Raw genomic sequence first — 72089 nt, 5'->3', positions numbered from 1 at the left:
GGGTATTACAATGAGATTGTAATTATGAGATCATCATTATATAAAAGCTATATATTTTAAAAATTGTTCCTAGTTGATACTTTATCAATAGGAGGACATTGACAAAAGCTATTGAGACTAATACGTGGTTATGCTCTTACTTATGAAGCAAGTAACCAATCTCATAGGTTAAAGTTTGGATAAACTTGAACTAACATGTAGGTGCTTATTACAAGAATAAATTTATTGAACATGACCCGATATGAGAATGCTATATGGTAGTTTATATAGTATTTATAGCTACATTCTCATGTGATGGTTGTATAGGTGATCCTTTGAATTGAGATTACTTATGATCTTATATGATAAATATTATACTTTGACTTTACTTTACGTATGATTCTAACAAAAAATGCTCCAATCCAATATTGTTAGATATAATATGAGGCATATAAAAATGCATAAAGTAATCAAGATGAGATTTATCACTTTATTATAAACATTTAATTTTATCTGAGATATTTTAACTCGAGTTAAATTTTGCAAAAGGTATTCCCTAAGAAGACCTATGGCATTGGCTCGAGTGAAAGTTCAAAATGGCCTAATAAAGGCCTAATCTTAAAAGGTCGGTGGTTGGCATTAAACAAAATATATTAATAATAATAATATAAGCACATAAAATTAAAAATTAAGAATTTATAATATTAAAAAAATGTAAAAGTTTAGCCAAACGAAAAATAAAGGAGCCCAAAATACAAAAACAAAATAAATAAAAGAGGCCCAAAGTATAAAATAATAAGAAGAAAAGGGAAGCCCATAGAATTAAAAAAAAAAAAAAGGGGACATGAAGGCCAAAAAAAGAAAGAGAAAAACTGGGCTGCATACAGTGTAAACGGCAAGGCTAAAAAACTGAATGTGGCATGAAAAGGGGCGACTGGAACGTGGGAGAAGGACTGCTGCATGAACGTGGGTTTCATGAAAGTGAACAAAAAGGAAAAACTGAAAGCAAGGAGAAACGGGCAGTTGAAGAGGGGTGAGGTAGTGAACGTGGAAAAAGGAGGAGGCTGGTTGCATGAAACAGGAGAAAGAAAGGCCAGAAGAAAAACTAGCCAAAAAGAAGGGCAGAAGGGAGAGGAAAAACCAAAAAAAAAAAAAAGAGCTGGAAACGAAGAGCATAGAGATAGCAGACCAAAAACAAGAGGAAAAACAGGTAACGAGGGGAAGCTGGGCGTGTAGAGAAAGAATCCAGAAAATAAAGAAGGAAAAAAAAAGAGGTCAAAACAAAAAAGAAAAAGAATGGAGCAAAACAAAAAACGGGGGCAGTAAAAGCGAGGAAAGGACGGGAAACCGGATTGGGGTATCCAGTAGAGGAAAAGCTGGAAAACAATGAAAAGAGAGGAACGACTATTTGAATGATAGCAGAAACCAGAATATAAGAAGAAGAAAGCCTCGCAAAAAAAAAAAAAAAAGGCAGAAGCAGACTGAAAAAGAAAGGAAAAAGGAAGAACAGGAAGGTGTGACCTAGGGCTGAAAACGAAAAGCGGGCAGCGGCAATGAAGAAGCAAAAAAAAAAGTGAAGGAGAGGAACTGGGCACGCAGGGAAGACCCGCGTGAACCAAGCAGGAAAAAAACAGAAAAAAGAATGGAACATGTGGGTAGTGGAAGAAGAATAAGGTGAAGTAGAAAATGAAAGAAGAAGAAGCGCCACGTAAAAAGACACCAAAGAGTAGAACTGAAAAACAAACAGGCAGAGAAACGGTGAGGAGTGGCATTAGTGAAAAAACACAAAAAAATGGCAGCAAGGCTGAGGAAACACACAGTGGAAAAGAAAAAGGCACTTAGCAGAAAAGAAACTGAAAAAAAAAAAAAAAAAAGAGAAAAGAAAAGAAAGAAGCTTACGGTTACAAGGGAGGAGGAACGAAAAAATGAAGGGAGCAAAAGGAAGCTGAGAAAAGGAAGAAATGAAGAAAAAGAAAAGAAAGGAAGAGAGGCAGAAGGGAAGCATGAACCAACTGCAAACCAGAACTGGACAGGCGCACTCAGCAGAAAAACAACCAGAAAAAAGAGTTGAAGTTCGCTGGGAAGCCCGTCATGAAGGGAGAAGAATCGCCTTTTTTTATTCTGGTTAGTTTTCATGTACTTTGCCCAGCCATGGACCAAAAGCTTAGATATTTGATTCCTGGCTGTTTAGTCGCTTTTCTCTGCATTTTCCTGTTTTAATTCTCGTTTAAACCTTTCTTTAATTGGTTTGAGTAGTTATTTAAATTAGCAAAATTTCCATTGAGCAAATTCTTGTGCATATGCTTAAAACTTGAGAGTTTGTGAGTTGGTTTGTTACATGCAATGTTGATTAGCTACTGTTTTATTTGTTTTCCTTTCAACTTTTCGTGAGCTTTTCCTTACATGCTTTTAAAGTTAATTTTCATCCTTCATAATTCGAAAAGCAAAAAGATTGGGCTTGCTTGCTGCTAGATTATTGATTTGGTTTATTTTTGTTCATGATACATATTGTCTGTGTTCTTTATATTTCGTATAATCTACATTGCTTGCAACTAAAATCTCTACTAATTCACTTTCATGCAGTTTAGGTTTAGGCAACTTTAATTTATTTGTTTTACTAATAATAATAATAATAATAATAATAATAATAATAATAAATAAAATAAAAAATATTTGTTTTAAATTCTTACCTAAATGTTGGAAGGAATTAAAAATCATATTATAAAAATTAATAATTTCACCTAGATATTGTAGAATTGTTAAACAATAAAAATAATAATAAAAGATTAATAAATTATAATAATAATCAAATTTTTTAATGAAAAGGAAAATAAGGAGAAAATATAAAAATTTAGCTTAATTTTTGAAAATTACGGAATACGAGCCTACTCTGAAAGTTTGCTTAAATATTGGAGATTTTTAGAGAAGTTTATAAATTTCAAATTTGAAACCCTGTTAGCCTTGAATTGATCATTATTTTGAAATGACAAAACATTAAGCTAAATAAGCTTGATCAAGATTTTGAAAAAGATTTATTTAGTATATGTTCTTAAGTTTTATATTTTGGTACTAAATAAATAATATGATTTTCAAAGTTTAAACAAACCTTTCTTGGTTTCATATTTCTCAAACCAAATCTATCTTTAAAGATTATTTATTTGAGCTTAAATGAAAGTCCAATTGTTGTTTTAAAGTAATTTTTTTCATTTTGGACTTAATACAATTTTAATAATATTGGTTTTGAGAAATAGATTAACTTAAGAAAGCTGTTTTACAATAACAAAGTTTTCCAACATTGAGTTTGTTTTATTTTTTTGTATTAATTCACAAAGTTTTAATATTTTAATTTTATATGGTTGGAAAGCTCTTTGAGTCTACTTTCTAATGGATCAAATAAAATTAAAATCCAAATTTTCTAAGAAAAGATTTTGAATTTTTACTAGACACTCTGTAATTGTTAGAAAAACTGCATAAGGGGTAAATTTGAAAATTCACTATAATTCGTACTCATTGAATTAGGTGATTATTTTATATGGATAGAAACTCTTTAAGTCTAGTTTCTAAATCTTCAAACGGTTTGTAATTTGGATTTGTATAACTCAAGATATGATCAAATTAGTAAGTAAAGTGCAAAATGGGAGACTACCACCTAGCAAAGACAAGATTGATCCCCTCTAGAAGGGATCGATTGCTTTTTCAAAGAGAATACTCCCAGGACTAAAAATCTAGAAAAGTGATCGATCACCCTATTAACCAATCAATCCCCTACAAAAAGGGATCAATCAGTTAGGCTGTTTTCAAGTGAAAAATGGTTCCAAACATGAACCAATCGATCTCCTTAAGCAAGGGATCGATCGGTTCTGGGCACAAGCACACCAATGGCTACGTTTTCATGATTCCAATGGGCATTTCGTCACTCCAAGCTTCTCCAATGGCTACTTCTTCAATTTTTTTATAAATTGGGTACTCCAACACACCAAGAGGATCGATGAATCAAGAGAGCAAGAGCCAACAAGCCATATTTTCATTCTCTCCAAAAATCAAGAGGTTTTAGAGCTTTAAAGTCCATATTTTTTTTATTTATTGTATCCAAATTATATCTGTTGTTCTTTCATCATTTTCTTGTACTTCAACTTAGCAAACACCTAGCCTTAGAGAGGTTGTTCTATTGTTTGCAAAATTATCATTGATATAAAAGGTTGGAAGAGAACAAGAGGTGAGGTATCCTTTTAATATTGTAAGGGTAAAGGTTGCTATCTAAGCCTTGAAAAAAAGATAGAGATTTAGTACAAGATAGGTTTATATCTTGTAAGAATTTTTCTTCAATTAGTGGATTGAAGCCTTGGTGTGGACAACCAAGAGAGAGGACGTAGGTGCCTTGTGGAGAAGAACCAAACCTCTATAAATCATTGTGTTTGATTTCTCTATCCCTATCTCCTTACAATTTATTGTTGTTTATATTTGATTTTAAGTTCATTAATTGTTATTGTTTGCATTATATTTTCATCAAAAGTGCTTATTGTTTTAATTTCCATTCAATTATATTGAAATAATTTGTTTAGGAAGAATTTGGAGAAATCCAATTCACCTCCCCTCTTGGATCATCATCTCACCTATAAAGCTAACAAACCCTAAACCGAAACCCTAAGATTAAAATCCTAAATTAAAACCCTAAATTGAAACCCTAAAATTAAAACCCTAAATTGTGTTTCATTTCTCTATCCCTATCTTGTTATAATTTATTGTTGTTTATATTTGATTTTAGGTTCATTAATTGTTATTGTTTGCATTATATTTTCATCAAAAGTGCTTATTGTTTTAATTTCCATTCAATTATATTGAAATCATTTGTTTGAGAAGAATTTGGAGAAATCCAATTCACCCCCCTCTTGGATCACCATCTCACCTATAAAGCTAACAAACCCTAAACCGAAACCCTAAGATTAAAATCCTAAATTAAAACCCTAAATTGAAACTCTAAAATTAAAACCCTAAATTGAAACCCTAAAATTAAAACCCTAAATTGAAATCCCTAAAGTCAAAACCCTAAATAAAACCCTAAGGTATAAACCCCAAATTGAAACCCTAAATTAGAACCCCTAAGGTTGAAACCTTAAATCTAAACTTACCCAAAACCCTAAACTTGGTTTAAATTTTTAAGAATTTACATTGTAGACACTTAATTTTGTCTGGGATACTCTAATTTTTAATTCAGGGTTAATTTTTATAATTGGACTTGACTTTATTTTTTGAGCCCAATTTATGACTCACTTTTAAATGTTCCACATAAGGCCTAAAATAGTCTAATAGAGGGCCAAGGTTTTTTTCAAAGCCCATTAAATGAAAATCCAAATAAATATATATAATATATATAAATCATTAAATTAATTATTAAACATAAAATAAATATAAAAATAATATAAAGCTTGGCTCAAAATAAATTATAAAGACCCGAGTCAAGCAAGGAGCGCAAAACATAACCAAAATAATAAAAAAAAAAAACATAAAGGCCCAAGTGGGACCATTTTCACGTAAAAATGAAGTGTTTAACCAAATTATGTATGAGATTGCATGAGGTTTAAATCCCCTGAGCTATAGATGTGGAAAAAAAAGCTAGTCAACGTGGGAAGCTACTGAGCATAAACCGCAAGGGACAGGGCTGCCTAAACTGCCATGAAGGACGTGATTGCTGCATGAGACGTGAGAGGAAAAGAGGACATGCAAGAAAAGCTGAGAACGTGCAAGACAGAAAACCAAGAAGAAAAGGAAACTGCAGTTCACGTGAGGAAGGGCTGGAGAACAGAAACTGCATGAGTGGTTGGAACATGAAAAAAGGCAGTACGTGAGCAGAAAATAAAAAAAATAGGGAAGGCAGTACAGGAAAGAGGAGGGGGCTGCTGTTGAAAGGGGGAGCAAAAAAAGAAAAAAGGGAAGAAAACTGCTGCCATGGAACGGGAACGTAAAGATGTTGGCAAGCAGAAGAAAGAAAGAAAATAAAAATAGAGGTTGGAACAGAAAATGGTTTTTGTAGTGGTAAAACTACAGAGATGAAGCGTGAGGCTGCAACAAGAACAAGTGGCAGTAGAGACAAAAACCGGAAAGCAAAACAGAAAAGCAAAGGAGAAGAAGTATAGAACAGAAAAGCACGAAACTGGAGCAGAAAGAGCAAAAACCAGCATGCAGGAGTAGGCGAAAAATAAAAAATAAAAAAGGGAAAATAGACAGAAAACAAAAAGCAACAAAGGAAGGAGATTTCAGCAGCCAAAAAAAAGAAAAAGTAAGAAAAAGAAAGAAAAACCAGAACCCAAAGGTATTTCGTTCGATCTTCTTTCACTTTCATGTTTAACTCTGTTTTGATAATTTCCTCTTCATGCAATGACTATTATTATTTGACTTTGTTAGTCCACTGCAAATGGACCATTGTATTTGACTTTGTTCTTTTTCAGATAGTTGGTATGCTCTCCGTTATAAGTGTAAATTATATATTAGTACTCACAAGTTATTTGGATTTGATTCAAATAAAATTCGAATTTGACTCAATTATTATCGAGTCGGGCTCGAGTTTGAGTAGCTTAACTCATCGATCGAGCCAAATTTGAATATTTTTATATCCGGCTTGAGTAGCTCGCAAGCTTAATCGAGCTTTTATATTTAAATATATTTTTATTATTTTAATTAATAAAATATCTCAAACTCGAGTACAAATAATTAAACTTTTGTCGAATATAAAAATCAACCTTATTTTTACATAATAATCGAGCCTAATCTAGTGAGTTCGAGTAGCTCGATTTCTATCTCGAGTTGAGCTCAAACTAAAAAAAATAAAACTCAATCAAGTTTAAGCTGAGTTTCGAATTTTGAATCAAGTTCGAGCTTGAGCTTAATATTGTATCAGCTCGAACTCGATCGATTACACCCACAATCTCCATAAAGTTATGTTCAAGCTGAGTTTCGAATTTTGAATCAAGTTCGAGCTTGAGCTTAATATTGTATCAGCTCGAACTCGATCGATTACACCCACAATCTCCATAAAGTTATTTTCATATATGATATCATTCAAAATCCATGCACTTTTTTCTCCTCTTCTAAAGTTGTTTCAATTTATTTGCAATTTCAATTTTATACATTTTTTTTAGTTTTATGTTAATTTTCTATGCTCATTTTAATTTTTATGTAATTTTCATGTTTTAATTTATTTTTTATATACAATTTACTTTTCCTAAATTTTAAATTTATGCAAAAGATATATATAACAATAAAATAAAAAATAATAGAAAATCAAATAATAGTAATGAGAATAAACATATATTTTATAAAAAAAAAGATTTTAAATTCCCTACCTAAATGTTGGAGGGAATAAAAAATCGTGTTTTAAGAAATAATAATTTTGCTTAATGTTGAGAAATTATTAAATATTAAATAAAATAATAAAAATATTAATAAATAATAATAGATGGTAAAATGTTTAATGAAAAGGATGATGAATAAAAATATAAAAAATTCAATTTTTTAGAGAAATAAATAAGAGCAAATAAATAATAATAATAATTTTAAAGAACAAGAAAATATGAAATATAGGAAATCCGATTTTTAAGAAAATTACAAAATACGAGTTTGCTCCAAAAATTTGCTTAAATGTTAAAAATTTTTAAGAGAGGGTCGTAAATTTTTAAAACCTTAAAGTGAAACCCTAAAATGATACCTAAGTGTGAAACCCTAAAAACATAGGTGCAAACCCTAAATCCTAAGTAGAACTTGAAACCCTAAATGACATCTTGAAACCCCAAAATCAACATAAAATTTAAGGACTTGTATGAAAACTTCTCATGAAATAATATGTTTTTGAATACCACTAGATGATGGGGTTTTTAGAAAATTTATTTCATTAAGAATTTTCATATAATTTTATATTTTAAAATAAAAACTTTAATATAAAATAATAAAAAGAATAGGATGGGATTTTAAATATAAAATATCACACCCAAACTCTGTTTAAATGTTGAAGAGTCCAGGTGATCTCTTTATATTTGAAAACCCAATTTCTAAATTCACATTTGATCATCATTTGCGTACATCTAATTTTTTATATTAATGTGCACATTCATAATGCATATATATGTTTATTCTAATTATTGATGTTTTAATATTAATTATATATTTTTTTCATTTTACTATATAAAAAGTTCTTAAAAATTAGTTTTAAACAAATAAAATTAAAATAGCATTCCATGAAATATAAGTGTTGGTACTGTGCCTAAATATTAGAGAGTTACCAATAATTATCATTTATGAAGAATATTATTTTATTATTTTTAAAAAGAATATTGTGATAAATTTTTGATGAAAAGATTATCTTTGAATTTTGCTTTTATGCCAGAGAATTTGAAAATATTTCTTTAATCTAAAATTTTCGTAATATTCCCAAACAAAGTTTTTCGTAAATTGATTTCATTTCTTAAAGATAAAGGGAACTATATTTAAATTTCATGTAACAACCATTTTTATCCAAAATTATAAAGGGCGTATAATTAATTGGTACCAATTTTATGAGCATTGTGGAGATGCTAATATTTCCCCTTACATAGCTGACTTTTGAACCTAATCTTTTTTTTCATAAACCAAAACCATCTTTTTAATAAAGCTTTACACTTGTTTTATTAAAAAGATAAATTTTTGGTGGCCAATTACACCCTATAAAAGATCAAGGGTGACTAGCCATGTTTTCACGATTTAAAATTTTTACGTCAAGCGATTGAGTCTCTAGACTGATACATTATGATGGCTTGGTGACTCCACTAGTGACCTTTTGAGAGTCGGGCCAAAAGTTTTTATGTGCTATTAAAAATTTTGGATTTAATTAGTTTTATTTAATTTTTAATTGAATTCTTTTTATTTTAATTTCATAAAAAATAAATAAGTTAATAAATAAAATAAATTACATGTTAGTTATTTCTTTGTTTTGATTTTGTGTTTAAGATTTATTTATGTTATTTTGATTAATATGTCACTTTGCACACTTTTGCATATTCACTTACATACATGAGCTCTAAACCCAAATTTTGTCCTTATTAAGAGGAAGTAAAGTAGCTACGCTTTTGTAAGGTGACAACATCCGCATTTGCTAGTGAAAAACCTCTGTTCAGATCTAACCCTTTCTATTTGTAGCCTGTAATGGGTGAGAATTGGTGTACCTTATTAGTTTATAATAGATGATAATGTAAGGTTGATTTGAGAACCTTTAGACAAATAAATTCAAACTCGACATATCATGAGCCATAAGAAGCTTACCTAGGGTAGAGCCATGTCACCTTTTAAAAATTTACCAAAGGTTAAGACACTATATTTATTATGTTATTTTTGTTGTATGATATGATTATTTTGTTATTGCTATTATTTGTTTGTTTGGATCTTTGATTTTTTTTATTTGTATAGTGTTCAATTTTGTTGCACATATCATATAGACATTGCATTTTAAGAGGGGTATTTGTTTTGGGTTAATCAACAATAAAGGAAACACTCATAAAGTTAACAATAGCATCAAACTTCAATAAGAATTATTTGGAAGTCAAAAGCCAATCAAAAAGAGCTAATTGAAATAAGGAGATTGTTTAGGGGTCAGTTATGTTTCTACACTTCCATAGTTTGTGCATGTGAATTTGAGTCAGAATGATGCAGTCGAATTGGAAACCATATGGCAACAATGGGGAGTAGAAAATAAGAAGTTTTTTTCAAAAAAATATAGGGATATGGCACTGCTCCTGTCAATGAAGATTGATAAGGCACTATTTAGGGTTGTGATATAGTTTTGGGATCCATCTTATTAGTGTTTCATGTTCAACCAACAAAACTTTAGCCCCCACAATTGAAGAATACTCATCTTTTTTTCTAGATAAAGTTTGTCAATCAAGACAAGATTTATTGGAAGAAGTAAAAGACCACTTGATATACAAAAAAGTTAGCTAAGATTACACAAATAGGAGTTGAGGTGATAGACAAGCATAAGAAGGAAAAGAATGAGGTCAAGACTATTCCATCAGCCTTTTTGTTAGAGCATATAAAAACACATCTTAATACTGATCGAGAATTAGACTTGTTTGCTTTGGCTGTGTATGGTTTGATGATATTTCCCGAGGTCTTAGGACTTGTAGAGGCATTAATGATTGATTTCTTAGAGCAGTCAGATAAAGGTATAAATCTTTCATTGACCATTTTAGCGGAGACCATTAGATCGCTTAACTTTTATCAAAGGAAGGGTGAAGGTCAATTTGAAATATGTGCTTAGTTGCTTTTTGTTTAGCTTAAAAGTCACTTTTAAGGAAAAGAGAAGATATCATTTTAGCCTTTCTCCATTCATTTTGTTTCCATCAAGAAGTTTGTCACCAAGGAATGGTGTTAAGATTAGACAAAAAGATAATGGATGTTGTTCTTTCTAAACTTGCTGGTGAAGATGTAACATAGAGGGTGCCTTGGAAGTTTTCCACAGCCATTTTGTACAGTTGTGGAGACAAGTCATGGGTACCATTGTTAGGGATATGAGAGGCAGTGAGTTATGCACTTCTCATGGTTCAGAGGCAATATGATTCTCATTAATTTATCCTTAGGACTTATGGACTTAGTTCACTCAAGTTTGACTATAAAGCACTTGGTTATATTAAAAAAGTCCAAGAGGTCATCAAGGCATGGAAGCTAATTAATTAGATAAACCCAGCTAGATGTGTAGATAATATTATAAAAAGTGCCTTGCATGAAGAATGAAAAAATTTAATAAAGTTAGGCCCCTACTAGTAGATGTTTCAAATTTGTTATCCACTTTTGCTTCAGAGCTGATATTGTTAGCTTTTGAGATTGCTCAGTGAGAGTTTGAGATAGAAAAAAAAGAAGATAAAAAAAGGATGACAATGATAGATTAGGTCAACCAGCTGAGGTATGATTTAATGATGAAAGATGATGCAGTCTAGAAATTCACCAGGGAGCAATAAGTGTTGAAAAGAGATTTGTAAGATCTTTACCAAAAGAATAAAAGATTAAGGATAGATATCAGACCTTCAAAGGGATTCAAGAAAGATGTGAAAGAACTAAAAAAGATGATGGAGTACTGAAAGAGTGGAGCTTGAAAAAACAAAGAAGTGATCTTTGCACTCACTAAAAAACATGAAATGTGGAAAGACAAACTTTCTAGAGTTTTTGCAAAGGTAGCTAAATGCCAAAAAAAAAATGAAAAGCTAAGGGTCAAATTGAAGGAATAGTAGAATAGGAGGTCTAATTTGCAAAAGGAGAAAAAAGTTTTGGAACATAAGCTAATGAGCTTAGAATCCAGTTGGTCAACAATTAGAACCATATAGATAAGAATTTGGTTGAATGGCAAGAGAAAGATGATTATTGGACCCATACTTATAATATGAAAGTGGAAACTTAAGAAATGTGGAGAGTAAAAAGCCTAGAAAGGTAATAGTATATAGAGCACTTAATTTTTCAAATCTACAAAATGATGAAGAAAGCCAACAAAATACTGAAGAGAGTTGAAGAACTTAAGTAAGAGGTCATACAAACTCAACATTACAGTCAACAATTGCTGAGTTTCTTATGTGAAGCTAAAGAACAGTATGCTTAAATTAGGTGTTTTTATGGTTTTAATGTATGGATGATTGGTTGATGTAAAACAAAGATTTCTATGGTTAATGAATATTTCCTTTGCTTAGATTAATCCAAAGTAATACCCTTTTTGCATTACATTACATTTATTGCATACATGTAAATTAATAAAAACAAATTAACAATAATAATAATACTAATAATAATAATAATAATAATAGTAATGATTATACCATGTGTTCTAATTCATGATTAATAAAAAAAGGTTCAAGGATAATGAAGCTAAAAAAGTTAGCTCAAGCAGTTTCGTATAAATATAATACCCGCTCTAATTCTCGAGTTATGAAAAAGAAGAATTCAATTAGGTTTGAGAAGGTTGAAAATGCACAAAATGAGATAAAGGAGAGACTGATGGAAATACAGTTGAATATCAAGGCATAGATGAGTTAAGACAATTATTAACTAGCTCCCTAACAGGCAAAAAAGTTACTAGCACACAAGGATTAGTATATGGGATTAATATAGAAGAATCAATATATTTTTTGAGATTCACTCCACTTTGAGTTCATACTTCCTAAGGAATCCATTTGCAGCCACCAGCCATACTACCTTTCACTTTTACTGGACCTTCTGTTAGTCAACCTTAACCTTACATTAGTGATGGACCTTTTGATAGTCAACCTTAGGTACATGTGAATGTCAGTCCAGGATCAGGTCCTATCGATCCTATCATTGTACCAAATTTGGATGATCTTGTTAAACAAGAAAAACTACGTGGCATATCTATGCTAGTAATGAGTGATGAGATAAAAAATAAGTATGATCTGTTAAAAGAAAGACTATGAGCTATGGAAGGGAATGATATTTATGGAAGCATGGCTACCAATGTGGAAATTTCTAATGAAAGCCAAGGAAATATTTCCAAATGATATGTGCAAGAGATAATTATTAAAAGGTAAAATAAGAGAAACCTCACCATGATACAAAAAGATTTGATGGATGACTATTTCCAATGGTCACCATATTGTTCCCAACCAACACCACAGGCCAATAATTTTCCTCAACCACATTATTTGTGTGCTCCAGTTTCTTCACCATAAATATTTGCAAAACAAAATATCAACCTAAGCCATTCGTAAAGCCATAAGAGAAAGAGAGTCAAGATGTACCATTCACTCCTAATGTCTTACGTTGAGCCATTTACCTTATTGGTAAAAAATTAGATGATTTATGTTATTCCTACAAGACCCAAAAAGCTACCCTACCCGAAATGGTATGATACCAATGTTAAATGTGAATTCAATGATGGGTTTGATGGGCATTCTATAGAAGACTGTATTTACTTCAAGGATATGATTTAGACTTTGATTGACTCAGATTCCATAAAGTTTAAAAAGCTAGTTAGTGCCTTTAATGATTGATAATGATGGAATTCTGAGTCAATGATGCTGAAGTTGAAACGCCAAATGAGGAACTTTTATTTTTGTAACTTTGATTGTCATCTCAAGAGCACCATTGGGGATGTGAATGTTTGGATCAAGTTTATATTTTTGCATTACATAAGCGAACATTATGCATCATAATGATTCATTAATTTATATTATCATCTAAGGTTTTTGTATTTCCTTTAAGTTTTGGATATTGGAGGTTTTTAAAAAAAAAATTAAAAAAAAGAGAAAAATGTTATATGTGAATAAAGCCCCATATAGTTAAATCCTATAGTTATAGAAAGAAAAATGCCCTAAAAAAAAGAAAGAAAGAAAAAGAAAACACAAAAAAATGAAAAAAAAAAGTTTTGTGATTAAAGAAAGGTTTCAAATGAGGTGGCGATAACTATTAGAAATTTGTCAAATACCTAAACCTTTTTATTAAGCCTTTCAAATGATTCCATTCAGCAGCCATGACCTTTTAAAAGCCATAAAGTTGAATTCATAAACTTTGCCCTCACTTGGTAATGTTATGATATCAAAGTGTGATATTCTTTTTCAAGGCAATGAACAATTAAGCATCTAATTTAAAAAGAAAAGAAATTTGAAATCCTAGAAGATCATGAAAACATGACATTTAAAAAAAAAAATTCAGATGTGGTAATTTACTATGTCAATATTATGCTATAACTTCAAAAATTTTTCAAAACTTAAAGCCACCTTAAGTTCTATAAAATGATCTCAGACTTTCAACCCTTTACTTAAAAATTAGCCTGGCTCAAGTGTCTCAAGGGCATGTTGCTCAGATTTACTAACCTTTTAGCTCTTTTATCCAAAAAAATTAGCCTAGCCCATGTGTCTCAAGGGTAAGTTGATTATGAAATTTACCAACTTTTTACCTCTTTACCTTAAAATTGGCTTGACCTATGTGTCTCGAGGGCACGTTGATCAGAAAAGAAAGACCTCATTACCTTAAGGCAATTTGAGCTATGATCAACCCATTCATTTTATTTTTGGTAAAATGACATGGATTACATAGTACTTTAAATGGGTTTATTCCATATGACCCTTTTCTCATTCATTCCATATGATCATTTTCTTGTAATAACTTTCATTAATGATGTTTTGCTAAAATGGGACATCTTTCATGAAACACATTACTAGCAAAATGAATTTAGGGATAAATTTTAGGGGGGGAGAGGGACATGTCAAAAACATAACAAAACAAAACAAAAAAAACAAAAAAAAAGTAAAAAAAAAAAAGAAAAAAATGGTTATTATATCATAAACTTAAGAAGTTGAATAAAACCCAAATAAAGTCCTAACCAATCCATAATTTTGGAAAGGGAAAAACGGAAGTTTAAAATGAAAAAGCTAAAAAAAAAATCAAGAGACAAAAAAAAAAAATAGAAATAAAGAAAACTTTTGAAATAAAAACCTTTTTTTCAAATTCATTTCTCTAAAAGGGAATTGCTCTTCAATTTAATTGATCATGCTTGAAATGATAAATGGCCATCTTTCATTATTCTTTCAAATCTTGAAATCTATCTTTCATTACCCCTTTAAGCTTAATTAAATTCTTTCAAAGTAAACCTTAACTAAATATCACCCTTCAAACTAAGGGCAAAAAAAAGATGCATTTAGAGGTTTAAGAATGTGTTATCCAAATGGAATCCTATCAATTGGGATAAAGGCCTAATATAAAAATTTTTAAAAGTTTTGAATCCACTTAGAGAAAAGAAAAAGTGAAAGAATGCAAAAGAAAAATGTGAGAAAAAAGAGAAAGAATGAAAGAATGAAGAAAAACAAAGAAAAAAGGAAAGAAAAGGAAGAAAAAGAAGAAATGAATTGGTGGAAAGTACAAGAAAATGAAAAGAAATATACCTCAAAGTGAATCCTTCAAGTAAAAAAATGATCATTGGTTTTAATTACCTTTAAACACTTAATTGGGCATGTTATCCCTTTCTTTAGCAACCCTGAACCTTAGCCTATGTTGCATCCCATGAAAAGTCCATATTAGATCAAGCATGGATGTTGAAAAATTAAGAGCTTCTTTTGAAAAAATGACCCTGAAACCTGTGAACCTTTTTAGACTCTCTTTATTACTTAATTTTTTGTTTGGACCATTAACCTTTTTTTATTATGTTTGAATTTTTAAATGCATAGTATGATAATCAATATAAAAAAAAAATGAATATGGCTTCAAGATGAAAATCTTAAAAAAGGTAGTTTGGAGTAAATCTTGAAAGCCACTCCTAATATTAAATATGGTAGATGCTGAACAAAGATAAGCCAAACCTTTTTGAAAGATCTAAAATATCAAGGTCTCAAAAGTTTAAGAAGGGTTAATTTCAAAAATCTCAATTTTTCCATTCCCACATAACCTTTCAAAATGTCAAACCCTTACAACTAACCTTGACATACATCAAAATGTCACATTTAAAGGCTAAAAAAAATTATTGAATATATTTAGTTTTTAAGGGATTCATGCTTTTGGAAAAACTTATGTTTCATTTATAAGCCTTCATGGAGAAGGTATATGCCTTTTTTATCCCCTTTAGGTGGAGAAACCTTTTTGAATGAATAAAAAACTCAATGTGCTAAACCATTCAATCTATTCAGAAAGAAAATTTTTACCCTTTTGATTTCTGATAATGATCACTAATTCTTGAGAACTTAAGCCTAGTTTATCTGACACTTAATGAAAGATTTAAGCCCAGTTTATTTGGTACCTCATGAAAAGATTTAAGCTTGGTTTGACTAGTATCAATGAAAGATTTAAACCTAGTTTAGCTGGCACATCATGAAAAAATTTAAGCCCAATTTAGCTAGTATCCAAGATTTAAGCCTAATATTAACTAGCATCAATAGAAATTTAAGCCTAGTTTATTTAGCACATCATGAAAAGATTTAAACCCAGTTTGGCTAGCATCAATGAATGAAAGATTTATACCCAGTTTAGTTGGTACATCATGCAAAGATTTAAAACTAGCACCCAAGATTTAAGCCTAGTTTGACTGGCATCAATGAAAGATTTATACCCAGTTTAGCTGATACATCATGCAAAGATTTAAAACTAGCACCCAAGATTTAAGCCCAATATTAACTAGCACTAATAAAAGTTTAAGTGAGTTTATCCGGCACCTCATGAAAAGATTTAAGCCTAGGTTGGCTGGCACCCAATGAAGATTTAAGCTCAGTTTAACTGGCACCAATGAAAATTAAGGTCAGATTACCTGGCCCTCATGGAAAGATTTGCACCCAGATTAGTTGGCACTCAAAGAAAATTTAAGCCTAGATTACTTGGCACCAATGAAAGTTGAGCCCAAGTTGGCTAGCACCTAATGAAGATTTAAGCCTAAATTACATGGCCCTCATGAAAAGATTTAAGCCCAGTTTGCCTGGCACTCAACGAAGTTTTAAGCATAGATTATCCAGCACCAATGAAAATATAAGCCTAATTTAGCTGGCACTCAATGAAAATTTAGGCTTAGATTATCTAGCACCAATGAAAATTTAAACCTAGTTTAATTGGCATCGAATGAAGATTTAAGCTCAGATTAGCTGACATACAGTGAAAATTTAAGCCCAGTTTAGTTAGCATCAGGAATAAACTTTATCCCTTAATTACTTAACTTGCGGTGTTGTCCCAATTGTTCATTATTTCTAACTTGTAGTGTTGTCCTGGTCATCTTTTATTTATAACTTGTGATGTTGTTCCAGTCGTCCTTTATTTCTAACTTTCAACGTTATCCCAGTCGTTTTTTATTACTAGACTTATGGTGTTACCTCAATCATTTTTTATTTTTCAACTTGCGATGTTGTCCCAATCATTCTTTATTTTTGACTCGTGATATTATCCTAATCGTTCTTTATTACTTGACTTATGGTATTGTCTCGATCTTCTTTATTTTTTAACTCACAGTGTTATCTCGGTTGTTCCTTATTTTTTGACTTATGGTGTTGTCTCGATCGTTCTTTATTTTTAATTTATGGTATTATCCTGATTATTTTTTATTTTCTAACTTGTGGTGTCATCCTAATTGTTCTTTGATCCTAAACCCTAAAACTGAAAAAGTAAAACTAAAAAACAAAAACCAAAAACCAAAAAAAAAAAAAAAAACAAAAAGAATGAACAAAAACAAAAAAAAAAGACAAAAGAAAAAAAGGGTTTTTAAAGGTAGTATCCAGACAAAATTGTTATCTATATCTTTGCATTATTTCTTATTCTTATAAATATGTAAAGAGGGACAGCTGTAAATGCTTAATTTTGTCTAGGATACTTTAACTTTTAATCCAGTGTTGATTTTTGTAAATGGGCCCGATCTTCATTTTTCAAGCCCAATATACAACTCACTTTGCATAAGACCCAAAATAGTCTAATAGCAGGCCCAATAAAAGGTTTTTTTCAATTCCCATTAAAAGCCCATTGTTGGCCCATTAAATGAAAATCCAAATAAATAATATATATAATATAAAATATATATAAATCATTAAATTAATTATTAAACATAATATATATATAAATAATATAAAGCTTAGCCCAAAAAGGCCCAAGTGAAGCAAATACAAGAAGCCCAACACATAACCAAAGTAAAAAATAACATAAAGGCCTAAGTTGGACCATTTTTCACATAAAAATGATGAAGTGTCTAGCCATATTATGTATGAGCCTGCATTAGGTTTAAAGCCCCTTACATGAGCTGTACATGTGGAAAAAAAAGCTAGCCAACGTGGGAAGCTGCTGAGCAAAAACTGCAAGGGCTGGCTAAACTGCCATGAAGGACGTTATCAGGGATTTAAATAGCGGTTGTGATCACGTTTTCGGTCACGTAGCATTTGTCACGTTTTCGGATATAACGAAGATAATTACGGTCACTGCGGTCATCACGATCGTGAAATTTTTTTTTTTTGCACAATTTATTATAAAATATAATAATTATAATTATAATTATAAAAACTCTTATTCAATGATTTTAAAAATAATTTATGACACTCTATGTTTTTTATTTTCTAAAAAAATTATTCACAATTTTATTTAGATTATAAAAGCATTCATATTTGGTTTATCCATAAAATTTTTCTTGGCCAAGTTCATATTCAATATTAATTCTAGACAAATCAAATATTAACAAAACATAATATGTTAAATACCAAGCATTTAATTTAATAAAATTGCAAACTTAAAAATATAATAAATTCAAATTCCATCAACTACAATTATTGATACATATTTCAAATTTACCACATGGTAGAATGACGAGGAGAATCAGATTCTCTATCTTCACTTTGAGAGCCAAGTTGACTCCATCTCCATCCCTGAGACCTTTGTTCTTGATACATTTGAGGTGGAGGATATATTTGAGGATGATACATTTGTGGTGAAGGGTACATTTGTGGTAACTGATACATTTAAGGTGGATAATAACCATATGGAGGTGGATAACCATGAAGAGGTTGAAAATTATGTTGTTCTAGTGGATAGCAATGTCTTTGAGCACTAGCAGATGATTCACTATACTCAAAGTTACTAAAATTTGGTCTCTCACCTGAAAATGAAGAACCTCTAGAAATTTCATAGTGGTGCTTCTTTGCTTTTCCTTTTGATTGAGTTGTACGTGCACTTTGACCATTACTAGATTCAGCAAATGGATTTCCTCCATATTCTGCCATATTAATAAAAAGTCCACCAATAGCAGCAAGCCCAAATTCTCCTCCAAGTGGGCTATAAGGTCGATTTGCATCCATATTATCACCAAAATTCGCACCACCACCATCACCATCTCCATCACCATCATCACTCTGACTTGGTGTTGGACTTGAACTTGAATGAGATACATTCCTTTCTTGAGATTGACGTGATCGTTCAACATTCATTTCATTATCAGAATTATCTGCAGGCAACCAATCAAAGTTTTGACCATCTAATAGAGGATTTTTTTTCTCTTGCAGCCATTCTGTTAGTGGATCATCATCTTCAAAAATATGATCAAGGCTAATAGGATTAAAACTATTATTTATTTCATCAATGCTCATTCTTTTTTGATGTTTCATCCTCAACCTCATGTTATAATAGGTATATACAAGTTTCTGGAGTCTTTCAAACTTCAATCTGTTTCTTGCTTTGGTGTGAATATAGCTAAATGTGCTCCAATTACGTTCACAATTTGATGGTGATGTTGTTTGACTAAGCACTTTGATTGCTAGTTTTTGTAATTTAGGAACACAAGTGCCATATATCATCCACCACTCAGCTGTATAAAATTATTTAAATTAAATTTCAATGGGCTATACAATTAAATAATATAAATAAATTATAATTATTTAACTTACTATTTACCTGGATTCATTTGCTTCCAAGCTCTTTATGCTTGTGGACTACCAAATGTTTCATGCTTGTCTCGAAATAATAACAACTACATCGATTGAAAATACAATAATAAATGAATAAATAAAAAATAATTTAATTTTTAATACATAAAACAAATGTTAAAGTTATAAAATAGTATTAAATACTAACTTGATTAATCATTCTGATTTGAATATCTATCGAAGGTTCTAATCTTTCAATAACTACTTTTATACCTTCTAATGTTTCCTTAAATACATTTGCAGAATGTTCCACTCCAAATTGAAATTATGGATTTAGATAGTAACCTAAACATAATTTATAACAATATTATATTAAAGTAATAAAAAATAAATATATAAGCAATTTAAGTAGAAAAAATAAACATATTTTTTAAATACCATCTATATTCTTGGTTTACTTACCAGCTGAATGCAAGTCAGAGTGCATGAAACTCCATTTATTGTCAATAATCTTTTCATATTCAGCAGAATAACGACAAGTTTGTTGAATTGCTTGTTTAGCTCTATCCACAGCCTCGTAAATAAAGCCCATTGTTGGTTTTTCATCACCATCCATAAGGCGTAACACTTTTACCAAAGGCTCATAAACTTTTATTATATCACCTATTTTTTTCTAAAAATCTTTTCCTAAAATGATTTTTTTGACTTCATAAGCAGGTCCTGATTTTTGTTGTCCCTATTTTGAATCTTTAAATTCTTATATATTCATCAATAAAGTTTTAGAGTAATATATTTTAAATTAATATTTTAAAACAATAATATCATAAAAAGATGCTAGATTTAAATAATTGTACTAATTACTAAGTACTAACCTTTGAATTGAACATCTCTCTCAAACTTTGATTTTGCCTCATTATTTCTTCTAATTGTATGAAATGAGTGGCAAATCGGGTAAGAGCAGGACGAAGTATTTGCTTCCCTTGTGTATATTTCTTCATCAAATTAACAGTCCAAATGTGATTGTATATAAAACAAGTCACTTTCTTTGCATCATCCAAAACCTTTGCTACATTTTTTTCCTCCCAATATCTTCAACGCACAAGTCCAAACAATGAGTTGAACATGCTATCCAATACAAATGTTTTCTCTTCTCCATTAGTCTTTTTCTTGTGGCCTTAAGTGCTGCCTCGTTATCAGTGACTATTTGAACAATGTATTTTTCTTCAATTTCTTCCACAACTTCATCTAATAATCTGTAGTAAAAGTTTGTATCTCTACTACGAACACTTGAGACATCTACAGATTTCCAAAAAATAGTCCCTTTACTACAGTAAACAAGAAAATTAATGATATGCATTTGATTCAAACTATTGGTCCAACCATCACACATCAAAGTGACACCCAATTCATTCCAATAAGCTTTTAATCCACTAACCCATTCATGAACTTGTTGATACTCAGACTCTAAATACACATCTGAGACCTCATAAGGTGTTGGAAGTCTTACATGTTGGCCAACTTCTGCTGCCACAGAAATCAAATTATGCAACCATGGGGAATTTGCTAATTGAAAAGGAAGTCAATCATATATAAAAAATTTTGATACTAATTCACCTATTTTTCTTCTTAATGTCTTTAGAAATGAATCACTTACTTTTGGTTGTCTTGAACTTTTACTTCTAACCAATTCAGGAACAGCTCCCTTTAATGAAAATTCAGACTCATTTGGAGTTGATTTTCCTGTTCTTTCTTTAAAATATTCAACAACTGAACCATGAGAGCTTCGTCTTTCTTCATATATGTTACTCCAACCACTAGTTCTTTGTCTGAATTCTTGTCTTCTGTGCCACTCATGTTGTGATTGGATATTATCTCGCACGGCTTGTCTAGTAGCAATGTCTTCATCAATAAATCCTTCATAATCATCTTCCCCTCTTAACTGTGATAAAAATTCATTTTTTCTTCTTTTGTTGTCAGCTTTTTTTTATTTGCTTTCTTGAAGGAGTTTCATCATACTTTCTCTTACTATACCTATTAATAATATAGTTAAAAAAAGGAGAAAATTAGTTGCACATGCTTATGTAATTTTATAATTTTTATTAAGAAATTAACAATAATATTTTCAAAGAAATTAAAAAAACATAACATACCAGTAACGTTGGGGCATGGTGCAACATTGCTAGTTTTATGAGCAATGTGTTCTTTGAAACATGTTATTCCTCCTTTTACAACTTTACCACAAAGTTTACATGAAACATTTCCTTTTGTATTTGGCACAGGTGTTCCAAAATGCCATCCTATATCATCACTTGGTGCACCCTCTACTCTTTTACTCGGAAACTCTTCACGTGGTGGCATACTTACTATTTTGTATAAAAAGAAAATAAACTTATATTTAGAAATATTAATATTACTTATTACATCATTAAAAATTGATTTTACGCTAATTTTTTAATTTTTAGTTTTTAATCTTAAGAATATTATTAAATAACTTAATCTTTTTGATGCACTAATTGATATTAATTTTTTTATCTCAAATAACTTCAAATAATTATATAATAAATACAATCTTCAATAATTACAAAAAAATAATAAGAATTAATATAATATCAAAAGAATTGACAACAATATAAATATCAAAACAACAAAAAAAATTATTAAATTTCATATACAAAATTATAAATTAATATCTAACACAATCAAAATATAATATTTAATTTTAATTAATTTTTGTCTAACTTATATAAAAAATTTATCAATAGTTTTTCATCTACAATCTCTATGTATATCATATTAAATTATTAATCTCTTATTTTTTTTTTAATTATAAATCTTCAATCCCTCTAATTAGATTTTATCTAAAAAAAATTTCAAAAATTAAAAGTTTTCAAACTTATATTTTAATAAAATTTTCAAACCTATATATATATATATTTTTTTTAGTTTTTAATCTTAATAAGAGTAATAGATCATAAAATGCTAAATTTGTTAAGTAACTTAATTTTTTTGATACACTAATTGATATAAAAATTTTTTTATCACAAACAACTTTTAATAATTATATAATAAACACAATCTTCAATAATTACACAAAAATAACAAGAATTAATATAATATCAAAAGAATTGACAATAATATAAATATCAAAACAACAAAAAAAATTAAAATTCATATACAAAATTATAAATTAATATATAACACAATCAAAATATAATATTTAATTTTAATTATTTTTTATCTAACTTATACAAAAAAAATTTATCAAAAATTTTCATTTAAAATATCTATATATTATATTAATTATAAATTTTTAAAACCACTAATTAAATTTTATCTAATTCAAAAATTAATTATAAAATTAAATAAAAAAATTCAATCCCACCCTCCAAACACCCTACCACACCCAATCCCTCCCCACCCCCATCAATCCCTCTTCACCTTCCCCCCCAACATCCCACCACACCCAATCCCTCCCCACCTTCCCCCCAACGCCCCACCACACCTAATCCTCCCCATCCCATCCAATCTCTCCACGTGCCTAATATATCAAATTTGTTTAATTCTTTCTAGCAAACGGAGACCCTTCTAGAAACGCTACCTTTTTTTGTTCATCTTCTTTTTCGTCTTGCCTCTTGCCTTCTCTGGCTTTCCAGAAATTTTTTCTTATTTCTTTTTTTTTTCATCTCTCATTTTCTCTCACATCCTTTTATCATTATCACTTACTGACTTGCCTAGTATCTACAGATATCTCGTTCGTCTTTTAGACTCTCACAAGACACAACAGATCATTTTATAGAAATTTTACAAAAAAAAAAAAGTAATTTAACTTTCTTTTCTTACCTTGTTTGATCTTGAATGTTGATTGAAAACTTGAGGTTGATTTGAATTTGAATGCCGAAAATACCGATTGAATGGTTGAAAGTTGAAACTTGAAATAATTGATCTGTTTTCTAGCTCGTTTTAAAATTTCTTTTGATGATAAAGCTCTGAGATTGTGAGTTTTATTTTTTGATTTGGCTTTTACTTTTACTTTTGCAGGTTTGTTGTTTTATTTTGTAAGCTTAAAATTTTGTTTTTTTGTTAGAACTATTAGATCCATGAGTAGAAAAACGGAATAGCGACAATAACGGTCCGTTATTGTCGCTATTGTCCGTTACACCATTATTTTGCGGTCGTTACTCTCCGTTTTTGCTGTAAATGAATTTTTTAATCATTTTTTATCTATTAACGGTGGCGGAAGGCAGCGCTACTGCAATTTTACGGCCGCTATTCCGCTATCAAATCGTTATTTGAATCCCTGGACGTGATTGCTGCATGAGACGTGGGAGGAAAAAAGGACGTGCAAGAAAAGCTGAGAACGTACAGGAGAGAAAACCAAGAAGAAAAGGAAACTGCAGTTCACGTGAGGAAGGGCTGGAGAACAGAAACTGCACGAGCGGTTGGAACATGAAAAAAGGCAGTACGTGAGCAGAAATTAAAAAAAAATAGGGAAGGCAGTACGGGAAAGAGGAGGGGCCTGCTGCTGAAAGGGGGAGCAAAAAAAAAGAAGAAAACCGCTGCCATGGAACGGGAACGGGAAGCTGCTGGAAAGCAGAAGAAAGAAAGAAAATAAAAATAGAGGTTGGAACAGGAAATGGTATTTTCAGTGGTAAAACTGCAGAGATGAAGCGTGAGGCTGCAACAAGAACCAGACGCAGTAGAGACGAAAACCAGAAAGCAAAGGTGAAGAAGTATGGAACAGAAAAGCACGAAACTGGAGCAGAAAGAGCAAAAACCAGCAAAGCTGGGCACGGAAACAGAATCCAGGAGGCGTGAAGCTGCTAACAAAAGCTGGAAGCAGTGAGGAAGAAAAGAGAGAAGCACGTGAGAAAAAAAAAAGCAAAAACCAGAAAAGGGAGCAAGAGGCTGGGCGTGGAAACGATACTGGAAAACGCAGCAAGCTGGTAGAGGTGGACGTGCAGGAGTAGGCGAATAGTAAAAAATAACAAAGGGAAAATAGGAGTCAAAGTCAGAAAACAAAACGCAACAAAGGAAGGAGCTCTCAGCAGCAAAGAAAAAAAAAAGCAAGAAAAAGAAAGGAAAAACCAGAAGCCAAAGGTATTTCGGTCGATCTTCTTCCACTTTCATGTTTATCTCTGTTTTGATATTTTCCTTTTCATGCAATGACTATTATTATTTTACTTTGTTTGTCCACTGCAAATGGACCATTTTATTTCATATAGTTGGTATGATCTCCATAAAGTTTATTTTCTTATATGATAACATTCAAAATCCATGCATTTTTTTCTCCTCTTAAAAGTTGTTTCAATTTATTTGCAATTTAAATTTTACACATTTTTAATTTTCATGTTAGTTAATTTTCTATGCTCATTTTTATTTTTATGCAATTTTCATTTTTTTAATTTATTTTTTTATATATACAATTTACTTTTCATACATTTTAAATTTATGCAAAAGATATATATATAACAATAAATTAAAAAATAATAAAAAATCAAATAATAGTAATGAATATAAATATATATTTCATAAGAAAGGAACAGATTTTAAATTTCTTGCCTATATGTTGGAAAGAATAAAAAATCGTGTTTTAAGAAATAATAATTCCGCCTAGATGTTGGAGAATTATTAAATAATAAACAAAATAATAAAAGATTAATAAAATAATAATAATAATAATAATAAATGATAAAATGTTTAACGAAAAGGAAGATGAATAAAAATATAAAAAAATCCATTTTTTAGAGAAATAAATACGAGCAAATAAATAATAATAATTTTAAAGAACAAGAAAATATGAAAATATAGGAAATCTGATTTTTTAAAAAATTACAAAATATGAGTTTGCTTCAAAATTTTGCCTAGATGTTGAAAATTTTTAAGAGAGATTAGTAAATTTTTAAAACCCTAAAGTGAAACCCTAAAATGAGACCCTAGGTGTAAAACCCTAAAAACCTAGGTGCAAACTTTAAATCCTAAGTAGAACCTGAAACCCTAAATGACATCTTGAAACCCCAAAATCAACATAAAATTTAAGGACTTGTATGAAAACTTCCCTTGAAGTAATCTATTCTCGAATGCCGCTAGATGATGGGGTATTTAGAAAATTTTATTTCAGTAAAAATTTTCTTATAATTTCATATTTTAAAATAAAAAATTTAATATAAAATAATAAAAATAATACGATGGGATTTTAAATATAAAAAGTCACACCTAAACTCTACCTAGATGTTGAAGAATTCAAGTGGTCTCTTTATATTTGAAAATCGATTTTTAAAATCATATTTGATAATCATTTGCATACATCTTATTTTTTATATTAATGTGCACATTCATAATGCATATATATGTTTGTTTTAATTATTGATGTTTTAATATTAATTATATTATTTTTTTTGTTTTACTATATAAAAAGTTCTTAAAAATTAGTTTTAAACAAATAAAATTAAAATAGCATTCCATGAAATATAAGTGTTGATACTGTGCCTATATGTTAGAGAGTCACTAATAATTATCATTTATGAAAAATGTTATTTTATTATTTTTAAAAGGAATGTTGCGATAAATTTTGGATGAAAAGTTTATTTTTTAATTTTGCTTTTATGTCAAAGAATTCAAAAATATTTCTTTAATCTAAAATTTTTGTAATATTCCTAAACAAAGTTTTTTGTAAATTGATTTTATTTCTTAAAGATAAAGGGAATTATAATTAAATTTCGTATAAGAACCATTTTTATCCAAAATTATAAATAGAGTATAATTAATTGATACCAATTTTGTGAGCGTTGTGAGGGTGCTAATATTTCTCTATACGTAATCGATTCTTGAACCTAATCTTATTTTTGTCGACCAAAACCATCTTTTTAATAAAGCTCTACACCCATTTTATTAAAGAGATAAATTTTAGGTGGCTAATCACACCTTAAAAATGATTAGTGGTGACTCCTTGTGTTTTCACGATTTTAAATTTTTACATCTAGCAATTGAGTCTCCAGACCAATATGTTATAACATGCATGAAAACCTTTTATGAAATAATTTGTTCTCAAATACCGCCTAGATGATGTGATATTTAAGAAATTTTATTTTATTAAGAATTTTCATACATTTTCGTAACCCAAAATAAATTGGTTTTGTTAAAATAACAAATATAAAAATATAAAATAATAAAAAATAATAGAATGGGATTTTAAATATAAAAGTCACACCCAAACTTTGCCTAAAGGTTGGAGAGTTAGGTGGTTTTTTTTTATATTTGAAAACTCATTTCTTAAATTCATATTTTATCATCATCTGTATATGTCTAGTTTTTAGATTAATGAGTACATTTATAATGCTTATATATGTTTATTTTAATTATTGATATTTAACGTTAGTTATATTATATTTCGTTTCTTTACTACATAAAGAGTTCTTAAAAAAAAATTTAAAACAAATAAAATTAAAATAATATTTTGTAAAATATAATTATTGACATTCTGCCTAGATGTTAGAGAGTTATCAATGATTATCATTTATAAAGAGTGTTATTTTATTATTTTAAATGAATGCTACAATAAATCTTAGATGAGAAAACTATCTTTGAATTATGCCTTTATGTCGCAGAATTTGAAGGATTTTTTTAATTTGAAGATTTTCGTAATATTCTTAAATAAAAATACTTTAAATTAACTTTCTTTCTAAAAGATGAAGGGAATTATAATTAAATTTCATATAAAAACTATTTTTATCTAGAATTGTAAATAGTGCATAATTAATTGGTATCAATTTTATGGACGTTGTGGAAGTGCTAATCTTTCCTCACACGTAACTGACTCCCAAACCCAATCTTTTTTTTGTAGACCAAAATCATTGTTTTAATAAACTCTAAACTCGTTTCAGTAAAAAGATAAAATTTTCGGATGGCTAATCACACTCTAAAAAAGATTAGTGATGATTATGTTAAGGACAAGACTAAATATGGTTGAACAAGATTGAGTAGACACTAAACCATAATCAATGTTTAAATCGAGATACTAGTGATAAAAAGATATTAATTATACACTAAGACCATTCACGGATAGGTTGTTAAGCCATATTGACTTTTCTTTAGCAATTGAGGTCATGACAAATAAGTTAGCATTGATCATGATCTATAAACATAAGATTGACAAATTGGAGAATTGGTTATGAAGACAAAAAGTTTGTTTCATCCATAGCCCAATACTAAGGCTTACAATGTTTATGTTTATTGCCAACATGCTAAAGAACCTAATGGGTCACACACAATAGGATAATTATGAAAGATTAAAAATAAGATAAATTAAGTTGGACTTAATTTAATTTTAGTATAACCAAAAATAAAGGAAATAAAAATAAGAGAAAGAGTTCCCATTGTCTGGTACATTCAGCTAGCATAGGGTTAATTATAGAAATTTGCATTTTAGGCATTAAACCTAATATGGCCGAATGTTTCTTTTATAAAAGGAACATTAAGTTGCCCATTTTTGTAACTAAGAAAGTATCTAGAAAAGAAATAAGAAAAACTAAAAGAATGAAGTTTCATTCAAAAAAATACAAGAGGTTTTACAAACACTTACTAGTTATAGTGGTTTTGAGTGCTACCAAGTCTTAGAGAAGGTTCTTTCACAAAGGTTCATGTGGATCACCATTAGAGACTAAACACATAGGCAACTTTTTGGCTTGGAATCTATTTGAAAGGTCACCAAATTGAACTAAGGGATTTTCGGCATTCAAGGTTACACTCTTAGCCAAAACTATGCATACTTGTATATACGTGTTGTTTGTATAACCTTGTTAATTGATCTTGGCTTTAAGGAATTAAAATTTTAAAAATTCTACTAATTTAACTTCGTATAATGATGAATAATTCCCTATAAAAGCATTAGGGTAGAAACCAAATCCAACTTATAGAAGTTCAATTAGGAAAAAGTGTAAGACCTCATATTACTTTATAGAGTAGAGGTGTTGAATTTTAAGAAGTTTTGGTTGTTACTAGTCAAGCTTGACTATAACTAGCACTACTTGGGAGATAACCCGAGTTTTAAATTTTAATTTGCATATTTATATTTAGTTTATTATTTTGGTTTCTTAGGAATAAGTAATGCTTTGTTTGTTTATTTTTATAGGAACAAGGATCAAGATAAGATAAGAAGCAACACTTGAAGAATTTTTACAAAATTCTAGATTTGATTTTGAGACTTAGAGAAGTATCTCTCTTCCTTTTATGCTCTATTTTTACACATTGAGGACAATATGTCACTTAAGTTGGGGGAAGGGAAAATTTTATGCAAAATTTTTCAATCTTTTCAAAATTTTTTGGTTTAAACTTAATATATCATGTTTAGAATAAGAATATTACTTCCCTTAATTATTTTCTCTAAATCCAATGGTAGAACATTGATTGACTTTGATTATAGCTTATTAGAAAAGAATGAATATAGTGAAGGCATGAGATGAATTTAGAATTTGTTTTTTTTTTTAATTATGATATTTTTACATTTTTAAGCATTAGTTTTGATCATTGAGATGTATGCATGTTTAGTTAAAGTTTATGTAGATATAGGATTGCATTGATCTTTAAAGTTATGTTGTGATTTTAGAATTTGTTTGAGCATCTACTGAGGTGAAATCATAGACTACACTTAACTAGGAAAATGATTTAGGCCATTTTTGGATCGTTTAAGCCTTTCAAACTAACCTTATATATGTTATCCCTAGTCACTCCTTTGAGCCTAATATATATATTCCTTTTTTTTTGTTTTCACTTACATGAATTAGCCACCCATTGATTTATTATCTTTATCTTTTTACCTTACCCTATAAGCATATGGATCAATTAATGATAAATATAAAAGCTATGTCACATTAGGATAGAATGGTAGAGTTTAAAAAGAAATATTGTGTAAATTCTATTTGCAAGCAAAAGCAAGAAAAGAAAATTTGAAAACAACTTTCAAAGAAAAAAAAACATAATATATAAAAAAAAAAAAAAGAAAGGTGGAAACATGAAAATAGCAAGTATACATGTAATCCAATAAAAAGTTGTTGTTTTAGTTGAAAAGAAAAGAAAGAAAAAGAAAGAAGAATTTAAGTCTAGGGGTGTACAATTCTTTTGAAAAGCTCTCTTATCAAAAAGTGAAAGATCTTAAATAATGCATGTGTAAGGGTTATGATCTTAAATTTTTTTTTATCATATATTAATCCTAGCCTAACATTATAAGCTTAATAAAGACTTATTGATCTTTGGTTAAGTGTGGCTACATTAGTTGAGAGAGATGTAAAAAGCAAACTTATGAAATTTATGCATGCTTTGTAGTGATGTGTCAATTTCATGTTTGCATAACTTTAATTAAATATCTTGCATTGATATGAGATAGACTATTCACATACATAAGAAAATTTGCAATTGAAAAGGAGCTTACTCTTGAATGAATCTGGTGTTTAATCTATACCTATGATTTTTTCTAAGTTATATTCATCATGCAATTTTTGAAAACTTATGAGAATCTAATATTTGGATTTTGTTTTATGATAGCTAACATGTTATCTTTACTTAGTTTATTTTGCTTGATGACAAGCAAAAGTTCAAGTTTAGGGGTTTGATAAATCTATATTATAAAGTTATTTTTAGTGTTTAAATTATTGGTTTTTGCTTAGTTCTTAGCTAAATGAAGATCTTTTTACTCCTAATAGGCTTAATTTTTTGTTTTATAGGAAATCTTGAAAGAAAGATTGATTCTTATTCAATCTTGAAGAATCTCGATAATTTTTTATCAATCTTGGATGATTTTTAATGCATTAGAATGATTCTTAGAATGTTCTTTATATATTTTTGGTGATTTTTAAATTTCTTGGAAATCTTGGAAAGAGAGAGCTTAAATTTGTTCAAGATTGATTTTGTTGATTTTGAAGGAGTTAGAATTGCTCAATCTTGATGAACAATTGAGTAAATTCATGCAAGAATCAAGCTAGGCATGTTCGATTATAATGGAGGGTAAAATTGTAATTTTAAGTGAATGCAAGTCCATAATAACTGATGTAGGTGTACATGAATGAGATTATTAATGGATGATATGGCAACAAGTCTTTTCTTATTAATTAAAAAAGTTGACTTGGAGGCTTAAGTGGCATGATGAGGTGGCAATTCAGTTCACATTAGAAAAGACTAAATAGCCCTTAATTTTTCCTATTTGGATTTGGCATTCCTATTCTTACTAGGATTGTATTCTTTTTCCTAATTAAAGTAGGATTTGCATAAAATAGAAAGAGAATTAATAAGGGGCAGCACAACAAGAATTTAGTTGAAAGAAAACTCTAAAAGTTCTCTAAGAAGAAGTGGCAAGTCGTGACATGCATGAAGAGTTTCAAGATGAAGTAAATTGAAAAGACTTTCTAGAAGGTTAGAGCTTAAACCAAAATTAATTTTTGATTTGCAAGATTCAATTTTTTTTCTTTTCTTTTATTCTAGAAGTTGATATATGTAAAAAAAAAAAGAAGAGGGTAGAAATTATTTATCATCTAGAAGACACGGTATGATCTAGAAGAGTTTATTGAAGAGATTCACTTCAATTCAACCAAGATTCACTTTAAGAAGGATCTTCCCATTCAAGAAGTATATTCTAATCAAAACAAGAAGCTGCCAATTAGAGTCTAATTTGGCCAAACACTTATTGAATTTTTTGGTCTATAAATAGCTTGTCTTAGGTTATAGGAAAAAGGGGTATGAAGTTGGGGTGACAAACCAATCTATAGTTTTTTTTTTTTTATTTCTTTTAAGCTTTCTTGTTCTTTAATTTTCTATTTCTTTTTACATTCGATTTATGCAAAGTTTCTTTTAATTTTCAAGTTCAATAAAATTTGATTTTGAGGTTCTTTTTAATTTGATTGCTTGCTAGCTGAAGTTTTAATGCAAATTTATTCGATTTAATAAATCTTGTTAAGTCAGTCTCAATTCTTGCTTAGTTTCAAATGCACCTTTGTTTATTCTAATTAGATATTGCAATTTAGCTATTGGTTTATTATTTTTTTTATAATTTATGTTCCAATCGTCCTATAGCATTTTATTATTGTTCTAAAATTTTGATTAGGTTCATATTATTTCCTATTTGCAAGATTTGCGTGGTTGAAATTTAAGATTTGTTTAAAGTCGCATGTTTAATTGCATAATAATTTTGGGTTGCATATTTCTGTCATTCATATTATTTTTGGTTCATAAAATTTAGTTTGATTTTAATTGCATCTTAATCTTATTACATGTTTTAGATTCATTTAATGCTAATATTGAGTAGTGAGTGCTTCTTTGTATCTATTGCATGTGTTTAAGGTTAATTCAAGTTCAAAACAATTTCAGCTTTCATACTTTGGTTGATTTTGGTTTGATTTCTTGCATCTTAGATTTATTGCATGTTCTTAGGTTAATTTAAGTTTAATAGTAGTTTATTTGCATGTTTTAAAAGTTGATTAGGGTTAGATAAGCTAAGTTACAATAAAATTTGTTGTAATTATTTGCTGTTTAATTCAATTAGGTTTAGTTTTAAGTTGGTAAGTTTAATTTTCATAATTTTGCATATAATTGAGTTTATTTAGCTTAGATGTTACTTGCTTTGTTTTTAATTGGTTATATCATATTCAGCTGTTTTTAAGTTGATTAGTTTTGCATGTTTAATTGATTAATTAGTTGCTGCATAATTATATAAGTTATATTCACTTGCTAGTTTTCAATTTAATCATTCAGTTGCATTCTATTTTTTAGTTTCTTACATGTTTAGCATTGATTTATGTTTTAAGCATTCTTGCATACTTAGATTTAATTGAATTATGTTAATTGCATGTTGTTTAGTTAGAATTTATATTAATTACTTTTGGTTCAAGTTAATTGGAGTTGATTAGTTCAATTTTGATTAATTCTAGTTAATTGCATATTATTTACTTTATTCACTTGTTGTTTGAATTAGTTTAGGTTTGTATTCAAATTGGTTATAGTTACTGCATGTTTTAAGTTTAATTTTCAAAATTGATATTCTATTTTTGCATATCTTACTTGAATTCTTTAAGTATAAGTAAGGGGAGACAATTTAAGTACTTGTTACTCTCATATTTCAAACTCCATGGGAATGATATTTTACTTTCTACTTGCATGATTTTGTGCGCTTGCAGATTCTAATCATGTTTGATGTATTTTTTTCAACATTTTCAAAGTCAAATCCCAATTTGAGCATATTTTTTTTAAATGTGAATTTTTATCATTTTAAATACAAAATTTGACCTTTCTTTCTTTTCCTTTAAAAAAAGAATAAGTTTGACCTAACAATTCTTTCTATTTTTGCAATTAATTAAAAATCATTCAAAATAATTTGTTGGATTTTGAAATTTTGAGTATTTGTTATATAACCATTAATATAATTTGGGTAAAAAAGGAAAAATATATTTTCAATGAGTTGAGTCTTTAATTCATTTTCATTATTGCAAAGATGACACAACTAAAGTTGACCAATTCATTTGGAAAGTACCTAATGCAATTACTAAATACTCAATTTAGAATTTAATATTTTTAGGTAATTTTTAATTAAGGACTAAATATTTTATTTTAACTAATTTAAGACTAAATGTTTTGAGATTTATTCAAATAAAAACTTTTTAATAAAAGTAAATAACATGTGCCACTAAGTTGAATAATGGTGATTAAAGGTGTTAAAAGGATTAAGCAGTTTATGAAAAGGTCCAATTCGACATAACGACATTGCCCATTATTTTAGTCATGGGCTATGCATATAAAATTGTGTGATGGGCTAGAGTTTTTTAGCCCATTGGGCAAATACTGAACAATCCATTACGAGCCAATGCCAACATGTGGCACATGGGCCGGTATGGCATGGGATACAAGCATTAATGTGTCATGTCGTGCCGTGCTGGTCCATAATTACTATAAATGAGTTTAATTTGTAAGTTCTTGAGTTGTATTTCATGTTACTCTTATCATATTATAAATGCTCTTTTGCTTTCTTAGTATTTTATGTTAATAGTTTAGGAAAATAAAATTATATCTTTAAATCTACTTATAAAATATTTAAATTAATAATAGATAAAATTACTATTTTTCATTTTGACCAATCACTTTCTAAAGAAAATGAAATTATGTAATGTATATTTCTTAACAACTGATTATGAAAAAACTTGGCCTAAGATAAAGCATATATATATAAGTGAATTATTAGATAATAAGAATGAGAAATCAAATGTTAATTTCATAAATGTGTATGCTCTTTATTTTTGAAATTTAGAGACGGAATATCAGTGTTTGTTAATTTCACATATTTTTTATGAAAATTTTTTTTTAACTTTTTCTCGTAAACATAGATATTTTGTTGAACGATATAAATTATTTACCTCACATAATAATTTCATTAATTAATTTTTAAAGATAGTTAAAAAGCAAAGAATTTTTTGCAAAAAAAATTTATAAAAAAATTCAAAAAATTATTAATGGATCATGTTTGACCTGATGTGGTACAAAAAATAATATCATACTAGGTACAACATGATCTACAAGAGCTATGGATTATATATCGTACTGGATCATACTTTTAATTTTTATGAGCTATGTTAACTTGGCATATTAAATAATAATGTTGGGCCAATATGGCCTATTATTGTATGGGTAATTTTTTTAATGGACCATGTTAATCTAATACGACTCATTTGACACTTTTATCGGTGCCATGCAACAGCTTGCCAACATGTATGCATATATAAAATTTAAAATTTATAAAAAATTTCGCTAAATCTTTTTTCTAAAAGTTTTGCTAAGAAAAGAAAACCTACAAAGAAAGAAGAGACAAAAACCCTTTTGAAGAGAGAAGACGAAAGAGAAGCAAAATTTGCAAAATAAATTTTTTAAAATATTATAAATTACACTTTAGCATACATGTCGGCATTCATGTTAGCAAGCTCAGTTGCCATATGCCACTATCATTCAACTTAATGGGTGCATGTTGTTTACTTTTGTCCAAAAATGATTATTAACAACTAGATTAGAAAATTAGGGACTCGGCGGGATATTATTTACTCTTTTGAATTTAACCCAGTTAGCATATCGAAAATGAAGGCTTTTAAGTTTAATCCGGAGAAAAAGGATCAGCTGAAAAAGGGCTGACCCCAAAAGTCATAGTTTGGATTCACATTTCTTGAAGTCTCAACAAAAATCACTTTCTTCTCAATTTTCCCATTTGGCATTGCTAGTGAGTTCTCAAAAGTTTTCTAAGATGCAAAAGCAATGTTAGTCTGACCTGGGTAAAAATTACATTCCTTGAGAAGAAAAATTCAGTTTTCTGAATGCAAATGATGTTTAAAAAATCAAAATGCCAGACTCTGAAACTTAACTCTTAAAAGATTACACCTGCAATCCTTTTTTCTATCCCATACTATGACCTCTTGTGTCAAAAATAATCAAAATTCCCAGTGAAGCTCAAAATAGTGCTATTTCTTCCAATAAAATTCTTATAAAACAAACCAACATTAAAAAACACAATGAACGAAAAGTAGGAAATTAAGGTACATTCAATTATCCTACCATCAAATAGTACAGCCAGCAATGAATAAGGATAGAACAAAATTCTGTAATCAATACATGCCAACACTACAGGTTCCTTCTGGAGGAAAACAAGGCTTATCCATACAAAGTATAAAACTTCTTTCAGACTAACCAGGGGATGAAATTCACACACAGCCTTTTTTTTATACATGTTATGAATAACCAAAATTGCTTAGCATGATTAAGATGAAAATGATGAATTAAGAGAAAGAAGAGAATAAGAAAAAAGAATATAAAAAACGAAAAAGAGAAAATCAGAGTACGAAATATCAGAGCATTAGCTCCATGGATCATCCCAGCCTTTAGGTCCTTCTCTTTTAACAAAGGCAATAATAGCCTGCACAGCTTCATGGACTCGGTTAGAGAGGGAGTGATTGCCGTATTCAATTTCAACTTTCTCTGCACCACCCATAGCTCTGCACAATCTGTAGGAGTTTATGAATCGACATGATCTTTTACTCAGATGAGAGATGCATGCAATAAAGTGATACTACAAACAGTAATATGCTGAATTGAATGTGCAAATGTTTCCAGACAAACGTTAACTGCAGCAGGAGTTGAGAAACCAGCTTCATAATTTGATCAGGTAAGGACTCCCTCTCTCTCTCTCTCTCTCTCTCATACAAAGACATGCACACACTTGGATGCAACAAAGAGCTAATAGGATGCTGAAGTGAATGCACAAATGTTGCCTGAGAAACATTAACTGGAAGAGAGTTTCTAGTCTCACCTTTCAACCAATGCTTTCTTATCAACATACTCTGGCACATATTCATCATCCATGGAAAAGATAACCTGAACGAAAACCATCACATATGCAAGCTTAAGTTATTGAACTTGTATTGCTAAGAATCCTAGTTATTAAGCAAAATGCTATGATAAATGCCATGACCCGATTCCAAAGGAAAAAGAGATTGCTATACTACAAAGAAAAAATGGCTGGTTTCCCAAGATTATCAATTACGATGTTTATGGATTTGTCTCACATTTTAATGAACGTTACCAACATCAGCTACTGTGAGCACAAAAAATACAAAGGTGTATGCTACCTGGCAAGGAGTGTTAGCCATGTGTCCAAGTCTCATTCTAAGCTGGTCATCATTAAGGTCGGAACTGAACATGTCATCATCCCCCATGTAGGCACAAAGGGAGTTATATCTGCAAAATACTGGAATTCTCAACAAGGGCAAAAAAAGAAAAGGGAAGGCAGTAGCTGAGTAACATAAAAGGAGAAAAAGAAAAGATCATGGATTAAAAATCAATCACAAGAAAGACTGTGACCTAGTGTTTTCCGTGCCCACTACTTTCTTGATCTCATTGGATATATGATTATATCAGAGTCCCCATATTGTTAAATTTGTACAGAAAGAACAAAATACATATAGAGAGATACATATTTTATTGAGAAAGAGGGACTTTAATCAGCTTTTGTAAAATGAGGAATAAAAAAAAGCATATGGTGATTTCAAGATAAAAAACAGTGCTAGTGTACCTACCTATAGGCAGTTATAGGGGAAGATGGATCTGCTTTCTTAGGCATTAAGTCTGAACCCCAACCTTCCTTTATCATGCTTGAAGCCAAGTCAATCATTGTAGCTGTTTCAGGAAGAGTTGCCCTGTATTCTCGATCACTAACTGGAGCCTGAACATTCAAATTGGCAAAATGACCAAAGCTGCAAGTGAGTCAATACATAGGCAATTGCAAGAAAAAAATTGCACTAGACAATAATAAAGTAAAGGAAATCATCATTATTTCATGGTACAAACATATTCTCCTGGACTAAAATATGCACAAATTAGTTGAAAACCATAGAAAGTTCAATTAACTTCCATAAATGATACATCAGAAACAGTGAAACAGTAATACAGATGTTCTTCTACTTCAAACCATAAAAAAGTGGATCTCAGCAGGATTTCTCCTTAAATGGTCATGGTAATAGTCTAGCAAAAATCACTTTGTCACACCTCTATAGTAAAGTACATAAGCTGCAGATAAAATATATAAAGAAGAACAAGTTGACAAAGTGATAGCAGCTACCTGCAAAATGGCAGCACGGACTGCTCGGGAACAAGCTGCATTTGTGCGCATGTAATGCACAATATCCTAGATTCACGAGCAAACAAGCAAATGATTGTCCTTATTTCATCTTAAAATGCCTCAGATAAGCAATCAAACAAACTTTGGATACAGAACAAATTTAACACAAAATCAGCAGCTACCTGACAGCCAGTGCTATGACCAAGTAGGACCACACCCTCAGAATTTTCTTTATTGATTAGATAACTGATAAGCTGATCGATCTCCATGGCATCCTTCAAGACATATGGTGCAAGAACATCTTAAATAAGGAGCACAATAACATGAAGTTTGAGAGACATAGCAAGGAACAGAGTACAATCAAGGTACACACTCTTTTCAACCGCCACAAAATTGTAAACTGTGAAATATTAATAACTTAAAACCATAAAGTTTTGGCCAGAAGGTTAAGTTAAATAGAAAACATCTGAAACACAATAAATATTTATCTCCTCCAGCCAAAAAAGAGGGGAAGAGGCAAAATAATAAGCAACTAGCTTAGTTAGCTCACCATTCTTGACTTATTTTCGAAATTAACTCTTACATGGTCCAAACAAAATTGGTGAAGTAGCTTGATATAATTCTATAAGCAATATTTTAGATGAATTCAATATGAAGGCATGATGTTTGAATCTGAAGATGAATTGCCCAAAACAAGTTTTTTCTACCATTAACTTGTGAGATTTACTAAAAATTACTAAGGAAACTTGAATGAACAAAAGATCTGTTCCATCAAATCAAAGATATTAAATTACTGGAAATTTTCCATGTAAAGGGGGGAAAGGGTACTGAAACTTTGGGATGGATGGATAGCTTCATGTCAATATTAATAGAGCAGCATGGCCATTAAGGTAGTAGTCCGATCTTAAATATTTGCTCCAATGCCTTTGATATGTGCAAGTGAACATCATCATCATTGTCGTCGTCGTCGTCCTCCTCATCATCATCATAGTAATAATAATAATAATAATAATAAATCCTATACTGCTGCCCCTTCATTAAAAACAAAGCTCTGACGGGAAGAGTGTTTTCAAATACTCAAGATTGTCGTTAAGAAATCTAAATGTAGGAGGCAAGAAAAATTCCTTGCTAAGCCCTTAACTCCATGTAAGACAAGCAGTTTTACACAAGTTAGATCCCACAGTATTTTCAGAATGGCATCAATGTAAAATAAATATTTAACAGAGAAAGGCCAGGGTTTTATCCAACTCATGTCATAGTGAATGAAACAACAATGAAAACCCCAAAAACCTAGATTCATGCAGAATCATCAATGTCTACATAGAAAAACATGTCTTACTTGTTGCAAGCTGGAGGTGCCATATCCAGTATATGAAGATGACATAAGTAGTTGAACAAGTGACCATTTCTCATTATCCAAAGCAATTGCAAGAGGTTCCAAGTATCTGAAAACCAAAAAAAGAAAGTTACATTTAAGAATCACAAGATTCAAAATACATATTGAACATTCAACCATGCAATAGAAAAACATTGATCTTTTATGTTCAATCTCTCTTCTATACTTTCGTCAAACCAAAAAGGTTTGTGCCTTCTTAGAAGTCATTCCTTGGGTTTATCTCACTTCCCAATTTGCCAAGAGACAATTTTTAGTTACAACTTTGTTTAAGGCTTTTAGCATTGCAGAGATAACCAATAAAACAACTCTACAAATATATATAGTCTACAATGGCACTGACACCATAAAAATGTTCATCTTTAAGGTAAGATGGACAGGGTAAATAATGAAAGCACATGTCAGTAATCTCCATCATTATGCTTCATCTCATTCGTATAAAAAGATGTTCATTTCTTTCATGAAGGTAGTGGCATAGAAAACATACTCAGTTGCTAGAAACCCATCTGTCAGTCCACCAATGAAAATAAGTTGTTGCTTATACTCACCTGTTTTGAATGCAACCTAAAAAGGTAAAAGACAAAATAAGAGATATATAATTTCAAAACAAATGTTAAGCCATCAGAAGTCTGAATTCCAGGAAGAGAGCATTATCATGGCATCTGATCCACAAATAACAAGAATAACCAATGACACCACATTTTCATCCAACAAACTGAAAATCATACCTTACATGCAAAATATACCCACTTGTCAGTAATGTTCCAACATTAGGACATTACCAAGAAGACAAACTAATAAGATCGTTCAATTCACCGGCTAAATCCAGCTGAATAGTATCACCATCATCAAGACAAGTTGACATTTTACTCAAATCTAATTCTTATAAAACCATTTTACATTTTTAAGAGTTAAACTAAAGCTATCAAAGGAATGACAAGTATTCTCATAAGGCATAAAACTAATCCCCCATTATTAATTGCAAATAGGACCTGCAATCTAAAAATGCCTGCTCAATTAAACTATTAAAATGATTGGAATATATTGCAGCCACTTTAAATACCACCAACATGCAAATTTTAGTTCATGAAAACCAAACTGCCCCTGTATTAACTGGATAAAAATGCTAGACCAAAAGACTTATCTTCAATGTGTTTAATTGAGTAGTGCATTGAAAGTGACAACATGGTATGCTTCAACAAACGGCTAACTAGTAACTAGAATAGATCAGAATATGCTCTCCAAAATGAATATAAAGAAATCAAACCATTAAATCATTATGAATCTTCCCAAGCTTCAGAATCAAGTGGCTGTAGCACTAGATATAAAATCACCATTCTAAAGCAACAATCTTTTTTATGCTTAAAGCTATGATTAGCACTCAGCATTTACTTCAAAAATAATAATTAACCCTAAAAATCAACAATTTACACTCATTTATCAGATCAATTAAACTAAAAAAATTCTCTTCAACCTCACCCTAGACCACGAATGAATCAAATCGAAAACTACCCATCATCAAAATCCCACCAATTTCACTAGAAAACCTGAGCTTTAACTCAAATTCAAGCCATCCAATAAAGAACAGATTCAAAATGTTGAATTGAACGAACCTGAATCGGCTTAGGCCCATACTTGAAGAGGACACCACGGAACTGATTCTTGCCCTTGATGGGTCCGTCGTTATCGGCGGCGACGCCTCCACCTGAGGAGGATCTTCCGGTCATCTTGACGGAGGAGGACCTGTCTTGGCGGCCTCTAACAATGCCGGAAAACCAAGAAGCCGAAGACGCTGAAGAGGTAGAAGAAGAAGAAACTGTGGAAGATGTGGAGAGAGAATTCATTTTTTTAGTAAATAATAAAATTAAAATTCATCACCATCAAGATTTCCGTTATGTATTCTAAGAGAAGAGAAAGATCTGATTTTTTTTTTTTTTTTACAATTTTTCGTTGTGTAAATTTTTTGTTGTGAAATAATGCCGAGTCTTTGCCACTTTGCTCGTTTGAGAGAAAAAATGAAACGTTTGATTCAGACCACGTGCTGGGTAGAGCGCGTGCAACGAATTAAAAACTTCAAAACCTTTTTTGTTTTTATTTTCCCCGCTTTTATCGCTTTTCCTTTCTTTCTTACAATATTAAAATGAATTAATGACGAAGATTCAAAGCAAGTTTATCGAACTCAAAACATTCGTTTAATTTGTTTGAATTAAAATCTAATTTAATATGATTTTATTATAAAAATATTAATAATCTGAATTTGAACAACACAAATTAAAAATAATTTGAATTCAAATCAATTCAAACATATAATATTTGAATTCAAAATAATTTAAAATTAAAATTATCCGAACTCAAATAAACTCAAAATCAAAATAACCAAAAAATTAAAATGAAGTATTAAATTAAATATAATTTTATTTAAAAATATTAATTTAATAAAAATAACAACTATAATATAAATAAAAATAATAAATATAACACAAATGATGACTTATTAAAATTATTAAAAATATCAAACTAATATATATTTTTTATTATTAAACTAGTATAAATTAAATATATGTATTATGTTACTTATAAAATTTTTTATAATTTATAATATGATTTAAATTAAATTATATATTTTTAATTATCATAGGTATACATATCAATATATCATTTAGAATATACTATATAATATTTTATAATTAGACATGGTACCAACTATCATGGGATTTAAAATAAAGTATATAAAACAAGCCATTAATTTGTGTATATACATTATGTTTATGTTATAATTATATTATTAATTTTTAATCATGTAATTTAGAATAAGTTATATAATGAACTTCAATTATCCTAAAATCTAAAAAATAAATTATTAAATAATGAGTACAACTGTTCTCAAATGATTATTTATATTGTAGTTATATTATTAAAATACAAAATATTTTTATATTAAATGTGTATCATAAATAAATATTTAAAATAATTTTTATATGATTATATTAAATATGTAATTGTGTATCATAGTTAAAGTTTAAAATAATATTTATATATTTATGTTAAATTAAAATAAATATAAAAATTACTAAGCATGTCAAAAGTGTAAAAATGTTTCCTGTGTCTAATACATATGCTTATATGACGTAATTTAACTAAATTTATTTTCATATCTTATACGTATTGAAATTTATATCGACACAATTAAATATATAATACATTTTCCTAAAATTCATATGATTTTTTTCTTATTGTTTTAATATTATATCATCATATCGTGTTTACATTTGTTACGTCTAATAAAATCACATGTTTTATTCATATAAAAATTAAATTAAATTGAAAACATTCAAATTACAATATTTATACTTATTTTAAAATTTTATTTTTTAACTTTTTTTTAATAAAATTATATTAAAATCTCACTTGAACTCGACCAAATAATCTTTTTAAATTCGATTTAATTTAATTCTAAAAATTAATAAATTGAACCTAAAATGACTCAAACTCAAATAACCTGAACTTAAATAAACTAGGTGTCATATCTGAACTAAAATAATTCAAACTTGAATTGACTTAAACTTGAAATAATTTGAACCCAAATGAACCCAAACCTAAAACAACTTAAAAACCAAAATGACCCAACTCAAATTGACTCAATTTTTTAAAAACCCAAAATGACTTAGAACTAAATTGACCTGACCTTAATCTAGCTCGACCTGCCCAATTGATAGATATTATTTGAAGCATATGATTTTTCTTTCATTTTCCTTTCTTATTCATCGAAATTAGGTTTCTTTACCCTTTAAATAGTTTTGCTTTCTTATATTATTTTATATAGTTTTCAATTTATTACTAAAAAATGATTTGTTCTTGAAAATTCTTTCTTAATTTCAGTCAATAGCAAAAAAAGAGAAAGGAAAAATATGGATTTTCTTTTTGAATCTTTTAATAGGAAAGCAAAAGTTATTTAAAAACATATTAATGAAATTTTAAAATATTACTAGTTTTTTTTATATATATGTATGTACATATAAAAAAAATCCACTTAAACCATAGTATGTTTTATACTTTATTTTTTAATCTTTGGATCAAAATTAAATTCATGACTAATTTGGATCAAAATAATAATTTTAATGTTAGCCATTTGACCCAAAGAATAAAAAAAAGGTGTAAAACTTTTAATAGAGTAAGTAAATCCCTTCTTGTATATATATATATATATATATATATATATATTCTTTGAATATTTGGATTTTACTTTCACCAATACTTACTTTTATGATTGTGCTCAAATTAGGAATTTTTAAGAGAAGTGAGCTACACTTGTTTATAAATTCAATAACAATGACATTTAGACGTTAAGTTTTTGATTTGTTCTTTTTGAAAAATGCTTATGACTTTTTTTTTTCACTTTAATTATCTTCAAATATGAGTTCATCTAACATTTCCTTTTCGAGGTTAGTTTAGATTTGCTAAAAATTTTCAAATTCATATACCACCTCATTTTCATGGTTCTTTTGATTTCGTTATTGAGTTTTTTACTTTTGTAACTTATTAAGAGGTAAGTGTTTAGATATTGGATCATATGAGGTGTTTATCCCATGAAATTTGATTATGAAAGAGAATTGTTTTCTATCATTGCAATTTGAAGGCACCTACATGAATTTCATGAACTCCCTTAAATTCTAATAAAAGGTTTTATGGATGATAACAATACCTAGTAATTATCATTTTATTTTGTGAAGAAAGATAACATAATATTGATTAAGCTAAATGAGTTGATGACAATTTTAATTATGATTATAGGATATTATTTTTGGTTTTCATTCCTAGTACGATCCATGATTCTATGCTAAAGGCAAAAAAGATCATTAATGAGTTGACAAGGAGAAAAAAGTTGCAATATGATTAAGTAAAAAAAATTGAAGAATAAAATGTCATATTTGAAGGATAATGTTGTGGATTGTGTTGAAGTTGAAGTAATTGAAGAAAATTTTCAATAAAAAGAGAGAACTTAGTGTTTTAGGTTGAAATTGAAAGAAAAAAAAAAGGAAAGAGAATTGATTGTTGTTATGTTAGTATGTGTTGCTATTGTTTTTTTTTTTTTTTCATTATTATTTCAATTTTTCTTTTTAATGGCATAAAAAAGAAAGGGAAATTTTGTATGCTTGGTTTAGGGATATGCATCAAGATTTAAGTTATTTGTGTAACATATATAATGGATGGTTAAAGGAATGGAACATTTTTTTCTACTAATTCATCCTTATATTTGTTAAAAACTCCATTTGCACAAACTCGGGAATATGAACATGAATTTCATTCATAAAATGAACAAAAATACATAATAAAAAAGGCACTTTTTAGTAATTTCATCTACACTTAATGAACATAAAATTACTTCATTAATTTATCAATATTAGGGTTTCATGAACATGAATTTCAATAGCTAATGTTTATGAAAATTATAGCATTTTAGAGGTCATTTTTGCCATTAAAATTTGAAAGTTTTTATGAATTTATTTCATTTCATGTCTTAATGTGTTGAATTCTTGATTTTTAGGTTTGTTTGAAAAAAATTAGATAATTTGAATAAAAATGGCAAAAACCATGCAAAAGTATGCAAAGGTGACAATAAAAGTAGCCATGCATGAGAACCATGCAAACCATGCAAAGGTGATTGATGTTAACTTCAAGAGTATCGTAAGTGTATAGGTCACAAAAGTAATACAAATCGAAAATATTTGAAACATCGTCCCCTCAAGGAATGAGAGTCCTAGACCTAGGGGCAAGTATCAATTTTTACATTTTAGGTATATCTAGTCCTTCTAAAATTTTGAAGTGAATTAATTAACTTCAATTAATCCAAGAAAATTACCAAATAATTAAACTTAAATTAACTACAAATTATAGAAAGCAATGCCCCCAAATGGAAAGTTACTACAATTAGCAGTTACTAAAAATAATAGGTTACTAAAAAATGGAAAAAAAATACTAATCCTACAATTAAACTAAGCAAATTTAAAAGTATAAAAAATTGAAATTAAAGAGTTGAGAGATGGAAAAAAAAACTTGGAGTAGCAAATTAAAACTGAAAATTAACCTTAACAAAACATAAAATGAGAAGTTAGAATTTTTAATTGAAAATTAACCTAATTAAAATATTAACCTAGCCTAAAATGCATGAAATGTATAAAAAAAATTAAACATGAAAATGAAATGGGAATGCATCAAATAATGACCTAAAACAGAATTTAAAGACTAGCTAGAAAGCTAAGCCAAAAACCAAAATGCATGGCCATTATTTTTCATTGAGGCATTTCATCGAACACTTAGCGCATTGAATGCAAACTTCTAAAATAATGAGCCTAACCTTAATGCATAGAACCAAAACTAAATCTAAGCGAAACCAAATGAAAATGACACAGAAAAATATTAGAAAAATGCCTAAAATAAATAAAAATGCTACAACACCTAAATAAAGCTAAAATGCAACTTAGGTAATTCGACCGAATGAGAATGTCACCTAAATAGATGCAAACACTAAATATGAACAAACTCAAAATAAGACCAAAAACCTATAGGAAACTAACTACAAAAATTGAACAAATAAGATGAAAAAATATAATGCAAATCATGAAATGTAATGGTAGTGAATCTAAACCCTATGAACTAAAATGCTGAGGGAATGAACTAAGACTATAAGTTGAGGAAACTAAATGGAATATCTTAAACTAGACCTAAAAATGGACTAAAATGATGCGTGGAAATATTTCTTAAAACTGACTAGAACTGACATAAAATTCACATACAAAACATGACATGTAAATGCAAGAAAACTAAAATTTATGAACTTAAATGCTATAAAATTGACCTAAAACCTAAATGAATTGTCAAACTAATTTAAAGACCTTAAAATAGACCTAAAAATGAACAAAAAAAGGTGCATGAAGGTAGTTCCTAAAACTAACAAGAAAATAAGCAAAATAGAAAGTAAATCAAAAGCGTGAAACTTAGCTTAAAACAAAAACTTAATGGACTAAATGCTAAAAAATTGAAAAGTGCGCTTGTTAAACATGAAAAATAAACCTAGAACTTTAAAATAGACATGAAAATGAACAAAAAAGGTGTAAGGGACTAACTTGAAAATAGAACTAAAAATGGTAGCAAAATAGGTTTGAAAACTAGTAAAAAAATGCATGAGAAACAAAAATCTATCTAGGCCATTTAGCCAAACAAGAACATCAACCAAACACTATTTAAATAAACTCAAAAGAATGAAAACTAAACATAACCAACAACTAAATCTACAAGGTAGCTTGTAATATAAAATCTAGGTAGAAATGAAAATAGGTGAAACTGAAATTGCAAAATAAAATCAAACTTTCATGTGTCAGTCAACTTTGATGCCAACGATAAATAAAAGGTCATCTAGCTATCAGAAGCCATCTCTCCCAACAAAGAACTAGCTCAAAACAAGTAGAAATAAGCTGAAAAAATTAAAAAATTGAGCTAAACTGAAAGTACCAAAACAAGAAGTTTCATTAATTAAAATGTAACAAGCAAAGTTCAAATGAGGAACAAAGTGTAGTGCTAGAAAACTAAAATTAAACATGGAATGAAAGAGCATTAAATAAATAAATAAATAAACCTAGAAAGTGTCAAAAAAGCAATAGCAAGGTTAGCAAAAATGATGACTACTAGTGGCATTATTCATAAGAGTAAAATAGAATATGAAAATGAAAGAAAAAAATACAATGAAAGTTGCAGCTCCCCTTTCATTCCTTAAGAAATGTTCTATATATAGCTTAGTTTTAGGTTTTTTCTCAGCCAATTAAGGGTTCCTAATGATCAATCATAGCTTTTGAAAAAGCCAACTAGCTTTGAAAAATATCTACTACTAGAAAAAAACAAGAAAATTGTGACTTGTTGCTATGCCATTCTCCCCTATATGATGCGTGATGAACTAGTCCAATAAAGGTTTTTCATACCTCCACCTAGGATGCAAGTTGGCAACTTGGTCCCCTCTCAAAATGAGCCATTGGAATGGTGACTTGGTGCAAAATTGAAGCTGGTAGCTTGGTGCTTGTTGCTACCCTTCAAGAGTACCACAAGTGTGTCATAAAAATAATAAAGATTGAAGTATTCTGGATATCATTTCTTCAAGGATTTAGGAGTTTTAGTCTTAGAAGTAAGTATTAATTTTGACCTTATGGGTATATCTAGTCTTACAAAAAAGTTTCAAGTGAATTAATTAACCTAATATAATCTAACAAAAATTTATCAAATAATTAAACCTAAATTAACTACAAATTATGAAAATTAAAGTCCTAAATGAAAAGTTACTAAAATTACCAGTTACTAAAAATAAAAAGGTTACCAAAAATAAAAAATTACAAAATCAAAAATTAAACTAAACACAATTATAGACGTGAAATAAAATTGTAATTAAAAAGGAAAGGGAATTAGAATGCAAACCTGGAAGCAACAAATTAAAATTTCAATTTAAACCTAACAAAAGTAACAAAGAAAATAAATTGAACTTTAAATAAGAAAATTTGACCTAATTAAGCTCTAACCTAACGTAAAATACATAAAATGTCTAAAATAAAAATGAAGCATGAAAATAACATGGAAATGCAACAAATAGTGACTTAAAATAGAATTGAAAATTTTGCCTAAAAGAACTAGCTACAAATCAAAATGAAATGTCTTTCAATTTTCATTAAGGCATTTTCTCGAACACTTAGTATACTAAATGCAAACTTCTAAAATTAGCTTAACTTTAATGCATAAAATCATAACTAAATCTAAGCTAAGCTAAAAGAAAATGACGTGAAAAATGTTGAACAAAAAACCTAAAACAAAGAAAAATGCTAAATACCCTAATTAAAGCTAAAATGCAACATAGGTAATGTGACCGAATAACAATGTGATCTAAATGAATGCAAAACTAAATGTGACTTCACTAACCTAAAATAGATTTAAAATAGGACCAAAAACCTATAAAGTTAACTATAAAAACTGAACCAATTACACAAAAAATATTATAGACACTTAATTTTATTTAGGATACTTTATCTTTTAATCTAAGTTTATCATTGTAATTAGGCTGTGGTCATCACTTTTTGAGCCCGTTACACGATTTATTTTTAAATGCTCTGAAGTAAACTCCGAATGAAAACCTAAGGGGACCAGATAAAGGCCCATTTTTCAAAGCCCAATCATTGGCCATTAATGAAAATCAAATAAAAATAAATAAATAAACCAAATAAAATATAATATAATAAAATATAATAATATTAAAATATAAAAAATTAAAAATAAAAAAAATAAGTATAAGAAATAAAAAAAAAGTTTAGCCCCGAATCAATTAAAATATCCAATCTTGGCCACAAAGTTGGCCGAGTAAAATTTAGAACCCAAACCGCACTAAGTTGGTTTTAAAAAAAAAAAAGTCCAAGACACGGCCTTAAAAAAACCCATTCACCAGGGGAAAGAGAGGAGAACGTGGAGGGATGGTTAGGAAGAGAAAGGTAAAGAAGAAAGCTGGGACATGAGACATGGAAACAAGAAAACTGCATGAACGTTGGGCTTTTGAAGAAATGGCATGGGGGGTTTTTGGAAGAAGTGGCAGCAGCTAAAAACAGGAGGAGGAGAACAGAAAAAGAAGGGTAGCCAGAAAAAAAAAGTGGAAAGAAACGAGTAGCAATGGCAGAAGAAATAAAAAGAAGACGTGAGAAGAAAAAGTAACTGACAGGAAAGTGAGAAGGGTTGCGGCAAAAAAAAGAAGCAGAGAAATAAAAAACTACGACAGAAACTGCAGCAAGTTCCCAGCATCAGCGAAAAAGGGAAAAACCAGAAAGGGCACAAAAAAAAAGTGTGTGAAGCAGAAAACAAAAAAAAGACGGAAGAGGAGCAAGCATGAAAGGAGCAGAAGCAAAAAAAAACTAAGTTCAAAACTGACAGCAAAAGCATAGAAACAGAAAAGCAAAAGCTGGAAACGGCAGGAGGAAAAAACGCAAAAAAAAGTAGAGCAAAGAAGAAACACGTGAGGCAGAAAATGGTGAAATAGTAGCAGAAAATAAAGAAAAGGGAGGGGTACGCAGAAAAACTAAAGGTTTGAACCGAAAGAAGGAAGGAGAAAAAATTGAAAAAAAGGGTAATTGTGGAAGAAAGGATACCAAGGTATTTCTTACATTTCTCTTCTAGGTTGTTTTCATTCACATGAACACTATTTTCTTTTTCATGTGCATTCTTCTTTATTGTTTTTGGTTTGAATAGCAAAAGCTTAAGGCTTCATTGTTTCTCTATTTAGTTAACAAAAACATTTAAACTTTATTCACTTGATGGATCCTTTCTGCGCATAATTCATAGGTGGAAGTTCAAAGCTTTGGTTGCTATTTTCATACTTCCGCAATAGGGTTGTTAGGGTGAGGATGCGGCTGCGTTGTAAAGATTTCATCCATGAATAGCAAGTTTTGTATATTTATAAATAAAGGCTTAAGATGTGAAGTTAAAAATTTGTTCTTTTTTTTCAAGGTTCATTTTTATGTATACTTTATACCATTCATGTTCATGCACATTTCCTTCATTTTTTTAAAAATTTAATTAAATTTTAAATTTCATGCATTTTAATCTCATTGTGGTTTGAGTTTTTATGATTACTTTGATTTTCTGCAATTTATCTTTTATGCGTATTTCAATTTTATGCAGATTAATCTTTCATGTCTTAGTTTATTTTCATGCAATTTATCTTTCATGCACTTTGATTTATGCAATTTAAGCTTTCGTGCCTTAATATATTTTGATGTAATTTATCTTTCATGCACTTTAGCTTCATGAAAAAATAATATTAATAATACTAATAATAATAATCAAATACATATATGGAATAATATGGGATAATAATAAATAATGATAATAGTAATAACGTAGATAGTTATAAAAATATAGAGAAAGGTCAAATATAATTAAAAGTCTTTAAAATAATAGAAAAATAATAAATTTTTTTAAAATCTTTGCCTAAATGTTGGAAAGAATTAAAAATCATGTTTTAATAATAATAATTTCACCTAAGTGTTAGAGAATTATTAAATAATACAAATATATTAATAAAATATTAATAAATACTAATAATAAATTTTAATGGAAAGGAAAATATATAAAACATAAAAATTAGTTTTTGGAAATTATGAAAAACAAGCTAGTTCTAAAAAAAATATATATAAAAACTAATTTTTAGAAATCATAAAAAACGAGCATATTCTAAAAATCTACTTAAATATTTGAGATTTTTAGAGAGATTTGTAAATTTACAAAATGAAACTTTAAAATTAAAACCCTAACCAAAACCCTAAAATTGAGAACCTAAGATTGAAACCTTAAAATAAAACCCTAAAACTCTAAAATCCCAATCAAAACCTTAAACTTAAAACTCTAAATGAAACTCTAAAATTAATGTGTTAAATAAAATTCTAAATGAAACCTGAAACCCTAGTCTTTCGTTGAAACATTAAATAAAAATTTGAAATTCTAAACCTACCAAAAACCCTAAAATCATCCTAAAATTTAAGGATTTATAAGAAAACCTCTTATAAAATAATTTATTCTCGAATGCTGCTTATGTGATGGGGTATTTAAAAAATTTTATTTTATAAAAAAATTTTCATATATTTTTTAAATTTAAAATAATAAAAATAAAAATAAAAAGACAAAACATAGGGTTTTAAACATAAAAAATTGCACCCAAACTCTGTCTAAAGGATGGAGAGTCTAGGTAATCTATTTATATTTAAAAACCCATCTAAAATTCACATTTTATCGTCATTTAGAACATACATTTATATCCATGTTTTCATTTATTGCTTATATATAGGTTTTCTTAATTATTGATGTTTTTGGTTAGTTATTTAATTATTTAATTATATATTTTTAAAAAATATATAATTTTAAAAGTAAATAAATAAATAAAATTAAAATAATATTTTGAAAAATATAATTTTGGTATTTTACCTAGATATTGGGGAGTTGCCAATAATTATCATTTTCAAATAATATTATTTTTATTTTCAAGGAAATATTGTGGTAAAGTTTAGACAAAAAAATTTATTTTCAAATTCTGCCTTTATGTTAGAGAATTTTAAGGTATTTCTTTAATATAGAGATTTCTAAGTAAATTTTTTTAAAAATAATTTTATTTCTTAAAAATAAAGGGAATTATAATTAAATTTCATATAAAAAAACATTTTTGTCCAAAATTATAAATACTCATGATTAATTAGTACCAATTTTATGGGCACTATAGGGATGCTAATCCTTCCTTACACGTAAACGACTTTCAAACATAATTTTGTTTTTGTAGACCAAAATTATCTTTTTAATAAATTTTAAACTCATTTTTTTGGGTGGTCAATCACACTTTAGAAAAGATTGTCAGTGACTCCTTATATTTTTTATGATTTTAAATTTTTACGACTAGTGATTAAGTTTCTAGACTGATACGTTATGACAAGTACATGCAAAATGAAACTAGAAAATGCACATTACATGCGACCTATGGCAAAAAATGCTATGAAAATGTGATCTAACCTAAAGGATCTGTAAAAATTGGGTTCATTACTTGAAAATAGAGTTGAAAACAAACAAAAAAAATTTAGTGAACATTTTCTAAAAACAACTAGATTTTACATAAAACAGTACACAAGTTTGGTAAGAAATTTAACATAAGCTAATGACCTAATAGGGTGAATGCTAACAAAATTGAAAATTCCTACATGCAATGTGAAAACCATGAGCATAGCATCAAAATAGACTTATAAATGGACAAAAAATATACACACATAGACCAAAAATAGAACACAAATTTGAGAAAAACTGCTTGAAAAAATACATGAAGAATGGAAAGAAAAATGCATGAAATGAAAGTCCTATGTCTAAGGCATTAAATCAACATGCAATAATTGTTAGTAATATGCCCTAAGACCAATTGAATTGGCTACGAAATACATGTCATATTAAGCATTTCTATTATTATCAAAGACATTCTTTGTCTATGAGATTGTATACACATAATTAATATTACTTACTTCTTATAGATAATAAAGTCATTGGAATAAATATGCTTTACAAGGGAATTACAATGAGATTGTAATTATGTGATCATCATTGCATTAAAATATTTTTCATAAATTGTTCCTAGTCGATGCTTTGTCAAGAAAGGACATTGATAAAAACTATTGAAACCACCACTTAGTTATGCTATGACTTATGAAGAGTAACTAATCTCATAGGTTGAAGATTGGATAAACTTAAGCTAACATATGGGTGTTTGTTACAAGAATAAGTTTAATAAACATGACCTAAGATGAGAATGTTGTATGGTAGTTCACATAGTATCTATAGCTACATTCTTATGGGATAGTTGTATAAGTGATCCTTTGATATGCAATTACTTATGATTTTATATGATGAATGTTATACTTTGACTTACTTATGAATCTAACCAAGAATGCTTTAGTCAAGCATTATTGGGTATAACATAAGGCATAGAGATGCATAAAGTAATCAAGATAGGATTCATCACCTTGTATGACCAAGAAAATATCTTAATTAGTCTTGATTGAATAAATTTAAAAAATCTTTGGCCAAAGTGAAATAAGAGTTTAGGATTGTTCTGAAAGCTTATTTGTAAGTTAATGTCAATGACATGACTTAACATGATTGAACAAAAATTGAGTAGACACTAAACCATGGTCAATGTTCAAGCTAAGATGCTTAGTGATGAAAGGATTTAAGTATACATCAAGACCATACATAGATAGGTTGTCAAGCCACATTGAGTTTTTTTAGCAATTGGGCATCATAATAATGTGGCTAGCATTGATCATAATCTATAAACAAGAGACTAGCTAATTAGAGAATTAGTGATGAAGTCAAAAGGTTTGATTCATCTAAGTTTGAATATAAGGATTAAAATGCTTATGTTTATTAACAATATGCTAAAGAACCTAATGGGCCACATGCAATAGGACATGTTATGAAAGATTAAAATTACGATAAATTTAGTTAGACTTAATTTATTAGGTTAAAATCCAATATAGAGAAACATACAAAATTCCAATACTAATTGGGATATTTTGTAACTGGGCAAGTAAGTAATCCTATTAAGAATAGGACTTGATAAAAGGTTTATTCTATTAAGAATATAATTAAGCATTAAGAAACCCTAATACCTTAGGGTTTTGACTTACCCCTTGTCTTTATATAAAGAACTTAAGTTGCCCCTCTCTTTTAACATTTTAATAGAATAGACATCTCATATGTTTAGAACAATTGAAAGAAAACACAAAAAGGGTAATTGACTAATCTTACTAGCTGGAGATTTAAGTTTTGAGTTCTTTCCATCCTTTGTAGAAGGTTCTTTCACATTGTTTGTATGGATCACCATTAGAGGCTAGACGTTTGGATAGCTTTAGGCTTGAAAAACAAATTCGATGATCTCGTACTTGGTGCAAAGTGAAATTGACATGAGAGATAATATACTACTAGCTAAAACTAATTGTTGTGTTTATATAATCTTATTGATTGATCTTGACTTTAGGATGTTAAAAAAATTTTAAAATTTCATTGCTAATACTTTGTTTATTGATTCAAAATTCTCTTCAAGTGGTATCAAAGTCTTATCAATATAGATTATATAACTTGGAACCTTGTTTGGTTATTCTTGATATCAAAACTGTTTTGATTACAATCTGTCTAATGTGATGAAAAGGCTAGAAAAATGAGTTTTTTTTTTATGTTTTTATTTGATTCTTTTAAAATATCAATAGTCCCATAGGGAAATAGGTGAGTGATCACATAAAGACCTAACCACCTAGACTTCAATTTACCTAGAAAGAGTTTTAATTGGGAATTAAAAAGTATAACCTACTTATCAAGCTTGAAGCTCTTTTCTAAGATTTTCTTGTCATGCCACCTTTTTGTCTTTTCCTTGTAAAGCTTAAAACTTTCATAGGGTTGTAATTTAAACTCGTCAAGCTCATTAAACTACAATAACCTTTTCTCACTTACTACATTTAGATTGAAGTTTAGATTTTACAGAGCCCATAAGGCTTTGTGCTCCAATTTAACTAGGAGGTGACATGCTTTCCCAAATACCAACTGGTATGTGACATCCCTATAGGAGTTTTAAAGGCGATCTTATGAGCCCAAAACAAATCATCTAATCTTTTCGACCAATCCTTTCTCGAAGGATTCATTGTTTTCTTAAGTATTCTTTTAATTTCCCTATTCGACACCTCAAGCTAGTCATTAATTTATGGATGGTAGCTAGTAGCAACCTTATAGGAGACTCTATAATTCATTAAAAGTCTAGTAAAGTGTTTATTGCAAAAATGGATTCATTCGTCACTAATGATCACCCTAGGTATCCTAAAGCAAATGAAGATGTTCTTTTTAAGAAAGTTCATAACCACCTTAGCATCATTGTGGGTAAGGATAATACTTCCACCCTTTTAGAAACATAGTCAATTGCTACCAGGATGTAAGGGTTGTAATAGGATGGGATGAAACATCATTAATAGATAAGGCCAATGCTTTCTCCTATTTAGAAACATAGTCAACTGTTGCCAATATGTAGAGGTTGCAATAGGATAGGATGAAAGGTCCCATGAAATCAATGCCCCACACATAAAAAATTTTAACTTCAAGTCTGTTATTCTAGGGCATTTCATATGTCTCAAAGATGTTCTCTATGCTTCGACATCGATCACATGAGAAACAAACTAGTGTGCATCCTTAAACAACGTGGGCTAGTAAAAACCATATTATGGCACTTATTTTATGGTTCTCTCTCTTTCAAAATGTTTTTCATAATTTAGTGTATGATAATGTCTAAGTATGCTCTCTATTTTTTCCATCGGGACACACCTTCTAAGGATCTTATCATTGCATTACTTGAAATAAATAGGGTTCATCCCAAACGTAATAGTTGACATTGTTTAGATTTTTTTTTGTTCATAGGATAATTTTGAAGGGAACACCTTCCCAACTAAGAAGTTAACATAGTCGATAAACTAAGGTAAGCTAGAATGGTCATATGTAAAGAGTTGTTTATTAGGGAATGTCTCATTCATGATAGTCTTACTTATTTCACTATTTTTTAGCCTAGAACGATAATCAACCACTTGATTCTTGAACTTTTCCCTATCCCTAATTTCTAAATCAAATTCTTGAAGGAGAAGGATCTATCGAATAAGCCTAGTTTTTGTAATTTTCTTTGCTACCAAGTGTTTGATGGCAAAGTGATTAGTATAGACTATCACATTTACATCTATGAGATAGGAGCAAAACTTATCAATGGTAAAGACAACAGTTAGCAGGTCCTTCTTAGTGGTGGCATAATTAAACTGCGTATCCATGAAAGTCTTACTCGTGTAGTAGATGGCATGGAACAACTTACCTTTTCTTTGTCTTAGGATTGCCCTAACAACATAGTCACTAGCATTACATATAAGCTTGAAAGAAAGGTCCTACAATGATAGGTGCCATTATCAATTTCTCTTTCAGGGTTTTAAAAGCAGTCATGCAAGACTCATCAAATATAAATTGCACCTTTTTTTCAAATAAATTGCACAAGGGTTTAGAGATCTTAGAAATATCTTTGATGAACCTATGGTATAAACTAGCATGTCTAAAAAAGCTTCTAATACCTTTAATTGTGGTAGGACTCTTAATGACCTCAATTTTGGCTAGGTCAACCTTAATGCCTTTGGAAGAAACCATATGGCCTAGTACCATTCCTTTATGTACCATGACATGACACTATTTCCAACTTAGCACCAAGTTGGTTTCTTCATATCTCTTTAAAACCAAATTGAGGTAAGCTAAGCATTGTTTGAAGCTGTCTCAAAAGATAGAGAAGTCATCCATAAAAACCTCGAGAAAATCCTTTACCATATTGGAAAAGATGGCCACTATACACTACTAAAAAGTTATAACTGCATTACATAATCCAAATGCATCATTCGAAAGGCAAAGGTCCTGTACGGACAAGTAAACATGGTTTTTTCTTAATTTTCTATAGTGATAGTGATTTGGTTATATTTAGAGTAATAGTAAAAAAATTGTAAAACTTGTATCTAGGTAAATGATCGACTATCTGGTTAATAAAAAGGAGTTGAAAATGGCTTTTGTTGGTCACCTTGTTAAGGCTTTTCGTAGTCCATGCACACACGCTAACCAATAACAATCCTTATGGAGATAAGCTTATTATTGTCATTAAACACAATGGTTGCTCCACCTATTTTCAACACACATTACATCGAGTTAATCAATAAGCTATCAAAAATAGGATAGATGATACTAGCTTCAAGCCATTTAATGATTTTTTTTCACCACCTCTTTCATCATAGGATTGAGGCGATGCTAGTGCTTTATGATGGACTAGTGATCATCCTCTAAAAAGATCTTATGTATGCATATTAAGGGACTAATACCTTTAATATCAATAATAAACCAACTTATAGTTCTCTTGTGCTCCCTAAGAACTCACAGCAGCTCACTCTCATGAGTAGAATCTAAAGCAGAAGAGATAATAATTGGTAAGGTAGAGTCTTGTCGAAAGAACACATATCTAAAGTGATTAGGCAAATATTTTAGTTCTAAGAATGAAGGCTTTTTTATGGAAGATTTTAGAAGGCTAGTAGATAAATGCACTTCTAATGGCTCAAATTGACCTTAAAGATCATAGCTGGTGGTTTTAACCCTCTAGATACTATTGTAAAACTCATCATCACAGGAAGACTCAGGGTGGTTACTAGGGTCATCATCTAAGAAAGCATCATGAACTAATCTACTCACTGTATCCACTTTAAAACAATCGTTGGAGTCACCAGGATATTTCATTACTTTAAATACATTAAACTTCAACTCTTAATCCTATACTTGCATGGTGAGTTCTTTCTTTTGAACATCGATGATAGTCCTACTAATAGTAAGGAAAGGTTTACCTAAGATGATTGATACTTTTTTATCCTCCTTTATCTTCAAAACTACAAAATCAGTTGGAAAGATAAAAGTTCCAACCTTGACTAATACATCCTCTATGATGCCTCTAGGGTATTTCAAAGACCTATCAATTAATTAGAGTGTCACTATAGTAGATTTGACTTTTCCTAATTCCAATTTCTTAAAGATGGATAGGGGTATCAAATTAATATTGGTACCTAAATCATAGAGCTTTCTATCGAAAAAGAGATTACCTATGGTGTAGGGTATGGTAAAACTAATAACCTTAGGATTTATAGATATTTACAAATCATTTGAGAGTTAAAATTTTGAAAATTTTCGTAAATTTTGTTAAAAAATGATGTAAATTGGTGATGTTCAATTTGCATAGGGAAATTCATTACTTTGAACATCAACACCAAATCCCATGCAACCCATGCAAATGTGGCAAAGTGAGTCCAATCCATCAAGAATCAAAATCAAGAATCCATAGAGATCCAAAGGATATTCAGCCAATTGCTAGAATGAATGCAAGAATAATTCTGGTGATTTTGTAATGAATTTCATGATTCATGCAAAATCAAAGAGATATGGCATTTTAATGATGATTTGCTAAATCACACAAATCGTGGATTTTAATAATTGAAAGAATGCTCTCTTGGATTTCAATTTATAGGAAACAATAGCTTAAAAGCAAAAAGTGATTCTTAGATGTTTTAAGAATCCCATAATCTGTGTAGAATCAAAGAGATATTATCTTTTATGCTAATTTGCCAAATCCTCTATAAATAGACCTTAAATCTAGATTAGTCAAACACCCTAGATATGGTTTTCAATTTGGTCGAATCTCCTTCTTGAATTGCAAATCATGAAGAAAGGATGGCAATAATGAGCTAAATGCAAGAGTTAATTTTAGCTAGACAAGAATCAATCTCATTCATGAAGATTTCTAAATTAGTGAAATTCTAAAAGATCGCTTTCCATATTCAAAAGTGTCTAGGTTTTTTCTCTTTGACTTAACCTTGTACTATAAATAGACCATGCATCTCACTTGTAAATGATTGAAGGGGATTCCACATCTCACTTTTCTCCCTCTTTTTTTTTTTTTCTTTTATGATTTCACTTAGTTTTCTTTGTAAACTAGATAGCATGACAAAGTAGCCTAGATCTTTTGTAATTTCTTTTACTATTGGCAAGGGTGATAGACTAGCCATTGTTTCATTTTCCAATATTTTTTATTTTAATACAAGTTTATTTTCATTCAAATCTCTCTTTCTAATTTTGTAAGCATAACTTTCTTTTGCAAGCTTTTAAGATTCAACTTTGTTTTTTTATGCTCTCTTTTACTTTCGGCCAACATTCAAGCTTTCAACTTTCTTTTATTTTCTAGTATAATAGGCTTGCCCTTTAAGCTACCAAGTGATAGTTAGTTAGCTTGGCTTTCGGCATATACATTTATAATTTTCACTTTTTCATTTTTGCTTTCAACCAATCAACCTTTTTATCTGTCTAAATATAAAGTTAGAAAGAACTTCGTTTGGTACTTACTTTTGCACCCCCAACATAATCCTTGTGGGATCGATAACCTTGTTCATATTTTATTACTTGGTAGTGACCTATGCACTTGTAGCCTCATAAAAAGAAGTAATAAAAAACTACCAAGGTCTTTAAGTTTAGGAGAAATGCTCTACTAAATAATGGCACTATACTCCTCAGTAAGTGCAATGGTCTCATAGTTTTTCAACCTCATTTTTCTAGAAATTATCTCTTTCATGCATTTTGCATAGCTAGGCATTTACTTTAGCACATCCATAAATGGGATGTTGATATGCAATTTTTTAAAAATCTCTAAAGGGTCTCATAGTTTTCCAACCTCATTTTTTTAGAAATTATCTCCTTTATGAATTTTGCATAGCTAGGCATTTACATTAGCACATCCATAAAGGGGATGTTGATATGCAAATTTTTAAAAATCCCTAAAATTTTCACAAACTATTGCTTATTCTTTTGCTTTTGAAATCTTTGAGAAAATGGTACCGAAGGTCAGTAGGTGTCTGGTTTACTAGTTGAAAGAATAAACACACTACTCTCCTAAAAAGGTTTGAGGAATCACATCATCACCCATTTTGTCTTTTTTCTTAATCTATCCTTCCTTATTTTGCTCATCCTTATCAATAAGAATAGGCTAGGTAGTTGAGCTAGAGGTGGATGTTGTAGTTATGGTAGGGTGATTAGCTAAGTGTCTACCACTTCTAAGGATAATTACCTTGTAATGCTCTTCTTTTTCCCTTTTTAGATTGGTTTTATTGTTGTTAAGAAGGCTATTGTGGGTAAGTTTTAAGGGCACTAGCAATCTATCCTATCTGTACCTCTAAGTTCTTAATGGTAGCTACCTAATTCTAAGTGTAGTAGCTTGCCCTTGGATGAGATTAGCTTGATTCATCAACATATTGTTTTGATTATGAAGAATGGAAGAAAACATGTCTTCAAAGGAAAATTTCTTTTCCTGAGATGGGTGCAGGTGTGGTTGGTACTGTGGCATAGGGTGCTAAGAAAACCAGAAAGGTACTTGGATTTAAAACTTAAGGATTGACCCTAAGTGTTTGTCCATGAAAGGTTCGTGCGTTTTTTCCAAATAGGGTTATATGTGTTAGAAAACGTATTGTTTTATTGCCTATTACGTGATTGCTACTTTTCATATAGTTTGTATGTGCACAAATCAAGTAATAAATAGAAGTATTCTAATATCATCTCTTAAGAGATTATAGAATGTAAGTTAGGTTGCTTTTCAAGTACCTATGATGAATATCTAAGATCTTATATCTAAACAATTGGAATTTAGGGTTTCATTGAAAAGAAAAGTAAAGATTTAAAAATGATGTGTAGACATAGATCTTTACTTCACCAATTGTCACTAAGGAAGTAAAATAAGACTGCCAAAGACTATATTTAAGAAAACAAGAATTGAAAGCTTAGAAATTAGAGAAAACTTGAGAATGCTGATTGCTTATAGTAAACTTAGAATAAAGATTGCATGAAAATAACTTATAGAATAATAAAGAAATTAGTGGTTGAAGCTTGTAAAATGTAGAAAAGATTGAATTAATCTTGAAAGAAAAAGAATGCTTTTGTTGAAATAAAGATTATAAAAACAATAATTGAAATTTAAAAGTAATGCAAAAGAGATCTTGAAAAATAATACTTTTTTTATTCAAATAAAAGACTTTAAAGAAACAAAAGCTTTGTGGTTATTGGCAAATCTATCACCTAAGCCAATAACTTAACTAAAGAAATAAAATAACTAAAACTAAGAACTAAAGAAGAAAGAAAAGTGAAGAGTAAAATGAAGGAAAGAGGTGAATGGCCTCTCAATTTATAATGGAGGGTTTGACAAAAGGGTAGATTTACAAGATGTTTTCAAATTCAAACTTTAAATGATAAGCTTGATCTTCATCTTCTAAAGAGTCATAGCTGAATAAGACTTCTTCAAGCTTGAGCATGCTTGGCCAAATATTGTCTTGATGATGCAATCTAGGCCTTTGATTGAATCTTGATAAATCTTGATAATTCTTCTATCTTAAATTCAGCTAAGGCTTGGAAATTCAAGAGTAAATTGATTTTTATGCAATTCTTGAGACTCAAATGGGTAAAATCCTACTCCAAATCAAAATCTTCAAGGCTAAGCAACAAGTCTCACAGTGAGCTTCAAATGTTTTTTAGCTGAATGTAGTTAGCCTTTATTGTGGTGAAAATTGCATGAACTTTATTGGATGGAGTCTTCGTTGAATAGGATGGTGATTGAAGAGTCTATGATCTTGCAAATTAAGATAGAGTTCTTCATGAGATAAACTCCTTTGGCCAATCATGCTAAGGTCCATGATATCTTAAAACTCTTCAAACATCATATGTGTAATTGATTCCCTCTTAGAAATGATCTAGTTGAATGTGGAGTTCTTATGCAAACTTAATTTCTTTATGGTTAAGCAAAGGAAACACTCTAGGATTAGGTCTCATTTGGCTAAACATGATAGAGTGTCATTATGCAACTAGAACTCTATCTTGTGGATGAATGTGGTTTGGTTATGAGCTTCCAATGTTAAGCCAAAATTGCTTCTTGCATGCTTCATGCATGGCTTGCATGAAAATGATATCTATGAGCTTGAAAACCTAAAATCATGAAACAACAAGAAAAGCACCAAAAATCATTCAAAAATTTAAAATTAGCACCATTTTTAGCGTGTAAAAACTCTATATATTTAGGTGTTATCACACCTCCACACTTAAATCTTTGCTTGTCCTTAAGTAAAACTTTAAATCAACAAAACTAAAGAACATTATACGTACTCTCAAAGTAAAAAATTACATAAACTTCCTATCATGTATGTAGACACCAAATTTTGTTCGGAACATTTTAGCATGGTTGAACAAATGCCTCTTAAAAAGCCTATAAAATGCCTCTTAAAGAGCTTATAAAATGCATCGATATTTAGGCCTAATAAATAAAGAAAAATGAGACTTGTATGGTTACTATCAAACTCTTTCACATAGGATTTATATAGATAATATCTTTTCACGTGGATATATGAGAAATAAAGAATAAATGAAGCGAGTAAACTCCAAAGTCAACCCTAGTTAAAATTGCACAAAACTTGGTCAAAATAAATAAAACTAGGGTCAATCCTCAAAGTTCACAACTTAATTGGAATCAATGTGGTTTAAAATTAAATTTGGTAATTTTTAAAACACTAAAATTTTTTATTGCACTGGGAGAAGTACAAAATTACTAAACTACTCTTTAGGGGGTTTTTTCATAATTTGGCCTTCCCAAGCTTAGATTTTCATGAAACTTTTTAGATATTAATTTCATAATATTTCATGATTTTTGGTGCATTTGAAATCATAGCAATACCTCAGAAGTGTGAAATTACCAAAATACCCCAATAAGGGTATTTTAGTAATTTGATCTTTTCGAGCTTAAATTTTCATGAAACCTTTCAGATCTCAATTTCTTAATATTTCATGATTTTTGGTGCATTTGAAATCACAGTAGCACCTCAAGAAGTGTAAAATTATTAAAATATCCTTATAAGGGTATTTCGTAATTTGACTTTCCCAAGCCCAGATTTTCATAAAACATTTCAGATCTCAATCTTGTAATATTTCATGATTTTTGGTGTTTTAAAATCTCAAAAATGAGTATGAGAACATTGTTTTATAAGAAAATGTCCTAAATATAAAAAAACTTTGTACTGGGGGTAAAATGGTATTTTCATGGGTTTAAAGGATATAAAAATCCAATCTTTGCAATGAATAATGTGGACCATTGGATCTTTCATTGATTTTGATCCAATGGCCAAAGGTAGTTCCTTGAAAAGAAAAAAAAAAGAGAAACTTTGACCTTTGGATGAGATTTCATCCAAGGGTCTATATTCACCAAAATGAGATTTTTTTTAAGGAGGTTTGATTCTTAAGAGAAAGAGGGTGCTAAAAAAAAGGGAAAGCAAGTGGAGAGGAAAAGAAGTCATGTAAAAAAAGGGGGAAGGAAAGAAACTAAAAAGCAAGCCAAAATCAAAGAAGATGAAAGGATGAGCTAAAAAAAAAAAGAGGCATGTAAAAAAAGGGGGAAGAAACTACCAAGAAAAAAGAAAGAAAAACCAAAAAAGAACCAAATCATTAATGGTAGTTTATGGGGGAAAGTAGTAGCAATAGGTCAAGAATGACAACATTTTAGGGATGGTTAATGATATCTTGCCTGGATTTCACTTCACTTATACCTCAAAGCTTTTTCCATTGAATTATCCTCTGATTGCAGCCATCCAAAATGATAGGAATTATTACGACTTGGTGCCTTTAACAATTCTTATACTTGTGATTGCTATATATTTCCATTGGCTTAGGATGAAATTATTCAAGCATGCATGACATCTATAGCAACAACCAATGAATCTGAGGAAACAAAAGGAATGATATTTGAAATGAGAGGAAAATTGAGATACAAGCTTTGCTATTTGATATGTAAGTCTCCTTTGTGATCAGAATGCTACATCAAAATGAAGAGCTTTTGTTTGTTTGCTTCACTACTTATATATATATATATATATATTAAATCCAATGCTCTAAAAAGAATGATCTTTCCTATAGTTTTTTTTTCCTATTGGTTGTAGTTTCTCAATTTCTTTGCATACTAGTTACGAGTCGAGCTAGGCCTAAGAGTTTTGATGATCCTTTTACATGTCACTAGTTCAAAATCACCATAATAAAGTGTAAAACTCACTATAATCTCTCTGACAAGTGGTTTTGAAACATGCATTTTTTAATAAGTAATGAGAATTTTCAATGATGCGATTTTTAAAATGTCCATGTAGTGATTCTCGAGAATTCCTTAGGTGCAAAAGATTTCTAAAAATTATCAAAGTATTGGAATATTTAAAAACTTTTTTCAATACAAAATTTTTTAATTCGAACAATTCTCATAAAAAGATAAAAAAATATATATACATATTTATAAAAACATGCATTTTTTAATAATATAATTAAAAAATGAGAATTTTCGATGATAGGACCTCAAAAAGTCTAAATAGTAATTCCTGAGAATTCCCTAGGTGAGAAAAGTCTTCTAAAAATTGCCAAAGTACTGGAATATTTAGAAGTTTCTTTTCAACACAAAAGATTTCCATTTTATCATTATTCTTAATTTAAGTAGTTTTTTTGTATGAAAATATACACTTTTGGAAATAAATTTGTTTATTAAAAATAATATTATTACATGATTTTAAAGTAATGAGAATTTTCGATGAAGGATTTTCAAGAAATCTGAGTAGTGATTCTCGAGAATTCCTTAAGTGAGAAAAGTCTTCTGAAAATTGTCAAAGTATTGGAGTACTTAAAAGTTTCTTTTCAATATGAAAAATTTTCATTTCTTAATTATTTTTCTTAATTTGAATAGTTTGTCTTAATAAATAAGATAGTGTTTTTTTTTTTTGAAATAAATATATTTGTAGATAATTATACTATTACATGATTTTTAATAATTTTTAAAAATAAATGAAAAATATTCAAGGATGAGATCTTAAAAAAATTTGAATAGTGATTCTTTAAGTATCTTTAGGTATGAAATCCATCCAAAATGCCACCAATGTATTAGAGAATTTAGATTAATTTTTTATAAAGATTTTTCATTTTTTTGTTTTATAAATGGCATAAAAATGAGCTTTAGAAAATACTATTTGCTTTAAAATTATAGATATCATATTTTATGTTTTTCAAATATAAATGCTAGAAATAAATACAAGCCACTGAAGGTAGGATTTTTGAGAATTTAAGCAACGATTCTTAAAAATTCCTTAGGTAAGATAGTTCCTTTTATTATTGTCAGAATATTAGAATATTTTTAGAAAAATTTCAATATAAGGTTTTTATTTATTTTTTTAAGCTTAAAAAAATTAAAAATATGTTTTTAAAGAAATTAAGGAAATTAAATTTTAAATACCAAAATTAAGACCATTTTAGTCAATATTAAAAGATAACACATAATTAATTGGTACAATTTTAAATGGACGTTTTGGGGGTGCTACTCCTTCCCCGTGCGTAACCGACTTCCAAACCCAAACTATTCTTTTGTAGACCAAAAAATTATCTTTTTAATAAATTTTAATTAATTTTAAAATTTTATTAAAAAAGTAAGTTTTAATAGGTGGCTAAACACACATAGTAAAAAAAGATAGGTAAGGACTCCATCTTTTGTTTTCTTCAAATTTGTCTAACGATCCCCAAAACCATTATGACAACTTGATGACTCTACTGGGGGTGTCATTTTTTTAGAGAGTTAGGCCAAAAATTAATTAAGCGTTATCCTTAATTTTGATTTAATGGTCTTAATTGGTATTTAACATTAATTTTATTGATTTTCATTTTGTTTTTAATTAACAATAGTAATAAAAAATTTATGTGTATTTCATTTTAATTATGTTATTTATTCATTATTTATTTTATCTATATGTTATTCTCAATAAATTGTACGGTATGTAGGATAAAGATTGTGATGTTGTGTTCTCTCACACATGATGATACATTTCATATTATGTATGAGCTCTATACCCAATTTTTAACCTTGTTAGAAGGGAGTAAAGTACTTATGCTCTCATAAGGTGATAACTTCACAATGTCAAGTGAAATACTCCCACTCAGATTGAAACCTTTCTATTCATAGCCTATAGGGGGTGAGGATCAGGGTGCCTTACTAATCCTATATGGATGCTATTAAGGAATAATTTGAGAACCTTTTAGATGTATAAATCCTCACTCAGCATATCATGAATTTTAGGGGACTAGCCTTAGGTAGAGCCATGCTAATCATTTTTGTAGAAAATTTCCCAAATTAGGGCATAAAGAAACATTTTAATACAATTTGTTTTTAGGTGAACGAATGTTGAAAATAAAACTAAAATGAGCAATGGCACAGGTAAAATTAAATTTTTGAAAAAAGATAAATAAAAAAAGCATTTTTTTGAAAAAAAAAAGAAAATTTTCTTTTAACATAAAGTTCTTTCATTTTGTGATTATCCAAGATTTGCATTTTTAGAAATTTTTTAAAATAAAATGAAGAAATTTTTTGGCATTATCAAACAAAAAAAAAAAACAAACAAAGAAAAATTTTCAAAAAATAAAAGTTTCTTTTAAATTTTTTCTTTTTGTTTATTGGCCAAATAAAAATTAAAAATCTTTGGATCAAGTTATTATGTGTGATAAAAAAATGTATTCTTAAATTTTTTTCTTTTTCAAAAAAAAAAAAGAAAAAGAAATTTAAATTTGAATGTTGTTTTGTTTTTCACATTTTCATTTGATCTTTTACATGCAATTTTCATCATGAAAAATAATAATAATAATAAAAATAATAATAGTATATATACCCCATCCTATGCATCCTAATAGATAGTATATGTATCCATATGATGCACATCATAATAAGATAATAAATGCATTGCATCCCATCCACATCAATGGATAGTACATGCATCCCATTTTTGGCATATGTTGATAAATGATACATGCCTCGCATGCACATCTTAATAGGTAGTGCACGCACTCCATTTCATTACATATTTTAATGTAGTGTTAGTTTCATTAGGTCGACATAACACAAGTATTCCATGAAGACATATCTCATGCACTTGATAGGTTCATACATTCCATACAAGTATGTTGCATTAATTATAGGTATATATGTCATGACTCATATAACATGTTATAGTATTTCATGCATATGGATTCATGAATGGTAGAGTTTTGTAGAACATGTATTGCATTTCATATCCTACCATCACTACAACATAACATTACATTCCTTACATGCACATTCATGGATGAGGAAACTTTTACCATTTGGGACCTGTATATAAAATCCATTGTCTTAGGCATCTGCATTTCATGACATTTTTTAAACATGCTCTGTGTGTCACATAAGTTAGAAATTATTTTTGTAGCATTTATTCAATAAGGGTAATAGTGTAGAAATTTTTGTCTAAGTTTTGGAATAAAATGACTATCTTGGTGGGAATCAAAATGGCAAAAATGAGAGATCAATTAGAAGCAAGGATTAGTACGCTGGAGTTGAATCAAGAGGAATTTTGGCTTAAGTTTCAGGAGATGAAATAATAGATGGCTTAATTGATAGAAATGATTAAAGGTAGTCCTAGGATTTAGTTTGTTCCTTCATAAGGATCGTTGTCACTTTCAATTCCATTAAATCAAGACCAACTAGCTCTTATTAGTTCTAGTACTTTTCTCAAGCACACTAAGGCATTAGGTGATTCAAACAGTGACCAAAATTTGGGTGAGCTCAAGAAAGGAATAAGTGAATTGGCCACACAAATGATTGAACTCAAAATTTTGATTTTCAAGATAAAGTTACTTGGCTTTAAACAACCCTCACCAACCATCCCAAGTTCCAACCGCACCTAAATTCTTCTCATGACTATTTTTAATCTATTTTTCAAGCACATTAGACTAGGCCCCCAAACTTCATACAATCTTTGAGAAGTCCATATTTGAACTAAAATCTTCGACTTTCCATTCCCCAACCACCTATTCAGCTAATTGCTCAAGTTTGAACCTTTACACCATCATCAAATCTAAGGACTCCTAGTCAACTTGTTACCTAAAAATTACCCAAGAAAAAGAAACAATTAGATCCTCTCCCCATTTCATATGGAAAACTTTTTCCCTATCTGGTTGAGAGATACCTTATTGTCTCTGTGCCTTTAAAGCCTCCGTACCAAAAATATTTTGACTCAAATGCAATATGAGAATACCATGGTAGGAATACGAGGCATTCCATTGAGAATTGTCAAGGTTTCAAGCTTAAGGTGTACTTACTCATAAATACGAAATGGTTCGATCCAACTACAATAGGGGATTAAAAGATCTAGGAATAATGAGAAAGAGATGGTGAGATGATGAATATGGTTAGGACTTCTATCTAATGAAGGTCTTCAAGTGATAGATTTATGGATTTTTTCTATTTGAAAAATATTTTTATGTTGATATGATGTTGTCTATTGAACTTAAATGTGTGAATTATGGTTTGTCTTTCATTCATGTCCCTTTTCCAATTTTCATACTTTTCATTAAAGAGCTTTGTCATTTGTGCATTCATTCATTCATTCATCTATTCATCTATTTATTTATCTATATAATGTAATTCATGTGTGCTCCAAAATAAGGAATTTCTTCAAAAATAATTCTTGCGATTTCTTCTAAAGGTTATGAGAGAATATTTGATTTGAAAGGAGAAATGAAAAAGATTATCGAAGGACTTTATGCTTAAGGAAATGAGCAACCTGAAGGACCTGGCTTGTGACCCATAAGAAAAGAGTTGAGGAATCAAAATGAATAGAAAAGCTATAATTTCTTTAAAGAAAAAGTTCAAGCTATTAAAGGTAAGGATAAATATTTTGATGCAAAAGAATATCAACTAGTTTCAGATGTGGTTATTTTGCCCAAGTTCAAGGTTTTGACATTTGAAAAGTATAATGGAACTAGATGTCCTGAGACACATTTGGCTTAATATTGTCACAAAATGGTTAGGTATAATGGTGACGAAAAGCTATTTATTCATGTTTTTCAAGAAAGTTTGATTGGGGTAACAGTCAATTGGTATTATAGTCTAGAGAATAGTCAAATTCGTATTTAGAAGGGTTTATCACGGGCATTCTTAAGGCAATACTAGCATATGTTGGAGTTGGCTCTAAATTGATTAACCTTTCAAAATATGAGAAAAAGCCCTAATGAGAGCTACTAAGAATATGTTGTTAGATGGAAAAAATTGGCATCGTAAGTACGACCACCTCTTACCAATAAAGAATTGAATTCTCTGTTTGTGGATACCTTTCTTTTTCCCTAGCATAATAAATTGATTACCAATACTTCATCAAAGTTTGTAGATTTATTATTTGCTGTGGGTAAAATTGAAAATAGGATAAAAAAGGAAAGAATTATAGATACTAATAATGAAAAGAGGGGGGATATTTTTGCTGAACAAGCACAAGAAACAATTATTGGAGGGTAAACCAAAGAAGCCTTCATATGATACAAAAAGACCCTATAAATGTTCATTTTCAATGGTCACCATATTGTTCCCAACCGACATTTTGGGCTGAAGATTTTCCTCAACCACTTCATCTGTGTGCTCCAATTTTTTCACCACAAACATTTATAGAATAAAGGATCAACCCAAGCCATTCACTAAGTCGTAAGAGAAAGAAAGTCAAGATGTATCATTCACTTTCAATGTCTTTTGCTGAGCTCTTTACCTTACTAGTCAAGAATCATATGATCTCTATTATTCCTGCAAGACCAAGAAAGCCTCTATATTTGAAGTGTTATAATCCAAATGTTAGGAGTGAGTTTTATGATAGGGTTGAAGGACATTCCATAGAAGACTGTGTTACCTTCAAGGATACAGTTTAAGTTTTGGTTGATACAGATCTAATAAAATTTAAATAATTGATTAGTGACTTTTGATAGTGGGAGAGTTGCGGGTCAATGATGGTAAAATTGAATTGTCAAATAAGAAACCTTTGTTTGTAAGTTAGAACGTCATCTCGAAAATATTATTGGGAATATGAATTTTTTAGTCATGTTTGAGTGTTTGCATTGCATGAATAGATCTTGTACATCATGAGTGTTCCATGGATTTATGTCGTCATTTGATATTTTTAATTTCTATTAAATTTTGGACTTGTAATTGCTAAAAAAATGGGGAAAATGTTAGATTTGAATAAAACCCTATATAGTTAGGTCCCAAGGTTAAAATAAAAAAAGTACTTTGGAAAAAATGAAAAAAAGATAAAAAAAGGTCTTCTTAAGTATCATATGAGTTCGTGATCATTATTAGGGAGTTGTCAAATACCTAAACTTTATTTCTTAAGCCTTTCAAATGATTTCATTCAACAACCATAACCTTTTAAAAGCTATAAAGTTGAATTTGTGAACCTTGCTTTCACCTGATAATGTTATGATATCAAAAGGTGATATTTTTTTATGAGGTAATGAACAATGAAATATCTAATTAAAAAAGGAAGAAAGAAATTTGGATTCTTAGAAGTTCAAGTAAATATAACACTTTTCTTAAGAATTCAAATGTGGTAATTTGATGTGTCAATATTATGCTGTAATTCCAAAAATTTTTGAAATCAAAGCTAACCCAAGTCCTATAAAATGACCTTAGATTTACCAACCTTTTAGCTATTTACCTCAAAATTGGCCTGACCCATGTGTCTTATGGGCATGTTGATAAAAAAAGAAAAAGCTCATGGCCCTTAAGACAACATAAGTTATGATCAACCCTTTTGTTTTCTTTTTATAAAGTAACTTAGATAATTTGATACCTTAAATGGGTTTCTTCCACATGGTTCTTTCCTCGTTCATTCACATAACCCTTTTCTTGTAACAACTTTCATTAAGGGTGGTTTTTGTTAAAATGAGGCATTTTCCATGAAATGCATTACTAGTAAAATGAATCTAGGTATGTGTTATGGGGTGTATGTCAAAAACAAATAAAACAAAAACAAAAACAAACAAATAAAAAAAGAGAAAATGAGAGAAATGAAAAGAAAAAAAATGGTTATGACATTATGCACTTAAGAAATTTGAACAAATTTCAATAAAGTCTTGACAAATTCAAAGTTTTGGAAATGGGACAAGAAAAAGGCCCAAAATAGAAAATGCAAAAAAAAAATATTGAAATGAAAACCTTTCTTTGAGATTATTTTCTTAAAAGGAACTGCTCTTCAATTTAAGTGTTTATACTCAAAATGACAAATGGATGTCTTTCATTATTCTTTCACAAATGTAAACATTTATCCCTTGTTACCCCTTTGAGCTTGATTGAATTCTTTCAAAATAAACCTTAACTAAGGATCACCCTCCATAGTGGAGGGTAAAAAGAAACACATTTAAGGTTAAGAATGGGAATATCCGAATGGAATCCTGTATGTTGGGGTAAAGCCTCAATATAAAAGTTTACAATAAGTTTTAAATCCACTCAATGAAAAAATGCAATAGAAAAGAAAAAAAAGAAAAAAAAGGAAAGGAAAAGAAGAAAAAAAAGGAAAATGAAATGAAATGAATGGATGGAAAGCAAAAAGAAATAGATCTCAGAGTGTATCCTTCAAATGAAAAAATTATCCTTGGTTTTAAATACCCTTAAATACTTGTTTTAGGCTTTTCTATCCTTTTTTTTTTTACAACCCTGAACCTTAACCTCCGTTACAACCTTTGAAAATTTTATTTGGACCAAGCATAAAGGCTTAAAATTAAAGAATTTCTCTTGGAAAAATGACCGTGAATATTTTGAGTCCCCATTTATTACATAATTTCCTATTTGGATCGCTAAACCCTTTTGAAAAAATTCTTTTTCTTTTTCAAATTAGTTTTGAATTTTTTAAAGTGCATGATGTGTTAATAAAAAAATCAAAAAAAAGAGGAAAAAATAGAATAAAGTGGCTCTATGATGGAAACCCTAAAAAGGGTAGTTTAGAGCAAACCTTGAAGGCCACACCTAATGCTAAATGTGGTAAACTAAGCCAAACCTTATTGAAAGATATAAAATATCAAAGTCACAGAAGTCTAAGATGAGTTGATTTTGAAAATCTCAAAATTTGTTCATTTCCAAATAACCTTTCAAAATCTCAAACCCTTACAGCTAACCTTGACATATATCAAAATATAGCATTTAGAGACTAAAAAATGTGTTTAACATGTTTGATTTTCAAGGAATTCATGTTTTCAAAAAATTTTATATTTCATCTATGAACTTTTATGGAAAAAGTATATGCCTCTTTTATCCACTGTAGGTGCTGAAAGCTTTTTGAATAAATAGAAATCTTCATATACAAAACCATTCAACCTATTTGGAAAGAATTTTCACCTTTCATCTTTGATAGAGATCACCAATTCTCAGGCATGCAAGCCCAATTTAGCTGGCATCAATAAAAGTTAAGCTTAAATTATCTGGCATTGGTGAAATTTAAGCCCAGTGTAACTGGTATAAAAGCCTAGATTATCCAATGAAGTTTTAAGCCCAAATTAGTTGGTACATAAGCCCAGTTTAGTTGGCACATGAGCCCAGATTAGTGGCACATAAGCCCAGATTAGTTAAAAAAATATACACCTCTTTTATCCCCTTTAAGTGGTAAAAGCCTTTTTGAATCAACAGGTATCTCTGGGTGCACAATCATCCAATCTATTGAGATAGAAATTGTTCACTTCTTTAATTTCTAATATGAATGGTTAGTTCTTTATAAAAATTTAAGTCTATACATAAAGTTAAGCCTAGTTTACTGGCACTTGATAAAAATTTTAATCCCAATTTATCTAGCACCAAAGAAAGATTTTAAGCTCAGTTTACCTAGCACTTGATGAAGATGTTAAAACCCAGCTTAGTTGACTCCCAGTAAAAATTTAAGCCCAATTTACTTGGCACTTAATAAAAATTTTAAGCCTAGTTTATCTAGCACTAAAGAAAGATTTTAAGCCTAGTTTACCTGGCACCTAATGAAGATTTTAAAGCTTAGCTTAGCTGGCTCCCAGTGAAATTTAAGCGTGGTTTATCTAGCCCCTGATGAAAATTTTAAGCTCAGTTTACCTGGCACTAGTGAAAGTTTAAGCCTAGCTTAGCTGGCACCCAATGAAATTTCAAGCCTAGTTTATTTAGCACCAAAGAAAGATTTTAAGCCCAGTTTACCTGACACCTAATGAAGATTTTAAAGCCTAGCTTAGTTAGCTCCTAATGAAATTTTAAGCCTAATTTATCTTGCACCAAAGAAAATTTTTTAACCAGTTTACCTAACACCTGATGAAGATTTTAAAGCCTAACTTAGCTAACTCTTAATGAAAACTTAAGCCCAGTTTATTTGGCCCTTAATAAAAATTTTAAGCCCAGTTTACCTGGCACTAGTGAAAGTTTAAGCCCAGCTTAGCTGACACCTTATAAAATTTTAAGCCCAATTTATCTGGTACTAAAAAAAGATCTTATGTCCAGTTTATCTTGCACCAAAAAAAAATTCAACCTAGTTTATCTAGCTCCCAATGAATTTTTAATCCTAGTTTAACTGGCACCTAATTTTAAGCTTAGTTTATCTGGCACCCAATTTTAAGACTAGTATAGCTAGCCCTCAATGAAGTTTTAAATCAAGTTTAGCTAGGACATAAGCCCAAGATTAGCTGGCATGTAAACCCAAATTAACGATCACTTTATTTGACTTGC

At 29.4% G+C, this 72089-nt stretch overlaps 2 protein-coding genes across 4 annotated transcripts; both read right to left on the bottom strand.

Moving 5' to 3' along the window:
- Positions 1–20376: 20376 nt before the first annotated feature.
- LOC149519279 (uncharacterized) lies at positions 20377–21668 on the bottom strand. Its single transcript, XM_089760254.1, has 4 exons — positions 21461–21668; positions 20988–21224; positions 20691–20834; positions 20377–20606 (listed from the first exon to the last, which is right to left on the bottom strand). The coding sequence occupies exons 1-4, from the start codon at positions 21666–21668 to the stop codon at positions 20377–20379; spliced, it is 819 nt and encodes a 272-aa protein (XP_089616380.1).
- Positions 21669–34838: 13170 nt separating this feature from the next.
- On the bottom strand, positions 34839–40318 carry LOC111288216 (UPF0613 protein PB24D3.06c-like). 3 transcript variants are annotated; one of them, XM_022879005.2, is made up of 9 exons: positions 39946–40318; positions 38820–38896; positions 38279–38384; positions 37122–37214; positions 36940–37005; positions 36398–36543; positions 35951–36059; positions 35632–35696; positions 34839–35326 (listed from the first exon to the last, which is right to left on the bottom strand). In XM_022879005.2, the coding sequence occupies exons 1-9, from the start codon at positions 40174–40176 to the stop codon at positions 35179–35181; spliced, it is 1041 nt and encodes a 346-aa protein (XP_022734740.2). In that variant the 5' UTR covers positions 40177–40318; the 3' UTR covers positions 34839–35178. The 3 variants fall into 3 exon arrangements, with proteins under 3 accessions (XP_022734740.2, XP_089615946.1, XP_089615947.1); XM_089759820.1 differs by having other exon boundaries at positions 34839–35317; XM_089759821.1 differs by lacking the exon at positions 38820–38896 and having other exon boundaries at positions 34958–35326; positions 39946–40284.
- Positions 40319–72089: the final 31771 nt, after the last annotated feature.

This window comes from Durio zibethinus, chromosome 4 (genome assembly GCF_047325235.1).
Source record: "Durio zibethinus cultivar Kanyao isolate XHJ-2024 chromosome 4, ASM4732523v1, whole genome shotgun sequence".
Lineage (NCBI taxonomy): Eukaryota > Viridiplantae > Streptophyta > Magnoliopsida > Malvales > Malvaceae > Durio > Durio zibethinus.
This window is presented reverse-complemented; position numbering and strand designations above follow the sequence as displayed.

What these genes read in the sequence shown, in the direction of transcription:
- LOC111288216 (XM_022879005.2), bottom strand. Translation starts at nt 40,176, where the DNA reads ATGAATTCTCTCTCCACATCTTCCACAGTTTCTTCTTCTTCTACCTCT. An exon ending in ATGGGCCTAAGCCGATTCAG is followed by an intron (nt 38,897 to 39,945) that starts GTTCGTTCAATT and finishes TTACCTTTTTAG; the next exon opens with GTTGCATTCAAAACAGGTGA. An exon ending in GCACCTCCAGCTTGCAACAA is followed by an intron (nt 37,215 to 38,278) that starts GTAAGACATGTT and finishes TATGTCTTGAAG; the next exon opens with GATGCCATGGAGATCGATCA.
- LOC149519279 (XM_089760254.1), bottom strand. Translation starts at nt 21,668, where the DNA reads ATGCCACCACGTGAAGAGTTTCCGAGTAAAAGAGTAGAGGGTGCACCA. An exon ending in ACCATGCCCCAACGTTACTG is followed by an intron (nt 21,225 to 21,460) that starts GTATGTTATGTT and finishes ATGATTATGAAG; the next exon opens with GATTTATTGATGAAGACATT. An exon ending in TGTTCCTGAATTGGTTAGAA is followed by an intron (nt 20,835 to 20,987) that starts GTAAAAGTTCAA and finishes TTTCTGTGGCAG; the next exon opens with CAGAAGTTGGCCAACATGTA.